This window comes from Barbus barbus, assembly GCF_936440315.1.
Source record: "Barbus barbus genome assembly, chromosome: 42".
In the NCBI taxonomy this organism is placed as follows: domain Eukaryota; kingdom Metazoa; phylum Chordata; class Actinopteri; order Cypriniformes; family Cyprinidae; genus Barbus; species Barbus barbus.
This window is the reverse complement of record NC_136720.1, coordinates 2,973,785-3,045,873: the sequence shown is the minus strand read 5'-3', so window position 1 is coordinate 3,045,873 and position 72,089 is coordinate 2,973,785. Positions and strand designations below refer to the sequence as shown.

The 72,089-nt window shown below is 39.8% G+C and overlaps 1 long non-coding RNA gene across 1 annotated transcript; it reads left to right on the top strand.

Moving 5' to 3' along the window:
- The first annotated feature begins 47,730 nt into the window (after window positions 1-47,730).
- LOC306861681 lies at window positions 47,731-50,772 on the top strand. The gene is made up of 3 exons (XR_013783498.1): window positions 47,731-47,796; window positions 47,878-48,021; window positions 49,999-50,772. It is a non-coding gene; the product is annotated as an uncharacterized lncRNA (long non-coding RNA).
- The last annotated feature ends 21,317 nt before the right edge of the window (window positions 50,773-72,089 follow it).

Here is a 72,089-nt window from a genome sequence, read left to right as displayed (position 1 = left end):
ATCCCCCAAACCAGTTGTTTATGAGACCATGCAAGTGCCTTGGTGGATGAGCGGGGTAAAATCTCCCAGCAAGACCTGACAAATCTGGTGCAGTCCAGGAAGATGAGATGCACTGTAGTTGAACTTAAAAACTGTAAAAGAGATCCAACTGGTTTTCCATCTTTGCGCATCGATAAGCTTGGAGTCGAGCATTGGTGGTTCAGTGGTAGAATTCTCGCCTCCCACGCGGGAGACCCGGGTCCGATTCCCGGCCAATGCAGCAGCTGCGTTCTTTTACGTCATGCGTCTGTTTCTTTAAAAACGGCATCTGTGTTTGCAACCATGCGCACCTCTGTACATTTGTGTAAGCATTGGTGGTTCAGTGGTAGAATTCTCGCCTGCCACGCGGGAGACCCGGGTCCGATTCCCGGCCAATGCAGCAGCTGAGTTCTTTTACGTCATGCGTCTGTTTCTTTAAAAACAGCATCTGTGTTTGCAACCATGCGCACCTCTGTACATTTGTGTAAGCATTGGTGGTTCAGTGGTAGAATTCTCGCCTGCCACGCGGGAGACCCGGGTCCGATTCCCGGCCAATGCAGCAGCTGAGTTCTTTTACGTCATGCGTCTGTTTCTTTAAAAACGGCATCTGTATTTGCCACCATGCGCACCTCTGTACATTTGTGTAAGCATTGGTGGTTCAGTGGTAGAATTCTCACCTGCCACGCGGGAGACCCGGGTCCGATTCCCGGCCAATGCAAGAACACCCTACTTTTAAGCAAGCTGCGTTCTTTTACGTCATGCGTCTGTTTCTTTAAAAACGGCATCTGTGTTTGCAACCATGCGCACCTCTGTACATTTGTGTAAGCATTGGTGGTTCAGTGGTAGAATTCTCGCCTGCCACGAGGGAGACCCGGGTCCGATTCCCGGCCAATGCAGCAGCTGAGTTCTTTTACGTCATCCGTCTGGTTCTTTAAAAACGGCATCCCGGTTTGCAACCATGCGCACCTCTGTACATGTGTATAAGCATTGGTGATTCAGTGGTAGAATTCTCGCCTGCCACGCGGGAGACCCGGGTCCGATTCCCGCCCAATGCAACAACTGCTGTCTTTTACGTCATGCGTCTGTTTCTCTAAAAACGGCATCTGTGTTTGCAACCATGCGTACCTCTGTACATCTGTGTAAGCATTGGTGGTTCAGTGGTAGAATTTTTGCCTCCCACGCGCCTCCTCATTTCCAACCTTGCACATCTTGTTGAGGCTTTTGAGCATATCCGATATATACCGTACATATCTAAACTTAGCCAATAAAGTGCGTTTTCCAGGATGCTGCATTTTACAGATAATTAAGCGAAGCACAATGCTTTTCTATGCTTGTTCAATAAACTACAAGCAATTACTGCTCATGCACTTCTGAAAAAATCCTGAAGGCAATAACCCTTTACAGGCGGCAGGCAAGAAAGGTCAGTATTAAAATAACTAATGACAGTGCTGACCTGTCTGTTGTCTCTGAAAAACACCAGAGGAAATATGTACAGGGTTACTGCTGACCTGCAAGAAAGTGGGATGAACTGCAATGCCAGTAATGTAAGATCCCCAAGACAGCGCGCCAGGGGCACAGATGGACCACTGATTGTCATGACTGTGTCAAACAGCATGTAACCCTATGCCCCCCATCCCCCAAACCAGTTGTTTATGAGACCATGCAAGTGCCTTGGTGGATGAGCGGGGTAAAATCTCCCAGCAAGACCTGACAAATCTGGTGCAGTCCAGGAAGATGAGATGCACTGTAGTTGAACTTAAAAACTGTAAAAGAGATCCAACTGGTTTTCCATCTTTGCGCATCGATAAGCTTGGAGTCGAGCATTGGTGGTTCAGTGGTAGAATTCTCGCCTCCCACGCGGGAGACCCGGGTCCGATTCCCGGCCAATGCAGCAGCTGCGTTCTTTTACGTCATGCGTCTGTTTCTTTAAAAACGGCATCTGTGTTTGCAACCATGCGCACCTCTGTACATTTGTGTAAGCATTGGTGGTTCAGTGGTAGAATTCTCGCCTGCCACGCGGGAGACCCGGGTCCGATTCCCGGCCAATGCAGCAGCTGCGTTCTTCTACGTCATGCGTCTGTTTCTTTAAAAACGGCATCTGTGTTTGCAACCATGCGCACCTCTGTACATTTGTGTAAGCATTGGTGGTTCAGTGGTAGAATTCTCGCCTGCCACGCGGGAGACCCGGGTCCGATTCCCGGCCAATGCAACAACTGCTGTCTTTTACGTCATGCGTCTGTTTCTCTAAAAACGGCATCTGTGTTTGCAACCATGCGCACCTCTGTACATCTGTGTAAGCATTGGTGGTTCAGTGGTAGAATTTTTGCCTGCCACGCGGGAGACCCGGGTCCGATTCCCGGCCAATGCAGCAGCTGCGTTCTTCTACGTCATGCGTCTGGTTCTTTAAAAACGGCATCCCGGTTTGCAACCATGCGCACCTCTATACATTTGTGTAAGCATTGGTGGTTCAGTGGTAGAATTCTCGCCTGCCACGAGGGAGACCCGGGTCCGATTCCCGGCCAATGCAACAACTGCTGTCTTTTACGTTATGCGTCTGTTTCTCTAAAAACGGCATCTGTGTTTGCAACCATGCGCACCTCTGTACATCTGTGTAAGCATTGGTGGTTCAGTGGTAGAATTTTTGCCTCCCACGCGCCTCCTCATTTCCAACCTTGCACATCTTGTTGAGGCTTTTGAGCATATCCGATATATACCGTACATATCTAAACTTAGCCAATAAAGTGCGTTTTCCAGGATGCTGCATTTTACAGATAATTAAGCGAAGCACAATGCTTTTCTATGCTTGTTCAATAAACTACAAGCAATTACTGCTCATGCACTTCTGAAAAAATCCTGAAGGCAATAACCCTTTACAGGCGGCAGGCAAGAAAGGTCAGTATTAAAATAACTAATGACAGTGCTGACCTGTCTGTTGTCTCTGAAAAACACCAGAGGAAATATGTACAGGGTTACTGCTGACCTGCAAGAAAGTGGGATGAACTGCAATGCCAGTAATGTAAGATCCCCAAGACAGCGCGCCAGGGGCACAGATGGACCACTGATTGTCATGGCTGTGTCAAACAGCATGTAACCCTATACCCCCCATCCCCCAAACCAGTTGTTTATGAGACCATGCAAGTGCCTTGGTGGATGAGCGGGGTAAAATCTCCCAGCAAGACCTGACAAATCTGGTGCAGTCCAGGAAGATGAGATGCACTGTAGTTGAACTTAAAAACTGTAAAAGAGATCCAACTGGATTTCCATCTTTGCGCATCGATAAGCTTGGAGTCGAGCATTGGTGGTTCAGTGGTAGAATTCTCGCCTGCCACGCGGGAGACCCGGGTCCGATTCCCGGCCAATGCAGCAGCTGAGTTCCTTTACGTCATGCGTCTGCTTCTTTAAAAACGGCATCTGTGTTTGCAACCATGCGCACCTCTGTACATTTGTGTAAGCATTAGTGGTTCAGTGGTAGAATTCTCGCCTGCCACGCGGGAGAACCGGGTCCGATTCCCGGCCAATGCAGCAGCTGATTTCTTTTACGTCATGCGTCTGGTTCTTTAAGAACGGCATCCCGGTTTGCAATCATGCGCACCTCTGTACATTTGTGTAAGCATTGGTGGTTCAGTGGTAGAATTCTCGCCTGCCACGCGGGAGACCCGGGTCCGATTCCCGGCCAATGCAACAACTGCTGTCTTTTACGTCATGCGTCTGTTTCTCTAAAAACGGCATCTGTGTTTGCAACCATGCGCACCTCTGTACATTTGAGTAAGCATTGGTGGTTCAGTGCTAGAATTCTCACCTGCCAAGCGGGGGACAAGGGTCCGATTCCCGGCCAATGCAGCAGCTGAGTTCTTTTACGTCATGCGTCTGGTTCTTTAAAAACGGCATCCCGGTTTGCAACCATGCGCACCTCTATACATTTGTGTAAGCATTGGTGGTTCAGTGGTAGAATTCTCGCCTGCCACGCGGGAGACCCGGGTCCGATTCCCGGCCAATGCAACAACTGCTGTCTTTTACGTCATGCGTCTGTTTCTCTAAAAACGGCATCTGTGTTTGCAACCATGCGCACCTCTGTACATCTGTGTAAGCATTGGTGGTTCAGTGGTAGAATTTTTGCCTCCCACGCGCCTCCTCATTTCCAACCTTGCACATCTTGTTGAGGCTTTTGAGCATATCCGATATATACCGTACATATCTAAACTTAGCCAATAAAGTGCGTTTTCCAGGATGCTGCATTTTACAGATAATTAAGCGAAGCACAATGCTTTTCTATGCTTGTTCAATAAACTACAAGCAATTACTGCTCATGCACTTCTGAAAAAATCCTGAAGGCAATAACCCTTTACAGGCGGCAGGCAAGAAAGGTCAGTATTAAAATAACTAATGACAGTGCTGACCTGTCTGTTGTCTCTGAAAAACACCAGAGGAAATATGTACAGGGTTACTGCTGACCTGCAAGAAAGTGGGATGAACTGCAATGCCAGTAATGTAAGATCCCCAAGACAGCGCGCCAGGGGCACAGATGGACCACTGATTGTCATGGCTGTGTCAAACAGCATGTAACCCTATACCCCCCATCCCCCAAACCAGTTGTTTATGAGACCATGCAAGTGCCTTGGTGGATGAGCGGGGTAAAATCTCCCAGCAAGACCTGACAAATCTGGTGCAGTCCAGGAAGATGAGATGCACTGTAGTTGAACTTAAAAACTGTAAAAGAGATCCAACTGGATTTCCATCTTTGCGCATCGATAAGCTTGGAGTCGAGCATTGGTGGTTCAGTGGTAGAATTCTCGCCTCCCACGCGGGAGACCCGGGTCCGATTCCCGGCCAATGCAGCAGCTGCGTTCTTTTACGTCATGCGTCTGTTTCTTTAAAAACGGCATCTGTGTTTGCAACCATGCGCACCTCTGTACATTTGTGTAAGCATTGGTGGTTCAGTGGTAGAATTCTCGCCTGCCACGCGGGAGACCCGGGTCCGATTCCCGGCCAATGCAGCAGCTGAGTTCTTTTACGTCATGCGTCTGTTTCTTTAAAAACGGCATCTGTGTTTGCAATCATGCGCAACTCTGTACATTTGTGTAAGCATTGGTGGTTCAGTGGTAGAATTCTCGCCTGCCACGCGGGAGACCCGGGTCCGATTCCCGGCCAATGCAGCAGCTGAGTTCTTTTAAGTCATGCGTCTGCTTCTTTAAAAACGGCATCTGTGTTTGCAACCATGCGCAACTCTGTACATTTGTGTAAGCATTAGTGGTTCAGTGGTAGAATTCTCGCCTGCCACGCGGGAGAACCGGGTCTGATTCCCGGCCAATGCAGCAGCTGATTTCTTTTACGTCATGCGTCTGGTTCTTTAAAAACGGCATCTGTGTTTGCAACCATGCGCACCTCTGTACATTTGTGTAAGCATTGGTGGTTCAGTGGTAGAATTCTCGCCTGCCACGCGGGAGACCCGGGTCCGATTCCCGGCCAATGCAAGAACACCCTACTTTTAAGCAAGCTGCGTTCTTTTACGTCATGCGTCTGTTTCTTTAAAAACGGCATCTGTGTTTGCAACCATGCGCACCTCTGTACATTTGTGTAAGCATTGGTGATTCAGTGGTAGAATTCTCGCCTGCCACGCGGGAGACCCGGGTCCGATTCCCGGCCAATGCAGCAGCTGAGTTGTTTTACGTCATGCGTCTGTTTCTTTAAAAACGGCATCTGTATTTGCCACCATGCGCACCTCTGTACATTTGTGTAAGCATTGGTGGTTCAGTGGTAGAATTCTCACCTGCCAAGCGGGGGACAAGGGTCCGATTCCCGGCCAATGCAACAGCTGAGTTCTTTTACGTCATGCGTCTGGTTCTTTAAAAACGGCATCCCGGTTTGCAACCATGCGCACCTCTGTGCATGTGTATAAGCATTGGTGGTTCAGTGGTAGAATTCTCGCCTGCCACGCGGGAGACCCGGGTCCGATTCCCGGCCAATGCAACAGCTGCTGTCTTTTACGTCATGCGTCTGTTTCTCTAAAAACGGCATCTGTGTTTGCAACCATGCGCACCTCTATACATTTGTGTAAGCATTGGTGGTTCAGTGGTAGAATTCTCGCCTGCCACGTGGGAGACCCGGGTCCGATTCCCGGCCAATGCAACAGCTGCTGTCTTTTACGTCATGCGTCTGTTTCTCTAAAAACGGCATCTGTGTTTGCAACCATGCGCACCTCTGTACATCTGTGTAAGCATTGGTGGTTCAGTGGTAGAATTTTTGCCTCCCACGCGCCTCCTCATTTCCAACCTTGCACATCTTGTTGAGGCTTTTGAGCATATCCGATATATACCGTACATATCTAAACTTAGCCAATAAAGTGCGTTTTCCAGGATGCTGCATTTTACAGATAATTAAGCGAAGCACAATGCTTTTCTATGCTTGTTCAATAAACTACAAGCAATTACTGCTCATGCACTTCTGAAAAAATCCTGAAGGCAATAACCCTTTACAGGCGGCAGGCAAGAAAGGTCAGTATTAAAATAACTAATGACAGTGCTGACCTGTCTGTTGTCTCTGAAAAACACCAGAGGAAATATGTACAGGGTTACTGCTGACCTGCAAGAAAGTGGGATGAACTGCAATGCCAGTAATGTAAGATCCCCAAGACAGCGCGCCAGGGGCACAGATGGACCACTGATTGTCATGGCTGTGTCAAACAGCATGTAACCCTATGCCCCCCATCCCCCAAACCAGTTGTTTATGAGACCATGCAAGTGCCTTGGTGGATGAGCGGGGTAAAATCTCCCAGCAAGACCTGACAAATCTGGTGCAGTCCAGGAAGATGAGATGCACTGTAGTTGAACTTAAAAACTGTAAAAGAGATCCAACTGGTTTTCCATCTTTGCGCATCGATAAGCTTGGAGTCGAGCATTGGTGGTTCAGTGGTAGAATTCTCGCCTCCCACGCGGGAGACCCGGGTCCGATTCCCGGCCAATGCAGCAGCTGATTTCTTTTACGTCATGCGTCTGGTTCTTTAAAAACGGCATCTGTGTTTGCAACCATGCGCACCTCTGTACATTTGTGTAAGCATTGGTGGTTCAGTGGTAGAATTCTCGCCTGCCACGCGGGAGACCCGGGTCCGATTCCCGGCCAATGCAAGAACACCCTACTTTTAAGCAAGCTGCGTTCTTTTACGTCATGCGTCTGTTTCTTTAAAAACGGCATCTGTGTTTGCAACCATGCGCACCTCTGTACATTTGTGTAAGCATTGGTGATTCAGTGGTAGAATTCTCGCCTGCCACGCGGGAGACCCGGGTCCGATTCCCGGCCAATGCAGCAGCTGAGTTGTTTTACGTCATGCGTCTGTTTCTTTAAAAACGGCATCTGTATTTGCCACCATGCGCACCTCTGTACATTTGTGTAAGCATTGGTGGTTCAGTGGTAGAATTCTCACCTGCCAAGCGGGGGACAAGGGTCCGATTCCCGGCCAATGCAACAGCTGAGTTCTTTTACGTCATGCGTCTGGTTCTTTAAAAACGGCATCCCGGTTTGCAACCATGCGCACCTCTGTACATGTGTATAAGCATTGGTGGTTCAGTGGTAGAATTCTCGCCTGCCACGCGGGAGACCCGGGTCCGATTCCCGGCCAATGCAACAGCTGCTGTCTTTTACGTCATGCGTCTGTTTCTCTAAAAACGGCATCTGTGTTTGCAACCATGCGCACCTCTATACATTTGTGTAAGCATTGGTGGTTCAGTGGTAGAATTCTCGCCTGCCACGTGGGAGACCCGGGTCCGATTCCCGGCCAATGCAACAACTGCTGTCTTTTACGTCATGCGTCTGTTTCTCTAAAAACGGCATCTGTGTTTGCAACCATGCGCACCTCTGTACATCTGTGTAAGCATTGGTGGTTCAGTGGTAGAATTTTTGCCTCCCACGCGCCTCCTCATTTCCAACCTTGCACATCTTGTTGAGGCTTTTGAGCATATCCGATATATACCGTACATATCTAAACTTAGCCAATAAAGTGCGTTTTCCAGGATGCTGCATTTTACAGATAATTAAGCGAAGCACAATGCTTTTCTATGCTTGTTCAATAAACTACAAGCAATTACTGCTCATGCACTTCTGAAAAAATCCTGAAGGCAATAACCCTTTACAGGCGGCAGGCAAGAAAGGTCAGTATTAAAATAACTAATGACAGTGCTGACCTGTCTGTTGTCTCTGAAAAACACCAGAGGAAATATGTACAGGGTTACTGCTGACCTGCAAGAAAGTGGGATGAACTGCAATGCCAGTAATGTAAGATCCCCAAGACAGCGCGCCAGGGGCACAGATGGACCACTGATTGTCATGGCTGTGTCAAACAGCATGTAACCCTATGCCCCCCATCCCCCAAACCAGTTGTTTATGAGACCATGCAAGTGCCTTGGTGGATGAGCGGGGTAAAATCTCCCAGCAAGACCTGACAAATCTGGTGCAGTCCAGGAAGATGAGATGCACTGTAGTTGAACTTAAAAACTGTAAAAGAGATCCAACTGGTTTTCCATCTTTGCGCATCGATAAGCTTGGAGTCGAGCATTGGTGGTTCAGTGGTAGAATTCTCGCCTCCCACGCGGGAGACCCGGGTCCGATTCCCGGCCAATGCAGCAGCTGCGTTCTTTTACGTCATGCGTCTGTTTCTTTAAAAACGGCATCTGTGTTTGCAACCATGCGCACCTCTGTACATTTGTGTAAGCATTGGTGGTTCAGTGGTAGAATTCTCGCCTGCCACGCGGGAGACCCGGGTCTGATTCCCGGCCAATGCAGCAGCTGAGTTCTTTTACGTCATGCGTCTGTTTCTTTAAAAACGGCATCTGTGTTTGCAACCATGCGCAACTCTGTAAATTTGTGTAAGCATTGGTGGTTCAGTGGTAGAATTCTCGCCTGCCACGCGGGAGACCCGGGTCCGATTCCCGGCCAATGCAGCAGCTGACTTCTTTTACGTCATGCGTCTGTTTCTTTAAAAACGGCATCTGTGTTTGCAACCATGCGCACCTCTGTAAGTTTGTGTAAGCATTGGTGGTTCAGTGGTAGAATTTTTGTTAAGTAGTTGAACTTAAAAACTGTAAAAGAGATCCAACTGGTTTTCCATCTTTGCGCATCGATAAGCTTGGAGTCGAGCATTGGTGGTTCAGTGGTAGAATTCTGGCCTCCCACGCGGGAGACCAGGGTCCGATTCCCGGCCAATGCAACTGCTGCTGTCATGCGTCTGTTTCTCTAAAAACGGCATCTGTGTTTGCAACCATGCGTACATCTGTGTAAGCATTGGTGGTTCAGTGGTAGAATTCTCGCCTGCCACGCGGGAGACCAGGGTCCGATTCCCGGCCAATGCAACAGCTGCTGTCATGCGTCTGTTTCTCTAAAAACGGCATCTGTGTTTGCAACCATGCGTACATCTGTGTAAGCATTGGTGGTTCAGTGGTAGAATTTTTGCCTCCCACGCGCCTCCTCATTTCCAACCTTGCACATCTTGTTGAGGCTTTTGAGCATATCCGATATATACCGTACATATCTAAACTTAGCCAATAAAGTGCGTTTTCCAGGATGCTGCATTTTACAGATAATTAAGCGAAGCACAATGCTTTTCTATGCTTGTTCAGTAAACTACAAGCAATACATAATTCTCCCTGTATTATATCGCTCTTCACTTCTCTCCAGTCCAGCGGGTGGCGCTAAAAAACATACGATTCTTTGACAAACACCATTAAACCTCAGAGGAAGAAGTTCAGTTTCACCATGCTCTTTGTTGTTTTGTTGTGATGCTGGTTTAATACAAACTGTTGTTGCTGTAAATAGACATACAGTTTTTGAATCAGGTCAGTAAGTACCTGTAATATTCTGATCCTCACAGTCGTGACTACGTGTTGAAGCAGGAATATCTGGAGGAGTATCATCTGAACTGAGATCTGCCGAGAATATGGTGTTTGTTAAAGAAGAGAGTGAGGAGAACATGATTAAACCAGAACCCAAACACGAGGAACCAGAAACCCGGAGAATAAAACACGAGGAACCAGAAACCTGGAGAATCAATCACGAGGAACCAGAAACCTGGAGAATAAAACACGAGGAACCAGAAACCTGTACAATAAAACACGAGGAACCAGAAACCTGTACATTAAAACACGAGGAACCAGAAACCTGGAGAATAAAACACGAGGAACCAGAAACCTGGAGAATAAAACAGGAGGAACCAGAAACCTGGAGAATAAAACAGGAGGAACCAGAAACCTGGAGAATAAAACACGAGGAACCAGAAACCTGGAGAATAAAACAGGAGGAACCAGAAACCTGGAGAATAAAACACGAGGAACCAGAAACCTGTACATTAAAACACGAGGAACCAGAAACCTGGAGAATAAAACACGAGGAACCAGAAACCTGGAGAATAAAACAGGAGGAACCAGAAACCTGGAGAATAAAACAGGAGGAACCAGAAACATGTACAATAAAACACGAGGAACCAGAAACATGTACAATAAAACACGAGGAACCAGAAACATGTACAATAAAACAGGAGGAACCAGAAACCTGGAGAATAAAACACGAGGAACCAGAAACCTGGAGAATAAAACAGGAGGAACCAGAAACCTGGAGAATAAAACACGAGGAACCAGAAACCTGGAGAATAAAACACGAGGAACCAGAAACCTGGAGAATAAAACACGAGGAACCAGAAACCTGGAGAATAAAACAGGAGGAACCACCTTTCAAAGGTCTTAAAAATGCGATGATTTATTTTATTTTCACTCGTTGTTTTTTTAGAATCGTAAAACTGTTGAACTCAGAGCCTGTGAGACACATCAGATTCACATTGTTTTTACATTAGTGTAATCTCAAACATTTTTTGTGGGCAAAGGTTTACCTGTTTTCATGCTGTTTTCAGCTTCAAAATAAATTATGTACATTTATGACACTACTTTGTGTTATATTACCATGGCACAAAAAAAGGTAATATGACGTTTTATCTCTCTTGTCTGCCTTTTTCTTTCACTGTTGGACCAAATGGTAATGGAAAAATTACATTTGCTAAGGTCTCTCATATACATCCATTTACCCTGCTATAGTTTACTTCATCTCAGAAATGTGAAAAGGTCCATTATCCATTTGTATATTTCATATATCAAGCAGTTTTTCCAGTTATTTTTTTAAATACATTTTTTGGGGTAAGGTTTTGAAAATGGTATTAAAAAGTATTAAATGTGATGTTTTGATACCTGCAGATACCTTGTAGACTTCATCAGATTCAGTGGCTGTAGTTATAAAACCTGTAAAATAATGTAAATTATGTGAATAAATAAATAAATGAGGAAAGTAAATCACTTCAAAATGCAGCTGAGGGTAAAAACGTCAATGTTTTTGTATTTTTTGAAAGTTAAACATACATTCCGTCTTTCGGATGAGACGTTAAACCGAGGTCCTGACTCTCTGTGGTCACTAAAAATCCCATGGCACTTCTCGTAAAGAGTAGGGGTGTAACCCCGGTGTCCTGGCCAAATTCCCTCCACTGGCCTTTATCAGTCATGGCCTCCTAGTAATCCCGATCCACTTGATTGGCTCTATCACACTCTCCTCTCCACCTGTAGCTGGTGTGTGGTGAGCGCACTGGCGCCGTTGTACTGTGGCTGCCGTCGCATCATCCAAGTGGATGCTGCACACTAGTGGTGGTTGAGGAGAGACCGCCTCACATGATTGTAAAGCGCTTTGGGTGTACGGCAATACACAATAAATGCGCTATATAAATGCATCATTCATTCATACGACAACATTGTCAAAACGATCCCGTTCACACAGATCCATGAATCACAATACTATAGACTGAACAAGTAATACAATATGCACGTGATGTATGTTTGCATGCAAGTGAATTGTAGTTTACAGTCTGTATGGTTTTCAATAATGCACTTTGAACCCTGATTTCAAAACTTTAAAGGGATACTTCACCCAAAAATAAAAATTCTGTCATCATTTATTCACCCTCGAGTTGTTCCAAACGTGAATACTTTTCTTTGTTCTGCTGAACTCTTAAGGAAGATATTTTAAAGAATGTTTGTAACCAAATAATGCTCGTGCACTATTGACATCCATAGTATGAAAAATATACCATGGAAGTGAATGGTGCCCGGAAACCACTTGGTTAAAAACATTCTTCAAAATATCTTCTTTTTTGTTCAGCAGAAGGGTGATTCTCTGAATTGGGTGCCTTTTGGGTCATACCTTTTTTTTTTTATATACCTTAAATAGTTATATTTCTGATAATTTCATGTGATAGTGGATTAGTCAAACCTTTAAGAAAATACATTTTCCCACCTCAGGCATGAAATTCTAATCGATATCGAGTGTTTTTTCTTACTGAAAGTTGTTTTGGAGTTCAACCCCGTCACAGACCACTTGGACCCTGTTTAAATATGATTTAAAAAGATTTTCAAGTAAATTTTTGTAGAAGCTTTTCAATGAGATGTCCCTTGTTTGATATCATTTATTGCATGTAGAATTTTATTTTTAAATACTCACCATTTGAATACCAAATCAGGTCATGAAAACTGCATCTAACATTGGTCTTCATATCTTATCACAAAATATGCATTAACATTAGGATTTAATTAGGTTTTCATATTTTTTCCGACTGTCCTGTAAATTCTGCACACAGCAAAACAAACATTGACCTAATTTGTCTTCTTATCACGAAAATATTAATAAAAACGGTCAAATAACAGGGTTGAACTCTGCATAACGGGGTTGAAAATGATAACAGGGTTGAAGTGATGATCATTATTTCAATATAGTATGGATTTCTTACCTGTAAAATTAATGATATCACATTCAATAACATTTTATTTTATAAAAGTTGGCAAAAACAAACAAACATTTTAGTAAGTATTTAACATTAAATCAAAAGCATTAAGAATTAATTAATCACTAACATCAATCGATCTTTCCATTTGGAAATATTGAACATAAAATACCATAATTGATTATTTCTGACAGTTCACATTACAATACAACAAGTCTACAATTGAGTAATCTACTAAGAAGTGTCAAACTTTCAACCCTGTCACAACGATTCAACCCTGTTATAATAAAAAATGTGACGGGGTTGAATGTGACGGGGTTGAAGTTTTTGGCTAACAGTAGCTAAAACAGTTAGCTTAGCTAAGACAGTAGCACCACATGGCATTTAGGACATCATAAAATTTTAATGTTTTGCAAAACTATTATTTAATTCTTCTTAAACCGTTGTTTACTATCATTTAGTCATATAACAGAGTTGAAATGTTGAGCCTGACAATCTTAATCTGACAGTGAAAAACATGAAATATAGGTAAGAAAAGATACTGGCAAGTGCCTTTCTTTGCAGCATGTTCTTCAAGAGACTTGTGTGATGTCACTGCCTGGATGTGATGCCACAGGGACTGATCCATTATTTTTATAGGGGGGTAAATAGTATGGCGTGACGGGGTTGAAAACAAACTGGAGGACGTGTATAAATATTGCAATTTCATATATAATTAATGCATTTTTATATATATATGTATATTTTAGTTTAAGTAGACCAACATATGATTATATTAGCAGCAACATTTTGGTATAAATTGCACTTTTTATTTGTTTGATATTCAATGAAAATGTAATGATGGTTAGTGAGGACATGCAAACATGCTTGTTGTCTACTACTTAGGCAACCCATTATATTTAAATTAAAATAAAATAAAAGCAATTGTGTTGCATTATAATGCAAAGGCACCTGGTTCTATTAATTGAGAGCGTTAAAATGCATTTTGTGATTTCCTTCAATTGAAAATCTTTGAGGTAAGTTTGGGGGACTTGAAGGGCACCCAATTCAGAGAATCACCCAGAAGCGAGAAATTCATACAGGATTAGAACAACTTGAGGGTAAGTTAATGAAGACAGAATTTTCATTTTTGGGTGAACTATCCCTTTAAGGCCTCTTTAAAATGCTGATATTGTGTAAATGCACGGCCAAAATGCATACGTTTTCAGTATTTTGTTGAAAAGGGTGTTGGTGTTTTTAAAGCATTAGCCCTCATTTTCAACTCTGAAAGTCCCTATATGAACACCCAGGTTCAGTCATGTGACAATGTGTGCATTTTTGTTGCCATGGAAACATTTCCAACATGGTGGCCTGTCTGGTTAGCACATGTTGCAGCAATTTTTAAAGGCTTCAACCCATGCAACAATTCTAATGGTTTAATACCAGTTAACCTGATTTTAATACATTTCTTGAACAAATAGATATAAAACAAGTTACGTAGATATTGTGGTGTCTCATATGTCACATCGGCTGTTAACCTTAAAACAGTAGGCTTGGTGGAATTTTGATGTGACGTATTTGTCACATTAAGAAAAATGGTAATGAGCTGCTCAACTAATTTAGCTAATTAATTATTTTAGTGTTGTATATTTTCTGCTGCTTATTTCAAAGCATATTTTAACAAATATAAACAAAAATAATGTGAAACTAATTACATTGTTAAAGTATTTTGAAACTATTTATCTCATATGTTGGTCCTATTTTAAGGTTATTTTATCTTTTTTGTAGTGAGAATAGCATGAATAGATTCATGAATAGGACACTCTTAGACTTTACTTTATTGTCATTGTAACAGAGTTCCAATGAAATTATCAGTGGCGCAATCCAGTCTGCAGCATATAATTAAAATCAATAATCAAATACAATAAAATAACAAATGTATTTATTTAAAAAAATAAAGAAATCCGAAAGTCTAATGACAGTATTCACGGACAGCATTAAGAGAAGCTACTGCTCTTGGATAGAAGCTATTTCTTTGTCTGTTAGCATGAGATTGTATTGTCCGATACCGTCTCCCAGAATGAAGAAGGTCAAACAGAGGATATCCAGGGTAAGTAACATCTCTGATAATATTCCTCGCTTTCCTCTGTAGCCTGATGGTGTAGACTTCATCCAGACTTCGAAATCAATCCAATCAAGGTGGTGTCATCCACGAATTGAATTATAGTATTTGAGGAATGGATAGGAAAACAGTCGCTTGTGAACAGGGAGTTGAGAGCTGTTATAAGTGGTCTATTTGGTCTTTTATATAAAGGAGAAATTGGTCTGGGTTCTTATGGATTAATGATCATAAGTTCTACAAGAGTTAGGTTTAAAGTGTTTACAAGACAAAATTTTCAAATAAAAACAAAAAAACTTTTGGATGTTGAACTTTTGGAAATTTTTAAGTTTACAAACTACAGAAATACAAAATAGTGGAAACCCTGACGTCACGCGCATGTATTAGGAGTTCAGTCTACAGGCGCATAGTGTTTTTTTGCCATTGCCATCTACTGGCCTACAGTACATCATACAGCGTTTTTAGTTTTCATGGATCCGTGTGAACAGGGATAGTTTTGACAATATTGTCATCTGTACGTGAAACTTAAAAAAAAAAATGCAAAGAAAAAGTGTTCCACTTGTTGTCGTGTTGAATACACCTTAATTTCCTATTGATTTCCAAATGTCCCGATTCATTTTCATCAATTTAATGCTTACATTTTAGGCCGGATGAACATGAAAGAGGAAAGACCAGACCTGAATGAAGTGGAGGAGAAGCATCAGCATCAGAAAGTTCATGATGCCACTGGAGAAAAATCAGTGAGTTGCTCCAAAACTGAAAACAGTTGCTCGCATTCAAAGAAAAGTCAAATGGCCTTTCAGCTGCTCTCAGTGTGGAAACACATTCACACGCAAAGAAACTCTTAAGATTCACATGTTAATTCATACTGGAACAAACTCTTTCAGCTGCTCTCAGTCAGTGTTAATTTCGTTGACGAAGACGGTGACAAAAAATATGCGTCAACAAACCTTTTTTCTGTGACTAAGACACGTTGAGGAGCTAAAACTAATATCTGATGATAAAAACTATGACGAAATTTATGCCACATCTTCGTTAACAAGACGAGACGGGACTAAAATGTTATTTGAGGACTACCGGACGTTCAAAATACATCCTATAGGCTAAGTTAACTGTCTTGTACTTTCAAAATGTGTGTCTCTGTCATTGGATAAGGTGCGTTTGCATGGCAGCCGCAGTGGACGGATAGGCTACCAAAACGCGAACTAGCGATCTGAAACAATGGCCTCAGCACCCGAAGGGTTAGGGAGTGGGTGACCAGACGTCCCGTTTTTCCCGGGAGTCAAAATTCATTGTCGATTAACTTAAAGTTAGTGAAGGTGCGATAGGCGGAAACGCGCTGATAGAAGTGCTCTCTCTCGCGCACGCTCCACTTCTTCAGTTCTCATACAGCACGCGATCAGTTCTCAGCGCTCAAATACACACACAGCAGTCCACATGTCTCTCATGTAGAGTATCTCACGGAAATACAGTCCGTTATGGTTTAAGTGAGCTTAAACAGGTGGGTGAAAACTGAATGTACAGTCAGGTCCATAAATATTGGGACATCGACACAATTCTAAACTTTTTGGCTCTATACACCACCACAATGGATTTCAAATGAAACGAACAAGATGTGCTTTAACTGCAGACTGTCAGCTTTAATTTGAGGGTATTTACATCCAAATCAGGTGAACGGTGTAGGAATTACAACAGTTTGCATATGTGCCTCCCACTTGTTAAGGGACCAAAAGTAATGGGACAATTGGCTTCTCGGCTGTTCCATGGCCAGGTGTGTGTTATTCCCTCATTATCCCAATTACAATGAGCAGATAAAAGGTCCAGAGTTCATTTCAAGTGTGCTATTTGCATTTGGAATCTGTTGCTGTCAACTGTCAAGATGAGATCCAAAGAGCTGTCACTATCAGTGAAGCAAGCCATCATTAGGCTGAAAAAACAAAACAAACCCATCAGAGAGATAGAAAAAACATTAGGCGTGGCCAAAACAACTGTTTGGAACATTCTTAAAAAGAAGGAACGCACCGGTGAGCTCAGCAACACCAAAAGACCCGGAAGACCACGGAAAACATCTGTGTGGATGACCGAAGAATTCTTTCCCTGGTGAAGAAAACACCCTTCACAACAGTTGGCCAGATCAACAACATCTCCAGGAGGTAGGTGTATGTGTGTCAAAGTCAACAATCAAGAGAAGACTTCACCAGAGTGAATACAGAGGGTTCACCACAAGATGTAAACCATTGGTGAGCCTCAAAAACAAGAAGGCCAGATTAGAGTTTGCCAAACAACATCTAAAAAAGCCTTCACAGTTCTGGAACAACATCCTATGGACAGATGAGACCAAGATCAACTTGTACCAGAGTGATGGGAAGAGAAGAGTATGGAGAAGGAAAGGAACTGCTCATGATCCTAAGCATACTACCTCATTAGTGAAGCATGGTGGTGGTGTCATGGCGTGGGCATGTATGGCTGCCAGTGGAACTGGTTCTCTTGTATTTATTGATGATGTGACTGCTGACAAAAGCAGCAGGATGAATTCTGAAGTGTTTCGGGCAATATTATCTGCTCATATTCAGCCAAATGCTTCAGAACTCACTGGACGGCGCTTCACAGTGCAGATGGACAATGACCCAAAGCATACTGCAAAAGCAACCAAAGAGTTTTTGAAGGGAAACAAGTGGACTGTTATGCAATGGCCAAGTCAATCACCTGACCTGAATCCGATTGAGCATGCATTTCACTTGCTGAAGACAAAACTGAAGGGAAAATGCCCCAAGAACATGCAGGAACTGAAGACGGTTGCAGTAGAGGCCTGGCAGAGCATCACCAGGGATGAAACCCAGCGTCTGGTGATGTCTATGCGTTCCAGACTTCAGGCTGTAATTGACTGCAAAGGATTTGCAACCAAGTATTAAAAAGTGAAAGTTTGATTTATGATTATTATTCTGTCCCATTACTTTTGGTCCCTTAACAAGTGGGAGGCACATATGCAAACTGTTGTAATTCCTACACCGTTCACCTGATTTGGATGTAAATACCCTCAAATTAAAGCTGACAGTCTGCAGTTAAAGCACATCTTTTTTGTTTGTTTCATTTCGTTTGTTTCATTTGAAATCCATTGTGGTGGTGTGTAGAGCCAAAAATGTTAGAATTGTGTCGACGTCCCAATATTTATGGACCTAACTGTATGTCAGTAGGCTATTACATACATACCTTCCGTCTTAAATGGACAGCATTCCTATATTAAATAAATGTATACTTGTTAAGTAAACCTACTGTATCTGAAAAATTTGTTTAATTTATATCTCTACAAAAAAAATAAAAATTTATTCCAGTTTTTCCAAATTCAATCCTTGATTCAAATTTCTCATAACTAAGCTTAATTGATTTGGTCTAAAGAGAGAAGTATTGATGACTATTTTTGTTAGAATACTACATATAAAATAGCTACCAAAATAAATGTTGGTAACTGCAGTTTGACTAAAAGTAATGACTAAAAGTTGACAAAAATGCAATGATTTTTCGTCGACTAAAACTAGACTAAAACTATGAAAGACTCAAATGACTAAAATGTGACTAAGACTATTAAGCATTTTCGTCTCAAGATAAAGACTAAGACTAAATCAAAAATGCCTGCCCAAATTAACACTGCTCTCAGTGTGGAAAGAGTTTCACGCAGAAAAAACAACTTAATGTGCATATGCTAATTCACACTTCAAAAACACAATTAACTTGTCCTCAGTGTGGAAAGCTGACCTGCAAGAAAGTGGGATGAACTGCAATGCCAGTAATGTAAGATCCCCAAGACAGCGCGCCAGGGGCACAGATGGACCACTGATTGTCATGGCTGTGTCAAACAGCATGTAACCCTATACCCCCCATCCCCCAAACCAGTTGTTTATGAGACCATGCAAGTGCCTTGGTGGATGAGCGGGGTAAAATCTCCCAGCAAGACCTGACAAATCTGGTGCAGTCCAGGAAGATGAGATGCACTGTAGTTGAACTTAAAAACTGTAAAAGAGATCCAACTGGATTTCCATCTTTGCGCATCGATAAGCTTGGAGTCGAGCATTGGTGGTTCAGTGGTAGAATTCTCGCCTCCCACGCGGGAGACCCGGGTCCGATTCCCGGCCAATGCAGCAGCTGCGTTCTTTTACGTCATGCGTCTGTTTCTTTAAAAACGGCATCTGTGTTTGCAACCATGCGCACCTCTGTACATTTGTGTAAGCATTGGTGGTTCAGTGGTAGAATTCTCGCCTGCCACGCGGGAGACCCGGGTCCGATTCCCGGCCAATGCAGCAGCTGAGTTCTTTTACGTCATGCGTCTGTTTCTTTAAAAACGGCATCTGTGTTTGCAATCATGCGCAACTCTGTACATTTGTGTAAGCATTGGTGGTTCAGTGGTAGAATTCTCGCCTGCCACGCGGGAGACCCGGGTCCGATTCCCGGCCAATGCAGCAGCTGAGTTCTTTTAAGTCATGCGTCTGCTTCTTTAAAAACGGCATCTGTGTTTGCAACCATGCGCAACTCTGTACATTTGTGTAAGCATTAGTGGTTCAGTGGTAGAATTCTCGCCTGCCACGCGGGAGAACCGGGTCTGATTCCCGGCCAATGCAGCAGCTGATTTCTTTTACGTCATGCGTCTGGTTCTTTAAAAACGGCATCTGTGTTTGCAACCATGCGCACCTCTGTACATTTGTGTAAGCATTGGTGGTTCAGTGGTAGAATTCTCGCCTGCCACGCGGGAGACCCGGGTCCGATTCCCGGCCAATGCAAGAACACCCTACTTTTAAGCAAGCTGCGTTCTTTTACGTCATGCGTCTGTTTCTTTAAAAACGGCATCTGTGTTTGCAACCATGCGCACCTCTGTACATTTGTGTAAGCATTGGTGATTCAGTGGTAGAATTCTCGCCTGCCACGCGGGAGACCCGGGTCCGATTCCCGGCCAATGCAGCAGCTGAGTTGTTTTACGTCATGCGTCTGTTTCTTTAAAAACGGCATCTGTATTTGCCACCATGCGCACCTCTGTACATTTGTGTAAGCATTGGTGGTTCAGTGGTAGAATTCTCACCTGCCAAGCGGGGGACAAGGGTCCGATTCCCGGCCAATGCAACAGCTGAGTTCTTTTACGTCATGCGTCTGGTTCTTTAAAAACGGCATCCCGGTTTGCAACCATGCGCACCTCTGTACATGTGTATAAGCATTGGTGGTTCAGTGGTAGAATTCTCGCCTGCCACGCGGGAGACCCGGGTCCGATTCCCGGCCAATGCAACAGCTGCTGTCTTTTACGTCATGCGTCTGTTTCTCTAAAAACGGCATCTGTGTTTGCAACCATGCGCACCTCTATACATTTGTGTAAGCATTGGTGGTTCAGTGGTAGAATTCTCGCCTGCCACGTGGGAGACCCGGGTCCGATTCCCGGCCAATGCAACAACTGCTGTCTTTTACGTCATGCGTCTGTTTCTCTAAAAACGGCATCTGTGTTTGCAACCATGCGCACCTCTGTACATCTGTGTAAGCATTGGTGGTTCAGTGGTAGAATTTTTGCCTCCCACGCGCCTCCTCATTTCCAACCTTGCACATCTTGTTGAGGCTTTTGAGCATATCCGATATATACCGTACATATCTAAACTTAGCCAATAAAGTGCGTTTTCCAGGATGCTGCATTTTACAGATAATTAAGCGAAGCACAATGCTTTTCTATGCTTGTTCAATAAACTACAAGCAATTACTGCTCATGCACTTCTGAAAAAATCCTGAAGGCAATAACCCTTTACAGGCGGCAGGCAAGAAAGGTCAGTATTAAAATAACTAATGACAGTGCTGACCTGTCTGTTGTCTCTGAAAAACACCAGAGGAAATATGTACAGGGTTACTGCTGACCTGCAAGAAAGTGGGATGAACTGCAATGCCAGTAATGTAAGATCCCCAAGACAGCGCGCCAGGGGCACAGATGGACCACTGATTGTCATGGCTGTGTCAAACAGCATGTAACCCTATGCCCCCCATCCCCCAAACCAGTTGTTTATGAGACCATGCAAGTGCCTTGGTGGATGAGCGGGGTAAAATCTCCCAGCAAGACCTGACAAATCTGGTGCAGTCCAGGAAGATGAGATGCACTGTAGTTGAACTTAAAAACTGTAAAAGAGATCCAACTGGTTTTCCATCTTTGCGCATCGATAAGCTTGGAGTCGAGCATTGGTGGTTCAGTGGTAGAATTCTCGCCTCCCACGCGGGAGACCCGGGTCCGATTCCCGGCCAATGCAGCAGCTGCGTTCTTTTACGTCATGCGTCTGTTTCTTTAAAAACGGCATCTGTGTTTGCAACCATGCGCACCTCTGTACATTTGTGTAAGCATTGGTGGTTCAGTGGTAGAATTCTCGCCTGCCACGCGGGAGACCCGGGTCTGATTCCCGGCCAATGCAGCAGCTGAGTTCTTTTACGTCATGCGTCTGTTTCTTTAAAAACGGCATCTGTGTTTGCAACCATGCGCAACTCTGTAAATTTGTGTAAGCATTGGTGGTTCAGTGGTAGAATTCTCGCCTGCCACGCGGGAGACCCGGGTCCGATTCCCGGCCAATGCAGCAGCTGAGTTCTTTTACGTCATGCGTCTGTTTCTTTAAAAACGGCATCTGTGTTTGCAACCATGCGCACCTCTGTAAGTTTGTGTAAGCATTGGTGGTTCAGTGGTAGAATTTTTGTTAAGTAGTTGAACTTAAAAACTGTAAAAGAGATCCAACTGGTTTTCCATCTTTGCGCATCGATAAGCTTGGAGTCGAGCATTGGTGGTTCAGTGGTAGAATTCTGGCCTCCCACGCGGGAGACCAGGGTCCGATTCCCGGCCAATGCAACTGCTGCTGTCATGCGTCTGTTTCTCTAAAAACGGCATCTGTGTTTGCAACCATGCGTACATCTGTGTAAGCATTGGTGGTTCAGTGGTAGAATTCTCGCCTGCCACGCGGGAGACCAGGGTCCGATTCCCGGCCAATGCAACAGCTGCTGTCATGCGTCTGTTTCTCTAAAAACGGCATCTGTGTTTGCAACCATGCGTACATCTGTGTAAGCATTGGTGGTTCAGTGGTAGAATTTTTGCCTCCCACGCGCCTCCTCATTTCCAACCTTGCACATCTTGTTGAGGCTTTTGAGCATATCCGATATATACCGTACATATCTAAACTTAGCCAATAAAGTGCGTTTTCCAGGATGCTGCATTTTACAGATAATTAAGCGAAGCACAATGCTTTTCTATGCTTGTTCAATAAACTACAAGCAATACATAATTCTCCCTGTATTATATCGCTCTTCACTTCTCTCCAGTCCAGCGGGTGGCGCTAAAAAACATACGATTCTTTGACAAACACCATTAAACCTCAGAGGAAGAAGTTCAGTTTCACCATGCTCTTTGTTGTTTTGTTGTGATGCTGGTTTAATACAAACTGTTGTTGCTGTAAATAGAGACATACAGTTTTTGAATCAGGTCAGTAAGTACCTGTAATATTCTGATCCTCACAGTCGTGACTACGTGTTGAAGCAGGAATATCTGGAGGAGTATCATCTGAACTGAGATCTGCCGAGAATATGGTGTTTGTTAAAGAAGAGAGTGAGGAGAACATGATTAAACCAGAACCCAAACACGAGGAACCAGAAACCCGGAGAATAAAACACGAGGAACCAGAAACCTGGAGAATCAATCACGAGGAACCAGAAACCTGGAGAATAAAACACGAGGAACCAGAAACCTGTACAATAAAACACGAGGAACCAGAAACATGTACAATAAAACAGGAGGAACCAGAAACCTGGAGAATAAAACACGAGGAACCAGAAACCTGGAGAATAAAACAGGAGGAACCAGAAACCTGGAGAATAAAACACGAGGAACCAGAAACCTGGAGAATAAAACACGAGGAACCAGAAACCTGGAGAATAAAACACGAGGAACCAGAAACCTGGAGAATAAAACAGGAGGAACCACCTTTCAAAGGTCTTAAAAATGCGATGATTTATTTTATTTTCACTCGTTGTTTTTTTAGAATCGTAAAACTGTTGAACTCAGAGCCTGTGAGACACATCAGATTCACATTGTTTTTACATTAGTGTAATCTCAAACATTTTTTGTGGGCAAAGGTTTACCTGTTTTCATGCTGTTTTCAGCTTCAAAATAAATTATGTACATTTATGACACTACTTTGTGTTATATTACCATGGCACAAAAAAAGGTAATATGACGTTTTATCTCTCTTGTCTGCCTTTTTCTTTCACTGTTGGACCAAATGGTAATGGAAAAATTACATTTGCTAAGGTCTCTCATATACATCCATTTACCCTGCTATAGTTTACTTCATCTCAGAAATGTGAAAAGGTCCATTATCCATTTGTATATTTCATATATCAAGCAGTTTTTCCAGTTATTTTTTTAAATACATTTTTTGGGGTAAGGTTTTGAAAATGGTATTAAAAAGTATTAAATGTGATGTTTTGATACCTGCAGATACCTTGTAGACTTCATCAGATTCAGTGGCTGTAGTTATAAAACCTGTAAAATAATGTAAATTATGTGAATAAATAAATAAATGAGGAAAGTAAATCACTTCAAAATGCAGCTGAGGGTAAAAACGTCAATGTTTTTGTATTTTTTGAAAGTTAAACATACATTCCGTCTTTCGGATGAGACGTTAAACCGAGGTCCTGACTCTCTGTGGTCACTAAAAATCCCATGGCACTTCTCGTAAAGAGTAGGGGTGTAACCCCGGTGTCCTGGCCAAATTCCCTCCACTGGCCTTTATCAGTCATGGCCTCCTAGTAATCCCGATCCACTTGATTGGCTCTATCACACTCTCCTCTCCACCTGTAGCTGGTGTGTGGTGAGCGCACTGGCGCCGTTGTACTGTGGCTGCCATCGCATCATCCAAGTGGATGCTGCACACTAGTGGTGGTTGAGGAGAGACCGCCTCACATGATTGTAAAGCGCTTTGGGTGTACGGCAATACACAATAAATGCGCTATATAAATGCATCATTCATTCATACGACAACATTGTCAAAACGATCCCGTTCACACAGATCCATGAATCACAATACTATAGACTGAACAAGTAATACAATATGCACGTGATGTATGTTTGCATGCAAGTGAATTGTAGTTTACAGTCTGTATGGTTTTCAATAATGCACTTTGAACCCTGATTTCAAAACTTTAAAGGGATACTTCACCCAAAAATAAAAATTCTGTCATCATTTATTCACCCTCGAGTTGTTCCAAACGTGAATACTTTTCTTTGTTCTGCTGAACTCTTAAGGAAGATATTTTAAAGAATGTTTGTAACCAAATAATGCTCGTGCACTATTGACATCCATAGTATGAAAAATATACCATGGAAGTGAATGGTGCCCGGAAACCACTTGGTTAAAAACATTCTTCAAAATATCTTCTTTTTTGTTCAGCAGAAGGGTGATTCTCTGAATTGGGTGCCTTTTGGGTCATACCTTTTTTTTTTTATATACCTTAAATAGTTATATTTCTGATAATTTCATGTGATAGTGGATTAGTCAAACCTTTAAGAAAATACATTTTCCCACCTCAGGCATGAAATTCTAATCGATATCGAGTGTTTTTTCTTACTGAAAGTTGTTTTGGAGTTCAACCCCGTCACAGACCACTTGGACCCTGTTTAAATATGATTTAAAAAGATTTTCAAGTAAATTTTTGTAGAAGCTTTTCAATGAGATGTCCCTTGTTTGATATCATTTATTGCATGTAGAATTTTATTTTTAAATACTCACCATTTGAATACCAAATCAGGTCATGAAAACTGCATCTAACATTGGTCTTCATATCTTATCACAAAATATGCATTAACATTAGGATTTAATTAGGTTTTCATATTTTTTCCGACTGTCCTGTAAATTCTGCACACAGCAAAACAAACATTGACCTAATTTGTCTTCTTATCACGAAAATATTAATAAAAACGGTCAAATAACAGGGTTGAACTCTGCATAACGGGGTTGAAAATGATAACAGGGTTGAAGTGATGATCATTATTTCAATATAGTATGGATTTCTTACCTGTAAAATTAATGATATCACATTCAATAACATTTTATTTTATAAAAGTTGGCAAAAACAAACAAACATTTTAGTAAGTATTTAACATTAAATCAAAAGCATTAAGAATTAATTAATCACTAACATCAATCGATCTTTCCATTTGGAAATATTGAACATAAAATACCATAATTGATTATTTCTGACAGTTCACATTACAATACAACAAGTCTACAATTGAGTAATCTACTAAGAAGTGTCAAACTTTCAACCCTGTCACAACGATTCAACCCTGTTATAATAAAAAATGTGACGGGGTTGAATGTGACGGGGTTGAAGTTTTTGGCTAACAGTAGCTAAAACAGTTAGCTTAGCTAAGACAGTAGCACCACATGGCATTTAGGACATCATAAAATTTTAATGTTTTGCAAAACTATTATTTAATTCTTCTTAAACCGTTGTTTACTATCATTTAGTCATATAACAGAGTTGAAATGTTGAGCCTGACAATCTTAATCTGACAGTGAAAAACATGAAATATAGGTAAGAAAAGATACTGGCAAGTGCCTTTCTTTGCAGCATGTTCTTCAAGAGACTTGTGTGATGTCACTGCCTGGATGTGATGCCACAGGGACTGATCCATTATTTTTATAGGGGGGTAAATAGTATGGCGTGACGGGGTTGAAAACAAACTGGAGGACGTGTATAAATATTGCAATTTCATATATAATTAATGCATTTTTATATATATATGTATATTTTAGTTTAAGTAGACCAACATATGATTATATTAGCAGCAACATTTTGGTATAAATTGCACTTTTTATTTGTTTGATATTCAATGAAAATGTAATGATGGTTAGTGAGGACATGCAAACATGCTTGTTGTCTACTACTTAGGCAACCCATTATATTTAAATTAAAATAAAAAAAAAGCAATTGTGTTGCATTATAATGCAAAGGCACCTGGTTCTATTAATTGAGAGCGTTAAAATGCATTTTGTGATTTCCTTCAATTGAAAATCTTTGAGGTAAGTTTGGGGGACTTGAAGGGCACCCAATTCAGAGAATCACCCAGAAGCGAGAAATTCATACAGGATTAGAACAACTTGAGGGTAAGTTAATGAAGACAGAATTTTCATTTTTGGGTGAACTATCCCTTTAAGGCCTCTTTAAAATGCTGATATTGTGTAAATGCACGGCCAAAATGCATACGTTTTCAGTATTTTGTTGAAAAGGGTGTTGGTGTTTTTAAAGCATTAGCCCTCATTTTCAACTCTGAAAGTCCCTATATGAACACCCAGGTTCAGTCATGTGACAATGTGTGCATTTTTGTTGCCATGGAAACATTTCCAACATGGTGGCCTGTCTGGTTAGCACATGTTGCAGCAATTTTTAAAGGCTTCAACCCATGCAACAATTCTAATGGTTTAATACCAGTTAACCTGATTTTAATACATTTCTTGAACAAATAGATATAAAACAAGTTACGTAGATATTGTGGTGTCTCATATGTCACATCGGCTGTTAACCTTAAAACAGTAGGCTTGGTGGAATTTTGATGTGACGTATTTGTCACATTAAGAAAAATGGTAATGAGCTGCTCAACTAATTTAGCTAATTAATTATTTTAGTGTTGTATATTTTCTGCTGCTTATTTCAAAGCATATTTTAACAAATATAAACAAAAATAATGTGAAACTAATTACATTGTTAAAGTATTTTGAAACTATTTATCTCATATGTTGGTCCTATTTTAAGGTTATTTTATCTTTTTTGTAGTGAGAATAGCATGAATAGATTCATGAATAGGACACTCTTAGACTTTACTTTATTGTCATTGTAACAGAGTTCCAATGAAATTATCAGTGGCGCAATCCAGTCTGCAGCATATAATTAAAATCAATAATCAAATACAATAAAATAACAAATGTATTTATTTAAAAAAATAAAGAAATCCGAAAGTCTAATGACAGTATTCACGGACAGCATTAAGAGAAGCTACTGCTCTTGGATAGAAGCTATTTCTTTGTCTGTTAGCATGAGATTGTATTGTCCGATACCGTCTCCCAGAATGAAGAAGGTCAAACAGAGGATATCCAGGGTAAGTAACATCTCTGATAATATTCCTCGCTTTCCTCTGTAGCCTGATGGTGTAGACTTCATCCAGACTTCGAAATCAATCCAATCAAGGTGGTGTCATCCACGAATTGAATTATAGTATTTGAGGAATGGATAGGAAAACAGTCGCTTGTGAACAGGGAGTTGAGAGCTGTTATAAGTGGTCTATTTGGTCTTTTATATAAAGGAGAAATTGGTCTGGGTTCTTATGGATTAATGATCATAAGTTCTACAAGAGTTAGGTTTAAAGTGTTTACAAGACAAAATTTTCAAATAAAAACAAAAAAACTTTTGGATGTTGAACTTTTGGAAATTTTTAAGTTTACAAACTACAGAAATACAAAATAGTGGAAACCCTGACGTCACGCGCATGTATTAGGAGTTCAGTCTACAGGCGCATAGTGTTTTTTTGCCATTGCCATCTACTGGCCTACAGTACATCATACAGCGTTTTTAGTTTTCATGGATCCGTGTGAACAGGGATAGTTTTGACAATATTGTCATCTGTACGTGAAACTTAAAAAAAAAAATGCAAAGAAAAAGTGTTCCACTTGTTGTCGTGTTGAATACACCTTAATTTCCTATTGATTTCCAAATGTCCCGATTCATTTTCATCAATTTAATGCTTACATTTTAGGCCGGATGAACATGAAAGAGGAAAGACCAGACCTGAATGAAGTGGAGGAGAAGCATCAGCATCAGAAAGTTCATGATGCCACTGGAGAAAAATCAGTGAGTTGCTCCAAAACTGAAAACAGTTGCTCGCATTCAAAGAAAAGTCAAATGGCCTTTCAGCTGCTCTCAGTGTGGAAACACATTCACACGCAAAGAAACTCTTAAGATTCACATGTTAATTCATACTGGAACAAACTCTTTCAGCTGCTCTCAGTCAGTGTTAATTTCGTTGACGAAGACGGTGACAAAAAATATGCGTCAACAAACCTTTTTTCTGTGACTAAGACACGTTGAGGAGCTAAAACTAATATCTGATGATAAAAACTATGACGAAATTTATGCCACATCTTCGTTAACAAGACGAGACGGGACTAAAATGTTATTTGAGGACTACCGGACGTTCAAAATACATCCTATAGGCTAAGTTAACTGTCTTGTACTTTCAAAATGTGTGTCTCTGTCATTGGATAAGGTGCGTTTGCATGGCAGCCGCAGTGGACGGATAGGCTACCAAAACGCGAACTAGCGATCTGAAACAATGGCCTCAGCACCCGAAGGGTTAGGGAGTGGGTGACCAGACGTCCCGTTTTTCCCGGGAGTCAAAATTCATTGTCGATTAACTTAAAGTTAGTGAAGGTGCGATAGGCGGAAACGCGCTGATAGAAGTGCTCTCTCTCGCGCACGCTCCACTTCTTCAGTTCTCATACAGCACGCGATCAGTTCTCAGCGCTCAAATACACACACAGCAGTCCACATGTCTCTCATGTAGAGTATCTCACGGAAATACAGTCCGTTATGGTTTAAGTGAGCTTAAACAGGTGGGTGAAAACTGAATGTACAGTCAGGTCCATAAATATTGGGACATCGACACAATTCTAAACTTTTTGGCTCTATACACCACCACAATGGATTTCAAATGAAACGAACAAGATGTGCTTTAACTGCAGACTGTCAGCTTTAATTTGAGGGTATTTACATCCAAATCAGGTGAACGGTGTAGGAATTACAACAGTTTGCATATGTGCCTCCCACTTGTTAAGGGACCAAAAGTAATGGGACAATTGGCTTCTCGGCTGTTCCATGGCCAGGTGTGTGTTATTCCCTCATTATCCCAATTACAATGAGCAGATAAAAGGTCCAGAGTTCATTTCAAGTGTGCTATTTGCATTTGGAATCTGTTGCTGTCAACTGTCAAGATGAGATCCAAAGAGCTGTCACTATCAGTGAAGCAAGCCATCATTAGGCTGAAAAAACAAAACAAACCCATCAGAGAGATAGAAAAAACATTAGGCGTGGCCAAAACAACTGTTTGGAACATTCTTAAAAAGAAGGAACGCACCGGTGAGCTCAGCAACACCAAAAGACCCGGAAGACCACGGAAAACATCTGTGTGGATGACCGAAGAATTCTTTCCCTGGTGAAGAAAACACCCTTCACAACAGTTGGCCAGATCAACAACATCTCCAGGAGGTAGGTGTATGTGTGTCAAAGTCAACAATCAAGAGAAGACTTCACCAGAGTGAATACAGAGGGTTCACCACAAGATGTAAACCATTGGTGAGCCTCAAAAACAAGAAGGCCAGATTAGAGTTTGCCAAACAACATCTAAAAAAGCCTTCACAGTTCTGGAACAACATCCTATGGACAGATGAGACCAAGATCAACTTGTACCAGAGTGATGGGAAGAGAAGAGTATGGAGAAGGAAAGGAACTGCTCATGATCCTAAGCATACTACCTCATTAGTGAAGCATGGTGGTGGTGTCATGGCGTGGGCATGTATGGCTGCCAGTGGAACTGGTTCTCTTGTATTTATTGATGATGTGACTGCTGACAAAAGCAGCAGGATGAATTCTGAAGTGTTTCGGGCAATATTATCTGCTCATATTCAGCCAAATGCTTCAGAACTCACTGGACGGCGCTTCACAGTGCAGATGGACAATGACCCAAAGCATACTGCAAAAGCAACCAAAGAGTTTTTGAAGGGAAACAAGTGGACTGTTATGCAATGGCCAAGTCAATCACCTGACCTGAATCCGATTGAGCATGCATTTCACTTGCTGAAGACAAAACTGAAGGGAAAATGCCCCAAGAACATGCAGGAACTGAAGACGGTTGCAGTAGAGGCCTGGCAGAGCATCACCAGGGATGAAACCCAGCGTCTGGTGATGTCTATGCGTTCCAGACTTCAGGCTGTAATTGACTGCAAAGGATTTGCAACCAAGTATTAAAAAGTGAAAGTTTGATTTATGATTATTATTCTGTCCCATTACTTTTGGTCCCTTAACAAGTGGGAGGCACATATGCAAACTGTTGTAATTCCTACACCGTTCACCTGATTTGGATGTAAATACCCTCAAATTAAAGCTGACAGTCTGCAGTTAAAGCACATCTTTTTTGTTTGTTTCATTTCGTTTGTTTCATTTGAAATCCATTGTGGTGGTGTGTAGAGCCAAAAATGTTAGAATTGTGTCGACGTCCCAATATTTATGGACCTAACTGTATGTCAGTAGGCTATTACATACATACCTTCCGTCTTAAATGGACAGCATTCCTATATTAAATAAATGTATACTTGTTAAGTAAACCTACTGTATCTGAAAAATTTGTTTAATTTATATCTCTACAAAAAAAATAAAAATTTATTCCAGTTTTTCCAAATTCAATCCTTGATTCAAATTTCTCATAACTAAGCTTAATTGATTTGGTCTAAAGAGAGAAGTATTGATGACTATTTTTGTTAGAATACTACATATAAAATAGCTACCAAAATAAATGTTGGTAACTGCAGTTTGACTAAAAGTAATGACTAAAAGTTGACAAAAATGCAATGATTTTTCGTCGACTAAAACTAGACTAAAACTATGAAAGACTCAAATGACTAAAATGTGACTAAGACTATTAAGCATTTTCGTCTCAAGATAAAGACTAAGACTAAATCAAAAATGCCTGCCAAAATTAACACTGCTCTCAGTGTGGAAAGAGTTTCACGCAGAAAAAACAACTTAATGTGCATATGCTAATTCACACTTCAAAAACACAATTAACTTGTCCTCAGTGTGGAAAGACTTTTACGTGTAAAGGAAGCCTGAAGAATCACATGTTAATTCATGCTGGAATAAAGCCTTTCGTCTGCCCCCAGTGCGGGAAGAGTTTTCCATATAAAGGATGTCTTAAGGATCATTTGCTAGGAAACCTTGAGAGTCACATGTTAATTCATGCTGTGGAAAAAGCTTTTTACTTGATCTCAGTGTGGAAAGTGTTTCACCTGTAAACGAGGATTTAAGGGTGTTTTCACATATAGTTTGTTTTAAAGGGAACCAGCCGAAAGTGACCTCAGTCCTTTTGGTGTTCACAATGTAGTGGACTCAAAAGAGAACTCAGTTCTTTTCTTGGACCTCTTCAGCACTTAAGTGATCTCAGACCCTTTCTTGTTCACCACAAATTCATAAGAACTCCGACCCCAGTTTTCTGTGCAGCAGTAAAATGCTGCAGTCTGACCTGGAAAATTTGGAAGATGAAGTGGATGGGGAAGGGGGGAGGAAGAGCTGGCAATCCCTGATCATGTCACCGGTCAAGACATTTGCAGAGCTTTAACAACGGATTTCAGTAAAATTTAAAATTAAAAGGGGACATTATGTATAAAGTTCATTCAACTTCCCTTTTTCCTCAGAATAGATAGTATTAAATTGTTCTTTGCTACTAACTTTATATTGCTACTATATTGTTTTGTTGCTTTCATTGACACACAAGATGCGCATATAGACTGTAAAAAAACATGGACGTAGTGTCCGTGACATAACTCGTAGGTTTCTGAAGAGCATTTTTGATACTCAAAGTGCGTGGAGCCGACCGTCGTTATCTTGGCAATTTGTCACTTCTGGATAATCGAAAATGGGCAAAAAGACGGGACGTGGGTGGATCTGGTTGCTGAAGCCACGCCTACCTAGCACAACAGTGGTGACAGCAGCGGCTATCCACCTGTCACTCAATTGGCCACGCCCTTAATTATGCAGAACTTTAAGGCTTAAAATAATTTAAACAGATAAGTTATAAAAAATTAACCCCCCTCACAGTTGTCATGAAGGGCAAAATTAGCTATATAGACCAAAACCACTTTTTGTACCAGGCTGTAAACATATTTTTTTTCTGTTGTAAAGTTGGGCATTTTAACATGGGGAGTCTAAGGCCTCGTTTACACTGCAGGTCTTGATGGTCAATTCTGATTTGTTGCCTATATCTGATTTTTTTGGCTGTCCGTTTTTTGTACACGTTCTTTATGACCCATATCCGATTCACGTGTTTACACTTGCTATACCATCCGAAACAAAGCTTCCTCCCGAGAATAATGTGACCTGTGCGGTGTTAATTTTGGCAGGCATTTTTGATTTAGTCTTAGTCTTTATCTTGAGACGAAAATGCTTAATAGTCTTAGTCACATTTTAGTCATTTGAGTCTTTCATAGTTTTAGTCTAGTTTTAGTCGACGAAAAATCATTGCATTTTTGTCAACTTTTAGTCATTACTTTTAGTCAAACTGCAGTTACCAACATTTATTTTGGTAGCTATTTTATATGTAGTATTCTAACAAAAATAGTCATCAATACTTCTCTCTTTAGACCAAACCAATTAAGCTTAGTTATGAGAAATTTGAATCAAGGATTGAATTTGGAAAAACTGGAATAAATTAAATTTTTTTGGTAGAGATATAAATTCAACTTATTTTTCAGATACAGTAGGTTTACTTAACAAGTATACATTTATTTAACATCTTTTGTTGGTTAACATTTATGACAGATAATTAGGAATGCTGTCCAATTAAGACGGAAGGTATGTATGTAATAGCCTACTGACATACATTCAGTTTTCACCCACCTGTTTAAGCTCACTTAAACCATAACGGACTGTATTTCCGTGAGATACTCTACATGAGAGACATGTGGACTGCTGTGTGTGTATTTGAGCGCTGAGAACTGATCGCGTGCTGTATGAGAACTGAAGAAGTGGAGCGTGCGCGAGAGAGAGCACTTCTATCAGCACGTTTCCGCCTATCGCACCTTCACTAACTTTAAGTTAATCGACAATGAATTGTGACTCCCGGGAAAAACGGGACGTCTAGTCACCCACTCCCTAACCCTTCGGGTGCTGAGGCCATTGTTTCAGATCGCTAGTTCGCGTTTTGGTAGCCTATCCGTCCACTGCGGCTGCCATGCAAACGCACCTTATCCAATGACAGAGACCCACATTTTGAAAGTACAAGACAGTTAACTTAGCCTATAGAATGTATTTTGAATGTCCGGTAGTCCTCACATAACATTTTAGTCCCGTCTCGTCTTGTTAACGAAGATGTGGCATAAATTTAGTCATAGTTTTTATCATCAGATATTAGTTTTAGCTCGTCAACGTCTCGTCTTAGGCTACGTCCACACGAAGACGGATTTCTCCCTATCCGATCTTTTTTTTTTGCCTCAAATTCCGTAAACACGGAGTCGTCTCAGGAAATATCTGCGTCCACACGGAATCACTGAAACCGACTGAAAACGATGTAGTACACATGCCAGACCAATATGTGGCGCTGTAATTCTGCCACAGAGATACACAAAGAAACAGAGAAGAAGACTTGGACCATGTGCGTAAACCTTGCGCGCTGAATATAAACTAACACACAAAGCAGAATATTTTGCTTTAATAAAACTAATGAGCTCAGTAGGTTCTGCTGCACGAACACAGGCACGTAGTCTGACATTGTTGTTGTTGTTGTCGCTGTTATGTGTCTGATTAGGGGCGAGACGTGGGCTGATGACGTCATCGTTTCAGAAAATATACGGATTCGCCGTCCACACGAAATCATGAAAACGGCGTTTTCAAATTGATCCACCCTGGGACCCGGTTTCAAAAATGATCGGTTTCACTCTTCGAAAACGCCGGTTTCGTGTGGACGAAACGCCTATACGGTGAAAAATGTATGCGTATACAGAGAAACCCGTCTTCGTGTGGACGGGGCCTAAGTCACAGAAAAAAGTTTGTTGACGCATATTTTTCGTCATCATCTTCGTCAACGAAATTAAAACTGGACCTGTGCTGCCAAATTTGAAAATGAGTTATTTTTATTTTCATATTCTCCATTAAAAGACCTTCAAAAAAAGGACTTTTTGAAATCGGACAAAAAATTATTGCTACACCCGTTTAAAGTCGATATAGAGTCAGCAAGGTTGATTATGAGAAAGATTAAAGTTATCCTCCAGTTCTTTTCTTATTTATTACGCTACTATATTAATACTCGCAATATAGCTGTTTTTTTATTTTATCTTTCCTATTATAAATAAGAACAGATGCAAAAAAAAAAAAAACATTGTTTCTTTCAAGGCAGTTTCCTATAATGTATTACCTTTATCATTTTACATCTAAACAAAAGCATTCATATAGCCTACGAAAAACAAATTATCAAATGTAAAAATCACTTCAGTGTAAATTATCAAATGTAAAAATCACTTCAGTGTGTTCATTACAAATAAAATTATGTTTAAAACTACGAAAGCAGTTAAATGAAGTGCTACGAGTGATTCCCTCTTTTCTTTTAGGCTATTGATAGATAACATTGAGACAGATGGCCTACTGTAATGCACGAATCATATAAAGTTACTCATCAGATGTTTTTCCCCATCAGTTCCCCAAGCGTTCACTTAAGTCACAACAGATAATGTTTACGGGAATACTGTAATTCTGTGTATTTATCGAGATTGCGCGCCATCAGAAGCACCGTTATGCGCGCTCTTCAGCTGACTGACTAGTCAGTGCGAGAAGCGAGCAGAGAAAAGGTAATCCTCTCAGAAAATATACAATTAAAGATACTTTTATAGGTTTCATTACTATTTGCAGCATTGGAATCGCTAAACGAGGGCTTAATGAACTAATTTTTGTGAAAACCTCAAATTCGACTAAAATCGACATTTTTCACTTTTTTATTAAATTTTTTGCCTGTAGCTCAAAATAGCCCGTCCGCATTTACACTCATTTTGCCAGCATGGGTCCCATGTAACGTCATTAAACAACGGAGAAGTACCAAATTGTCACAATTTTAATTATATTACAGAACGCGATGCCTCAGAAAATCCGATCTGCCTGTTTACATGACATTGGCACATATCTGATTTATTTCCACATGTGAACAGAACAGATCCGATCTGTGTCACATATGAGCAAAAAATTGAATCACATTTGAAAATTTGAATCACGGAATTGGGTCACATTTAACTGACAGTTTAAAGGGGTCCTATGGGACTGACTCCCTTTTGGAGCCAGTCTCTAGCGGCCAGTCGTTGAATTGCAGTTTAAGTCATTTCCGTGTTTGTTTCAAGACCGAGACCAGGAGGTTGCCGCTTGGCACGTACACACATAGACTAAACCCACATATACCTTATATGATATATTTTAACCCACAATATCTTAGTCTGAACCTAAAGCAATCTTGACAAACTATATATCGTTTGAAATCTTAAAGACTCTAGTTTTCATATTTGGTGACTGATTTTTTTAAATATTTTACAGAGCAACTGTAATTTATTAATTTGTAAGAAGAGTACTCATCAGAGTCAGAGAGCGAGTTCTGACCTTTACTTTGAAATAGTGATACATATATAAAATCATGAAAAATCTCCGTTCATGTCAAGTGTTCAAAAGATAACATTCATTGTATTTTTTGAGAAAAAATGTCAAAGTGTTTTGACTATAAAGAAAAAACAATAGGTTCTCAATTTTTGATGCAGCGTGAACTATATCGTACGTCCAGGGTTCTTGTTGCATGTCTTTCATGTGTTTTTAGCGGTTGAATTGAAATCAAATACTGCCATACTACCCTTAATACTTCTGAATGTGATGTCTGTGTCGTAAATATTGAGAAAAGTGTGGGAAAACATGTTTCAGATCACTCAAACCATATAAGGAAATGGAGCTGCCCTAATGTGGTTAAAAAATGGGGTTTGATGGTCATCTAGTGGAAAAGCTTGGTACTACGCCCCAAACAAAATTTCACTGAAAGCTCATTTTTTGAGATATCAACCTCAAATTTGGAACACAACGTCTTCAGATTTTTTGTTTTGATTTTCTAGCAGTTTTAGAGTGAAACGTTTTGTAAAATATATATTTTATATCAAATATATTTGAATTTTTTTTCTTTCTTTTTTTCTTAAACTTAAACTTCCATAATTTTTTTGTAATATAATTTTTATAACTTTTTTCACCTCTACAATAATGTGTCAAGAGACCAACCTTAAGTCTCTGTTCCAAAGCATTCAAAATTTATAACAATTTAAGTTGGAAATGTCATTTTAAGGCCTATACTCAAAAAGTGGAATTGACAGTTAACTGGTTAAGTTCTATTTTTCGTAAATGAAAAAGCCCTTTCACACCAAAAAGTGAAATGAATAAGCCTCAGGCTGAAGGAAAAGTAAATTCACATCTGTACAGCAGAATGCAGGAGAAGAGAGTTCAACAGTCAGTCTTCAGCAATAAAAAGGAAGCACAAATGTTATTTAGCTAAAGGAATTTTTGCTTATTAGTATGATTGAATTTGATAATTGAAGCTCAGAAGCAAAGACATTGGTTAATAAAATGGAATTAAATACAAAAAGGATATTTGTGTTATTTATCATTTAATTATTGCAGATTTGCATTATATTCTGAGTTTGCATTTCACTGTTCTTTATTCATTTGGAGGAATACTGAATCTGGTTTTGTGAAAGTGAGAAGCAGTCGAACACATAAGCCCTCTGCCCGGCTTCCAGATCCAGAATTACTTGCAGCCATCTCATCCAGTGCATTTAGCACCATCCCATATTGGCTGAGAACAGCACGGATAGCAGGTGAGCGTACAGTCCACCTAGTGGGACATAAAGGCCTGATGGACAGGGCAGGCCCTTCCCCTTCAGCTGCAACAATGGCTTTAAACTTGTCTTTCAGCTTACCAGACTGCCCAAAAAATGTGCCATGGTCATGTATCCAGTCAAGTGCATTTCGCACGACACTGGAGGCTTAGCAAGCCTGTTGTGTAATTAAATTAACACAGTGTGCTCCACAATGTATATATGGCGCTAGTGGCTGTGCACCTGAGTACTTTCCAGCCATATTTGAAGCCCCATCATATGCTTGACCTCTGAGGCCAGATATTGGCAAATTCAGTCTCAACAGAACGTCCAAAATGATTCTGGCAAGGTTTTCACCTGTTGTAGAAGTTGTTTCATACAACCCTATAAAGTCTTCGTGCACCAGCAAATCAGTGTCAACATAACGTAGGCACAGCGCCTCCTGCTCAACACCAGAGATATCCCTTGTCCCATCCATAATTATCGAATACTGCAACACTGGAAGGGACCGGATCTCATCTGCAATTGTCCTGATAATCGATGAACTTGTCAAATTTATACGCTCATTTTGACAATCCCAATCTTTGCAGATAACCACCTAGTGAATGATTGATCATCTTCAGCTTTGTATTTTAAAAGCTGGTCAAGGTTACCTTGATGATGTTCATGCCCCCTAAAGGCCAATCCCTGCCTCGCCAGAAACATCTCACCCCCTATTATTTTTAACAGGCTAGCTCTGTTTTCTGCCTGCTATGTACTGACTGCACTGCTCAACTATGTAGTAACTGGCCTGTTTTCATAGGCAGCAGTTGTAACAGCAACGTTGTGACCCTCTGATTTCTCATGCATGGAACATTTTTCAAGTGCTTTTTTCCAGTTTTTAAATCCAGTACTGACAACAGCTGGGTCTATACTCTTGGCTTGTGCTGGTTTCCCTGTCTTGAAGTACTTAGAGCAATGAAAATACAGAACACCATCTGTACCCATACTAACATGCAGCCAGGGATACTTCTCATACCATGATTTTTGGAATGTCAGTGTCCGGTCTTTCATCACTTGTTTTTGCTTTAGGGTCAGGTTGATTTGGCTTTGTATATGTCATTATCCTCTCCCTCTGTGTTGTTCTGTCCCTGCTTCTTCTGTCTCTCCTTCCTCATGCTGTCTTTTTCTCTCCTGAAGATCCTCACTTGCCTGACTGAAATTGCCTGCAGGCCAGGAGGACAACATTTTAAATCTTATAATTGTAGTTAACCCTCTATACCTCTATACAATTTCACAACAATGTGAAATACAACATATTCCTGAGAATTAACGGCTAAAACTACTATTTCAAATGTCTATGAATAACTCCAAATTTTAAATTTAAGTGTTAATTACAAGTTTGTTGCAATTTATAGATTAGAAATATCTTTCAAATGATGTATTACATATTAAGAAATGTTTTTCATAGCCCATAATTTAAGAGCATAAAAAGGCATAAATATGATTTTGTAAACACGATCTATATACTCCGTACAATAAAAAACATGATTTCCTGCTATAAGAGGATGTCAAATGTTTATGTAGGCTTTTATTTGTTGTTTGCATAAACCTTGCACCACACAAATTTACTTATTATAATTATTTTTATAGTGGCTTACACGACAGTGAACATACCTCAGTCAACTTATACAGTACAATGGGTTAAATGATAAGATAAAACTTTATTTCCTGACGACGATAAATTGATTGATTTATCCAACCATTCATTATTAGCCTCTGTCCACTCACCTAAATGCATAGTTATGGTCTCCACATTTTGCTGTGTTTGCTAATTGCAAAAGCCTTCTTGCCATTATTGTCAGACTAGCTATTCCCCTTAAAAAAACGAATCTGCCACATCTGGGAAAGTCAACAGGCATAGGATACTTACATTGTTTGGTTTTTGAAAAAACGAGGTGATTGTTTTTTGTCTATTCATTGCCTTTATGTGGCAGTTATACAGGCGATTTTTTTTTTTTTCAGTTCAGAAAATCACCAGCTCAGCTCAGTCATAGATGATGGTATATGATCACTGTGGTTACCGCTCCTACAGGCACGATTGAGGCAGCTACCAGCTCCTCATAGGACCCCGTCGTCAGATTTGTCACAGGGTATTTTCTACAGAACAGATTTAACACATTATATGTAAATGTTCGTATCGTTATTGGGCTCTGTTGTTTCCTCTGTCGCGGTTCCAAATGTATTACGTGCCGTTTAAGGGAAGTTAAAATGAGTTTTCATGTCGCTTCACATTATTTTGCTACATTCGTTTCAATGGAATTAGTTTCTGATGGCTAATGTAAGTCAATTTAATAAATGATTTTAATTTGTTTCTTTGCAACGTGTGTATGTGCAGTTTTCTTTCAAATAATGATTAATTTGAGCACCAATTCTGCTGTGGTTAAAGGGATTTCAAGCATTTTTTATTATTAATTTATTTGGTTAAAATGCATACTGAAAAACAGGATGTAGAATCCTGTTGGGTGGGATGAGTAACTGAGTGGCATCCCCACCTCGAAATGTTAAGCCCTCTCATCCTCATGAAAGATCTATTAAATAGAAAGTGTACTCATTAACAGGCAATAACACATTATACACAGATACTTTCCTCTCAGTTTTAAGAAAATGATCTACTTGCCTTGACACATCCTTGCATTTAGTTATTGCTGCTGGTTTAGCACCGAAAGGGTCTATATATATATAGACTTTGATAGTTTTGGGAACATTGCCTAAAACAAACACCAACTGTTTTTAGATAATTACTTCAACTTTTCATTATCATTTATGTGCGTGTCTACTTCTGTGTATATTAAGAGACTTGCAGACACTTACTATGAGTGTCCAATGGTTGTTGTCACATACAGCCCCAAAGAGCACATCATAACTGGATGGATCAAGCTAAAAAAGAAAGAAAACCACAAAACAGTACAACAGCAGTTTAAAATGTGTTCTGTCAATATGCAGAAATACGTTGGGGCTTATGTTTAAATGCAAAAACCTTTTTCCCTTCCTTTCCAGATTGCAGTCATCTGGTATGAATCTATTAAATAGGCTTCCCCCCCTAACATATTTAATCTGTTTTTAAGGTGCTGCAGATAAGCATTGACAACCTATTTACAAAGAGAATGAAAAGTAATGATTAGATTACTAGCACAAAGAACCATAACAGAGGTAACCATGCAAAAATTGACAATGCTACCTTAAATCCTACCTCACTTTCTAACTGTGCCAGATCCATCATGTTGTTTGTGAACAACTTGTAAGGGCCCATTTTGCTCCACAACACTTGCTGTTTTTTGCCCTCCCATATCTCATTTATCACTAAAAGAAATTATATCACAAAGTAAAATACTGAGCTGTGGCACTGTGGCATCAAACCACTTAATATTTACCATTTTCTTCTGAATTTGCATGGAAGGTGTCTGGGGAGCAAGAGTGGGTTGATGGGCCTGATGGGTTCACTTGAGTCTGTGCATTGGAGCTATCAACTGAGTGGGTAGCGGTATGCTGAGGTGAGGAAAGTACCTTTAAACATGGATTGGTGGAGGTGCTGTTTGGGGCTGACAGACCCTTAGTGGAACTAGGAAGAGAGGCAGGAGAAGGAAACCTGGGAAGAGGAGGACTGGCACAAGGAGGAGGAAGAGGAGCACTGGGAGAGTTTGATGGCATCCATTTCTTGGGAATATGGGGCTCTGGCTCAACATACTTTATCAAGTGATCTGTATTAAATGTCATTGTTTTTTCCCCCCAACCATTTTTGTCAGACTTCTGAACATGATGAGTTAAAAAGGAAATCGTGAAATGTTCAAAAACTACTCAACTTGTCTTTTCATATTTAAAACAGCTTTGAATTGTTCCATTCAGTCTCTCAACAAGGCCATTTGTCTGGGGATGGTAGGGTGAACAGAGACTCCTGGTAATGCCCAGTTTGTCACACAGGCTAAAATTGAGCTTTGAAAAAGAAATAATAATACATACATGCATGCATGCATATATAATGTATAAAGTTTATGGTCATATCAATACATTTTGAATTGATTTGTGTTAAACCAACCTTGTTTGCAAACTCTTTCCCCTGATCAGTTAAAATTCGTTTTGGTGCCCCGAATTTGTAAAAAAAAAAAAAAAAAAAATAGAATGCACTGTGTGACCTTCTCTGCATTTTTTGTCTTGAGAGGATAGGCTTTCGGACCACTTGGTAAAATAGTCCACCATAACACATATGTACCGGTGGCCATTTTCAGTGGGAGTCAACTTGCCAATAAGGTCCATCCCAACTAATTCCAGAGGTTCTGTGACCTGAAATGGAAATCAGTTTTATAAACACTCCGAATAAAAGCTACTTTCTTGAATGTATCATACTTGCAGCTATAGGATTGTATGCCACCTTCTCCTTTATTGACTTTCTCCTGGTCTGACACTGAGGACATTGAGCTATCTGAAACAGAGGTGGGTCATAACCATTTTAATGTAATATTGCTTTAATGTAATCAACAACATGTAATGTGTCATTTCTAACAATTTACTTACTCACTTGCGGATGTCCTGCTCCGTGCCAGGCCACACTGTAAAAAACCCCCTGTTGTTTTTACAGGAAAACGCTGGCAGCTGTGGTTACCAGAGAATTCCTGTAAAAAATACAGCAGCACAGTAGATAACTTTACTGACACAATATGTAAATTGATTTACAGTGAATGAAATCACAGCTGAATCACATTACAAACTTAAGTCTACCAAAAAAACTTGTTTATTTAAATACAACACAGTTATGCAAAATTGACTATTTCCTGTATTTTTTTTACATGTAATAATTGCTTATTGTGCATCAATAAATGATACAATTAACAGGAAAATATCAAAATTTTAACCGGTAAAACAATAGAAAAACTGCATTTTAATTTGAGATATTCTGTATATTATACATAAAATCTATTCATAATATGCTGTATTTTTATGTTTTAATAATGAAGTTATTGTGGTAAATCTCAAAAACACATCTTGAGAAAAGACAAGAGAGCAAAATATAACTTTTAATAAAATTAATAATAAAATTATTAAAATTTTAAATAATAAAAATAATAAAATTTATTTAACAGCCATCGTCAATAGTTGTAAACAACTGGATGAATTTTTATTCAAACAAAGTTTTCAAAGTTTGAAACCAAGTTTATGTGCCAGGCACAGAACAACAACCCACACTCAACCCACACTCTCCCTGTCTGGAATGTTCCACAGTATGGCATACAACTTATCTATCTCCATGGAGACAATCAGGTGATGCCAAATGGCCAAGTTACAGGTCAGGGCCCGGTTGCATGAAAACCCTTAAGTAAGGGTATCCCTGAAGGGGAAAAGATCCCTGAGGCAAGGGATTTCCTTAAGAGAGTTGCAACAAACGTCTTAACCGTCACCCTTACCTAAGTGTTTATATTAAGCGTTTCACTGTAGTTTCTGGCAGCGCACGGCAACGCGAGCTGCGGTTGCCATAGTTACTCTTCCATATCGTACTATAAACATAACGGACCGCAAAAATAACCTTACAACTACAGCTATAAAATATTTTTTATTTTTTTAGAAAATATTATTTTTTTGACATATAGTTGTGGGGCTTGAATTCGCACATCTATCACTCCGCAAACGCGTGGGAAACCAGCAACTGCAAAAAAACGCTCCGCTAATACGTCCTGCTCATCTCTGGAAGGAAATTTGACATATGTGTCAATTCGGCGACACAGGGTTAAGGCCACTCGATGGACAGCTCTGCAGACAGAGGATTTGTGTACTCTGAAAACGTCGCCAATGACAGACTGAAAAGTACCGCAAGCGAAAAACCTTAAAGCAATCAAAACTTGAAGCAGTGCTGGGAGTGCACGACTTCGTCGGGTTTGGTGTTGGTGGCTCAAGCGTTGCGGTGAGATGAAGGATTGACTGACGATCAAACCTATATTCTCTCAATAACTGCGCATCATTCATAGTCTCCAATGGATTATTTCGATCATTAAAAATGCGCCTAGGTACTTGCTCCTCTTCTATGAACATGAATCAGCCATCGTGCTAGAGTAAAAGATGACTTAAGGGAGCTATTTTGGTCCCTTAATTTTTTAAGGTGAAACGGTTACTAAGGACTTTGTTGCAACGCATAACAGAACTTATGGGAACACTTAAGCAATTAAGGGAAATACTTAAGTGACAGCCTTAACGTCCCTTAAGTAAGCCCTTAGGTTTTTTTCTTGCAACCCACGTTTCACTAAGGGTACCCTTAACCTTATAATTAAGGGTTTTCATGCAACCGGGCCCTGATCTACAGGCGAGCCCCCTCACGTTTGTTAAGGTATTTTTTGCAATAAAAACAGTTCTAATTGAATAAATGCAAGATAGATAAGTTTTATACCATATTGTGAAACATTCCCGCAAAGAAAGAACATCTTCATGAAACAAGCAGGTGGCGGACTCGCTACCAGAAAAAATGCACCTTTAAGACTTTAAAAAAAAAAAAATTATATAGTGCCTTAATAATCATAATGCACATTGTGGATTTAACAAAGCGAAAATTAACAGTACCTCTTCTCAAACAAACAGAGAAAAAGTTCTTCTCAAACAAAGAGTCAGAGTCCACAGAAAGAGTCCATATTTAGGCTTAACGCCACTCGTGATCGGAGAGTTCCTGTATCAGGCTGAGGACTCGAGTTCACTTTGAGTTTTTATTCTCTACTTTGGTTCCTTTTTCTGGGTTTATCGAGAAAAAACACCTGTAGAACAAAAGCATATTAAGCATTTTAACTGATCAGTTATAAAAAAAGACTACAAGAAACAATATACACAGTACCGGTCCAAAGTGGAAAGTGTACTATTTTGATTGTTTTTGAAAGTCTCCTCTGCTCAACAAGGCTGCATTTATTTGATCCAAAATACAGCAAAAACAGTATTATTGTGAAATATTTGTACAATTTAAAATAACTTTCTATTTCAATATATTTTAAAATGCAATTTGTTTCTGTGATTTAAAGCTGAATTTTCAGCATCATTACTCCAGTCTTTAGAGTCACATGATCCTTCAGAAATAATTATAATATGCTGATTTGCTACTCAAGAAACACTTATTATCAATGTTAAAAACAATTTTTCAGGATTATGTAATGAATAAAGTTCAAAACAACAGCATTTATTTGAAATATAAAGCTTTTGCAACACTATAAATGTCTATACTGTCACTTGATCAAATTAATGCATCCTTGCTGAATAAATGTATTAATTTAAGTTCTTTCCTAAAAAAATAATCTTACCGACCCAAAACTTTTGAACGGTATTACAAAAGCTTTCTATTTCAGATAAATACTGTTCTTTTGAACTTTATATTCAAAGAATCTCATCAAAGTAGCTGAGCAGAAGCAGGATCATCTCCATCACATCATCTGAACAGCCGCTCCGCAGTCCCCGCATCCTCTGAAGCCTTGCATAATTCTGAGGGAATTTCTTGCTCTTGTTGACACAAACTGTGGTCATGTAGTCGAGAAGCCTTTTTCCTTTCAAATCCAAATTTCGTGTGAATGTCTCTTTGAGGTCAATCCCAGTGGGTTCCATAAAGTGGACTGACATGCCAAGTTCATCAAACCAAAACGGCCACTCCTCTCTAAGGCATTTGATACTTTTTCCCTGGTTGACATGTTGACTTCATTAAACATTTTACCTCCTCTGGATTGGCATCAGAGTGTTGGAACATCCTGCATTGCTGCTATCTCTTCTAATGGGATCTCGTCTGTTTGGTCCGAGTCATCGGTCTGATGTTTTCTTTTTCTTATTTTGGGTGTTGAAGTGCGCCTCACATGTTCAATTCTGTTTTGCAACTGTTTGACAAGGGTAGCTTGTTCCAACAATATCACCCTCTATTACATCCAATTTTGTTGCAACGTCAGTTGAATGCTTTTTACCTACATGAGGGCATTTTTGCATCATCTCAGTCACAACAATCCGGACCATTTGCCTCCTTAGTTTTGGGCCAGGCCTTTTTCGCCTCTCTAAAGCCTGCATCACTTCCTCAGGAAATTTACTCCATGGAATTTCAAAGTTGACGTCCCACTGTGTGTCAAGTCCTGGGCTGCTGGAGAAGCTTGACGATGAACTTTGGGGTGAAACAGAGAGCGATGGCAGCGATTGGGTAGGTGAGGCTTCCACAGATGATAGTGAACTCTTCTCGGGAGTGTGGTCTTTAAATGGCAAAAAAAATAAGATTGATTCACACGGTAAAATATTTCACAATGTCCATGTCTGCTGTTGATTTTGAATAGTTGTGTGGTGGTGTATAGTGTTTTTACTTACATTTCTGTTTCCAAGCAGAAAGAAGCTTTCTGGCTTCTACAGGTCTTAATGCTGTCATCAAATCAGCCTCCGTTACGAAGCGTAGCTCATCATACGTCTCGACTCCAATGGACTGCAAGTGCTCTTCCAGGATGTTTTTGTTTACTGCTTGAAGTTGTGGTAGGACTTCCATGATGGCGACATCTAGGAAGGTTCGCTCTGAGTCAGTCATATTTGCACTGAAGACAAAATGGCACCTTCAAACAAAACAGAAAATATATACAGTACATACACTTAACAGAGCAGGGACATGCATCAGGTAACACATGTTAATGTCAAATTATTTACAGTAAGAAGTGAGCTTTAATTGCACTTTATTTTTCCACAATACTGTGTTTTAGTGGAATGACTTGGTATCCATCAAGAATATATGATACCAAAGGATAGAAATCGGGCAGGTCGTTAATGTTGATACACTGTAACCCAAGACTGTCCTTTGTCACAGAATACAGATAGTATTCTGAGAGGAAGGTGCCTTTGTGGATATCCATCAAAACACAGAAGTGTCATTATGAATCAAGATGAGTAGAAGTTCACCAAACTCCATATACTCATCATTTCTGTACACAAGAAACTGTCCTTTTTTATATGCAGTACCCTTGTAGTGAATGTCTGTGGTAACTGTGGTATTGCTTTCTGAAAAGGCTAACTCCCTGACTGCATGTTTAATAGTGTTACTGTAGAGGTTGGGATAAAACGCACAGCTGTCCTTCACTTGCAGTAGTTTACTGCATTCTTGCCCAGCTAAAAGATATGCCTGATACATCTGATGACGCTCTGACACAATGTTTTTGAAGTTTTTCAAGTGTCTGGCACATCTTTTAAAATAACTGTGCTTACTTTCAAACCTAAGCGTCCATAACCTAATCAATGGACCAAATTTCAAGATCAGTGCTGAATAATGGCGCAAATAGTGGTGCTTGGGTTTTAGTTGCACTTCAGGAAACAACATATTTCTCAACTCCAAATATTCTTGGATCAAAATGTCAAGATATGCTGTCTGGGACAAGGAAATGTTCTGAGCACAAATAAGATCCACAATGTCTTTTAGCTGGAGAGCTAACTGCCATACTTCATCCTCATGATTTTGCACTTTGTCACCAATCAAAACTGGTAGCAATCTCAAAAGGTTCCAGTTTTGAATGGCTTGCCCTGATAACTTGGCACTGTCCGGGTTGACAGCACATGGCTTTGTGAGTGCTTCAGATCCTTTGTACTTTAACTGTTTGATGCGCCTGTTTAAGAGTGAGTACGTGAACCATTTTTTCTTTTTTATAATGTTCTTCAGGTACAGTGTTAGATCATATAACAAGACTCCTTCAAAGAGGTCATGACCTAAACATATACTTTGGATAAAAGCGTCTGCTAAATGCATAAATGTAAAATAGCTAAACTTAAGTAAACTTCATTTAAACGTATTTGCATAAATACCATAAACTTCGTTTATAGGTGATAAGTCGATATGCATTTAAACTGAATTTGGTTATTGTTCCAAATGTGTTGTGGAAACGTTTAATGGGTTTGAAACCAAAGATAGAATTAAGTACGATATAGGACAGTTAACTTGTTTTGTCTTAATTTTAATTTATGATACTGTATTTTACAAATAGAGAAACCCCTTTTTATTCTTTGACCAACAGTGTGTGGACACTTACTGTACCTGTGATGATCATAAATTACTTAAATTTAATAGGGGATTTTTTACAAAGCACACTAGAGTTGCAGGTGGGTGTTGAATATACTAAAAGCTTAGATGTCTGATACATAAAGTCTAAAAGTGTGTTTTGTCTTTCACATAGCAAATTTATGGTATTCATTTTTCTTTGTACATTTATGAAATGCACGGAGATGTCTCCCTTTTTGTCTCGGAAATGAATTTTATAAGTCAAAATATAATTGTTTTTAATCAAGCGAATAAACATTTGTTCCTTTTGTAAAATTACATTTTGTTACAAACGTACCGCGTAGCAATACAATCTTTAAAAGAATTGCAGTTTGTTTTAAATTATGGCGTATGTAGACTAAAAACGCACAGACATGTACTCGTAATGAAATTACGGGCCAGTGACGTAATTTCTTATCTTGTTACGTTAGGAGGACGTACTGACGACGTTGTGAGATGGTAATGAAATTACATACGTACAACGTCGTGGTTACATTGCCTATTGGTAAATCATGAAATTACCAATATATTACGTAACTGTTACGTCGTGTGTTAGCAGGGTAATCGTTTTATAACCATTTCTGAGTCAAATTATTTTCAAACCAATCCCGGTCTTTAATGCCTGAGGTGGGAAAATATGATTTTTTTGGAGGTTTGATATGTGATGATGTGGGATATTTAGAAGCTGAATCACATGTAGTTGAAATGTTACTGAATACCAGGAATGACCCAGCTATAATGTGTATGTGTGTTAATAGATTCAGTCTTAAAAAAAAAATTTTTTCGGAAGAGTTTTGAAAGCAAATAGTGATTTTCAGTGATTTTCACTGAAATATTTTACTTCTCTCATTTTTCTCTTCTCGTCACTCTCGAAGACTGTTGGTGATGATCGAATACCATTTGAGTCTATTTATTTATATTGATTTGGTCTATTTTAATTTATTTGTGCAGATCGTTTTTTTAAAGGAAAACAAATCAGTGCACCTTATAGACGTATTATTTCCCTCTTCTTCACTTCTCTCCAGTCCAGCGGGTGGCGCTAAAAACACAGACGATTGTTTGCCAAACACCATTAAACCTCAGAGGAAGAAGTTCAGTTTCACCGCGCTGTCTGTTGTTTTGTTCTGGTGCTGTTTTAATACAAACGGTTAGAAAGGTAGTTTCTGTTAATAGAGAAATACAGTTTTTGAATCAGGTCAGTAAATCTCTGTAATATTCTCATCCTCAGGAATATCTGGAGGAGTATCATCTGAACTGAGATCTGCGGAGAAGATGATGTTTGTTAAAGAAGAGAGAGAGGAGAACAAGATTGAACCAGAACCCAAACACGAGGAACCAGAAACATGGAGAATAAAACACGAGGAACAAGGAGGTTGGTGTTTATTCTTCATTCATATTTAGTGGCTGTTTGTGGTATTGTTACATCTCAACAATGTTGTTTGCACCACGCTCTTCCGTTACTTGATCTTTTTATTTTGGTGCATCAATCTGTTAAGTTACTTAGTATAGGAAATTATGATCCGCACTCACGAGAACAGTCTTATTTTTCTTTTATATTCATCACTGATGGGGAAAAGACTCAAAGGTTTCAGCTCAAAGACTTCCTCAGTGGCTTTTTCCACTTTTTTTTCAAACATTGCCTGTTTGAGTTACATCCATAGATTTTTTTATGTAAAAATAAGACGTTAACTGTCATTAAAATGTCTTAAATCCATGTTTCAAAGTTCTTATGGAAATGTGACTGAACTAAAACAGAGGAGATTTAAACATTAGACTTTATTTTTGCTTTTTGGAATCAAAACTGTTGAATTCAGAGCGTATGAGAATGATTTTGTTTTATGCTAGTAGAAGCCACATTTTAAGAGAAGTCGCTGTAGGCCTGTGGTTATATTTGAATCATGTGAACGTGTCAGTGGAGCATTATTTGCTTGTTCGGTGCATTTCACTGTAAATCAGTAACAGTTTCGCAAACAGACTTCTACTGTAAGATATAATCCTGACAGCATGGTCACAACATGGAAGTAAACTTGTTTATTCTAATATCTGATCTGAGATCAGTGATTTCAATTATTCAAGTTCAGTCAGATTTGATTTGTGTCAGTAAATCAAGCCAGGGAGCAAACTGAACATTGTTTCTCCTAATAGCATGAATATAATCTGTTATTTAAATTGTTAAATTACAGAAAGCAATCAAAGAACGATCACTGTTTGCTGGAGCTGTCAATCACGCAGTACCCACTTAAAACTCTCGTTATAATTAATGGTTCTCTTAAGCCTGTGTTACTTTCCGCGTGCACAATCTGGACATGGACCGCACACATGTAGACTACTTGTATTTATACTACCGACGTATGCTGGTGGTCCAGTGTTTCCCACACATAGACTTAGTATACTTGGTGACACATTTGTTTTTAGTACTATTATTATCTCTTACACTTGTTTTTTATTTATTTTTTTTATTCACCAGAGATAATGAAACCATCCGTGATCGATTAAGTAGTGGAAAACTCTCCTCGCCCTACGCGTTTCGTACTGCTTGTTCTGTGTGCTCAAGAACTGTCGACACTCCCATAGACAATCTCCAGTGTTTCCCATACGTTGATTTATTTGTGGCGGGCCGCAACAATATCCACCGCCCGCTGCCATCAGCTCCCGCCTCTCACACGCACAAACGCCACTTTAGCACAACATTTAGCAACATTCAGACCCTTTGGCGGCTTTTTTTCCCCCATAACAGGAACATACTGACAAACCTAGTGACTTTTTTGAAAAAAAAACATAGCTTTTCAGTATGTAGCATTTCATAGAGTAGAACAGATCTGAAGTGCCAAAACTCGTCTGAACGCAAACTTCATGCAAATTAATATGTGACGTCACTTGCCGCCATAAGTCTCACAAAATCCTGCGGGAAACACTGTGGTCTGCTCCGTGGACGTGTTCCATACATGTGCATTAGATTGGCTTGAACAGTAAACAAACAATTGCCCAGAGTTATTGCACATCTAGCTGTCTCTATATTGTTTTATCAACGGATTGTAGAAGTGCGGTTAGCAACGGACTTGCTTTTGTAGCCTACTGACAGACAAGTACGTGCGGTCACAAAAGCCATACCGTAGCGGACTCGCGCACGCGGAAAGTACAACACAGGCTTTACACAACACAATGAACCATTTACAGTATTTACATCATGTATTACGTGTTCAGTCGATACATGTGTAGTGTTTCTTTACAAAATAACATCGCCATCTACTGGCCTGTCGGCATAATGCAGTGTTGTTTGACAAATGTTTTATCCTTTTTATATTTCAAATGTTCCAAGTGATTTATCATTATAATGATTTCTTTTTAGGCTTCATGAAAATGAAAGAAGAAAGACCAGATCTGAATGAGGTGGAGGAGAAATATCTGTGTCAGAAAGATCGTGATGTGACTGGAGAAAAATCAGTGATCTACAACATTCAAGTAACGGACATCAAAAGGCCTTTCAGCTGTTTTCAGTGCGGAAACACTTACAAACATAAAGGAAGCCTTACGAAACACATGAGAATTCATAGAGAGGAAAAGCCTTTCAGCTGTTTTCGGTGTGGAAACATTTTCACATCTAACAAAAGCCTTATGGATCACATGTTAATTCATGCTGGAGTAAAGCCTTTTACCTGCACTCAGTGTGGAAAGAAGTTTACACAGAAAGGACAACTTAGGAATCATTTGGTAACTCACACTTCAGAAAAGCCTTTCAGCTGCTCTCAGTGTGGAAACACCTTCAAACGTAAAGCAAACCTTAAGAAGCACATGTTAATTCATGCTGGGATAAAGCCTTTCAGCTGCTCTCAGTGTGGAAAGAGGTTTACACAGAAAGGACAACTTAGGAATCATTTGGTAACTCACTCTTCAGAAAAGCCTTTCAGCTGCTCTCAGTGTGGAAACACTTTCACACGTAAAGGATACCTGAAGAATCACATGTTAATTCATGATGGGATAAAGCCTTTCAGCTGCTCTCAGTGTGGAAAGACTTTTACACACAAATCAAACCTTAACAAGCACATGTTAATTCATATTGTAAAAAAGCCTTTCACCTGCTGACATCACTGAATTCAATAAACTGGCTTTTGAAAAAACTGTTCACTATTGTCCTTTTACATTGACACACTATTTTCCTATTTGATAGTGTAAAGCTGCTTTGACAATCTATTGTTAAAAGTGCTACATACAGTGGGGCAAATATGTATTTGATACACTACCGATTTTTCAAGTTTTCCCACTTTTACAAAGAATGGAGAGATCTGTAATTTTCATCGTAGGTACACCTCAACTGTGAGAGACAGAATATTTTTTTTAAAAGTCAGCAAATCACATTGTATGATTTTTGAATAATTAATTTCCATTTTATTGCATGAAATAAGTATTTGATACAATAGAAAAATAGAACGTAATATTTGGTACAGAAACCTTTGTTTACAATTACAGAGGTCAGACATTTCCTGTAGTTCTTGAGCAGGTTTGCACACACTGCAGCAGGAATTTTGGCTCACTCCTCCATACAGGTCTTCTCCAGATCTTTCAGGTTTTGGGGCTGTCGCTGGGCAACACGGAGTTTCTGCTCCCTCCATAGATTTTCTATTGGGTTCAGGTCTGGAGACTGGCTAGGCCACTCCAGGACCTTTAAATGTTTCTTACGGAGCCACACCTTAGTTGCCCTTGCTGTGTGTTTGGGGGTCATTGTCATGCTGGAAGACCCAGCCACGACCCATCTTCAATGCTCTTACTGAGGGAAGGAGGTTGTTGCCCAAAATCTCGCGATACATGGCCCCATCCATCCTCCCCTCAATACGGTGCAATCGTCCTGTCCACTGCAGAAAAGCACCCCAAAGAATGATGTTTCCACCCCCATGCTTCACGGTTGGGATGGTGTTCTTGGGACTGTACTCCTCCTTCTTCCTCCAAACACGGCGAGTGGAGTTTATACCAAAAAGTTATATTTTGGTCTCATCTGACCACATGACCTTCTCCCATGCCTCCTCTGGATCATCCAGATGGTCTTTGGCAAACTTCAGACAGGCCTGGACATTGGCTTGAGCAGGGGGATCTTGCGCGCGCTGCAGGATTTTTAATCCATGACGGTGTAGTGTGTTACTAATGGTAACCGTTGAGACTGTGGTCCCTGCTCTCTTCAGGTCATTGACCAGGTCCTCCCGTGTAGTTCTAGGCTGATCCCTCACCTTTCTCAGGATCATTGATACTCCACGAGGCGAGATCTTGCATGGAGCCCCAGTCCGAGGGAGATTGACAGTCATCTTGAATTTCTTCCATTTTCTAATAATTGCGCCAATAGTTGTTGGCTTCTCACCAAGCTGTTTGCCTATTGTCCTGTAGCCCATCCCAGCCTTGTGCAGGTCTACAATTTTGTCCCTAGCTTAGACAGCTCTTTTGGTGCCCATAGGCTGTGTCCAAATTCAGGGTCTGCATCCTCCTTAGGATCCGTCCTACCCAGTTGAAGGAGGAGGGATCCTCCGACGTCCGCAAAACCCGGAAGTCGGTGTTTGTGAATTTGGACAGCCTACCCTTCTTTCAGTTCCCTCCCTTACCTGTTGCTCCTATCCTGTCGCCTAGCAACCGTGACAGCGCCAAGCAAGAAGCGGGAAAATGGACAAACAAAGAGTTATTCTCCTCATTTTAATTATTTTGGAAGAAATAAAGCAATTAAATAAATTAAATACTTTCTTTGCTCGTTGTCGGAGAGTTTTTTATATCAGACTACAAGACAGTCACATCCAGGTAAGCCATTATAGCCTATTTTTATTTGTTTTTAAGTATTCTACTAATTTCTCCTACAAATTCATTGAGCCGAAGCATAAACTTTAGCTTGTTTTGTCAGAGAAACTCCTCTCCCACTCCGCTACCGCTCGCTTCGTCCGCCATTACGCTCTGCCGAAAAGAATTATGGGATAGGTAGGACGGGAAAGGATCCACCACACCCATCCTTCCAATTCGGGGAAAAGGAGGATGTATTTGTGGGCCGCATTTGAAGGATCCTACGAATTTGGACAGCCTTTGTCGTGGCGCTGTGACGTAACATCCTTCAAATGAGTACTCCGAAGGATGCAGACCCTGAATTTGGACACAGCCATAGTGGAGAGGCTGGAGTCTGATTGATTATGTGAACAGGTGTCTTTTATACAGGTAACGAGTTCAAACAGGTGCAGTTAATACAGGTAATGAGTGGAGGATAGGAGGGCTTCTTAAAGACAAACTAACAGGTCTGTGAGAGCCAGAATTGTTGCTGGTTGGTAGGTGATCAAATACTTATTTCATGCAATAAAATGGAAGTTAATTATTTAAAAATCATACAATGTGATTTTCAGGATTTTTTTTAGATTCTGTCTCTCACAGTTGAGGTGTACCTACGATGAAAATTACAGATCTCTCCATTCTTTGTAAGTGGGAAAACTTGAAAAATCGGCAGTGTATCAAATACTTGCCCCACTGTACAGCGACTGAAATAAATCAAATAAATTATCCAGGGAATAAACCGAAATAAGTGAAAAGATTTGAAGTAGGCTATATATTTTGTGTGGAGACGTAAAAGTTATACAAATCTGAAAGCAAATCTATAACATTGCTGCAGGGTAGCCTCCCAACCATCTAATGCAAAGATGTAAAATAACATTCGCAAAAGAACCTGACTGTCTACATTAACATTATTAGTCTTAACTCTTATCGTACGTCTTTAGATTTCAAGTTGTTCCTGCATTTTCCCGAGAAGTCTCTGGTGTAAAGGTATAACGGAAGTACGGATCCACTGCTTCGTGGAAAAGCAGAAGTTAGCTGACGTCATTGTGAAAAGGGCCTATTACGACTTCGGAAGATCAATATTAGCGTATATTCTCAGTATACTCACTTATTTTGCTGCTTAAGACGTCCCTAATCTACTCCTGTGTTAGCGTCCCCTTAAACTGTATCCCATGTGTTTTTTATTTATTTGCTAACCTTTGTTGTAATTGGTGCATTTTTGTTTGAATTACGCCATTCCCCGCCCCCAACGACCGTTATCGAGCGTCCGCAGCGATTATGTGTTCATCGATTGACGACTGAAGATGGTGTCTCACTGAAGCAGTCAGGAAAGATTAATACAAGTATTTGAAATTAGTTTTAAGTGTGCCCAACGCTATCGGGAATTACACTCTCTTCTGCCATAATTATTTAAATTTATGTGAATTATGATGCCTTTTCCTCATCATGGTTTCGTATATCGCAAAATATACCCAAGCAGCACAGGACTGCTTAAAGTTATTAATGTTTTAGCTTGATAAAGAAGCATGCATGAATCAGAAAATCAAAGACGGTGCCTGCTTGATGTTTAAAGGAGTTAAAGTTAGCCTGTTAAACAAGCCACAGACAAAAAACTCAATGCTGTACGCAATTTACACATGCACAGAATACTGCCTGTCATGTCAGGGTGCCCTATTATTGCGTTTTCTTTCGAAGTTACACCACTTAAATGGTCAAATTCACAAAAAGATATATTAAAATGGTAATCATGGTATTTGCAACATGGTCTTATGTGTTAAATAAAGGCAACATTTGCGATAAAATCAGATGGCTGACAGTAGGAATTGTGCATCTCCTAACGTTAGTGGCTGTGCTATGTTAATCCAACAACAAAATAAAATAAATTACTCTAAAATTACTTAGATTTTTAGGAATTATGTAAACATTATGAGGTTATTCAAGCATGCACACAAACGGCTGTCATTTAGCAGAGGCTTTTATCCAAAGCAATTTTCAAATGAGGAATATATGATTATATCGTTTTTTGTTTTTTTGTTTTTTGGCTGATTTATGATGAATAATTTAATTGTATGGTGGTGAGGGTGTAAACCATTGTGGTGCAAAACATTAAATAAAAAACATCCCAACACTAGGAGCTCTGCAAATGCTTATTAAAAAGCTAGGCTAATTTGTGATGTTTTCTTATGTCTTATGATACCAAGTAAGAAAACTTAGTTAGCTAGCTAGATTATGTGGACCATGTTAGTTTAACGATGCATAAAACATGTATATCTCTGCCCTCTTTCTCATATAGAAAATGGTGGGAAGAGGAAAGTCAGTGTAACTGACTATTTTGGAAGGTAACTAAAGGAAATTTTATAGTATCCCATCTGTAAGGGTAAATGTTGGCTGTTGACCTGTCAGCCATCAGCAAACTGTTTATTTTCATAATCTGTGTTTCCAATTATGGTGTTAAATACAGTGGCATGCAAAAGTTTGGGAACCCCTTGCAGAATCTGTGAAAATGTGAATAATTTTAACAAAATAAGTGAGAAAATGCACGTTATTTTTTATTTAGTACTGTCCTGAGTAAGATATTTTACATATAGTCCACAAGATAAACAAACAGCTGAAATTATTAAAATAACCACATTCAAAAGTTTGGGAACCCTTGGTTCTTAATACTGTGTGGTTACCTGGATGATCTACGACTGTTTTTGTTTTGTGATGGTTGTTCATGAGTCCCTTGTTTGTTCTGAACAGTTAAACTGAGCACTGTTCTTCAGAAAAATCCTCCAGGTCCTGCAGATTCCTCAGTTTTCCAGCATCTTTTGCATATTTGAACCCTTTACAGCAGTGACTGTATGATTTTGAGATCCATCTTTTCACGCTGAGGATGATTGAGGGACTCAAACACAACAATTAAAAAAGGTTCAAACCTTCACTGATGCTCCAGAAGGAAACACGATGCATTAAGAGCCGGGGGTGAAAACTTTTGAATTTGTAGATCAAGGTAAATTGTACTTAATTTGTCTTCCAGGAAACATGCAAGTAGCTTCCGTTGCTTCCGAAGGGCAGAACTATATGGAAAAAAAAAATCATATTTCTACCAAATAAGAAAAATTTGGACATCTTCATTCTGTTCAAACGTTTTCATCCCCGGCTCTTAATGGCTCTCAGGTTCTCAAAATTGTCAGAGTCTTAGATGTTAGATGGGTTGCCAGCAGTTTTCGGACTGTTCGGGCTGTCTGGACCTCTTTTACTGCCCTTGTCAGAAAGGCCTCCAATGATGACCAGAGGAACTACACCGAGAGACAGACATACAGAGGCTTATGTGACAGGCTGAAGATCACAGAGAAATTCGGTTTGATGTATGATACCTTACATGAACTGACTATGACTCTACTCAGAGCAGATCTTCTTGTGAAAAGAGCAATCATAGTTTTAGCATCATTTAAAACTCAGGCAGGGGAGAAACTTTCAGCTGCCCTGGAGGCAAAACATCATGACACATTCAAAGATGTGCACTTGAAGTCAAACCATAAGATTAAGTCCATAAACACCAAAGAATTATTGCAAAGCGTAATTGACAGTCTACAAAAACGTCTTCCTTTTGAAGAAGACATTCTCAAAGATTTAAGCATTCGGGACACAAGCAGGTGGTCATCAGAGCCTGGCATTCGTTATGGCGTAGGCTTTGTGCACGTTTTAATTTGTGTCCTGACCAGGCCATTAGGCGACTGCGAGACTGAATTGAATCTCCCCAAACTGAAAGTTAGAATTTGAAAACCCTTAAGAACTGCATGCAGATCTTTCCTGTCAGTACTGCAGAATGCGAAAGAGGTTTCAGTCTAATGAATACCATCTTGACCAACAAGAGGTCTGTGCTTCTTGTTTCAAATGTTTCAAATTTGATGATGATCAACCTCAATGGCCCACCAATTTCACTGTTCAACCCAGAGAGATATGTACAGTCCTGGGCAAGACATCATCGCACTGCAAATGACCCACAGTCACGGCAATGTAAATCTGTAAATATAACGATAGATGGAAAATCTGTTTGGAACACACTGTAACTGAAAAAAAATGCTTAATTGAAAAATGTAATGTATTTTTTTTTTTATAGAGTATACAATGAGTTTAGAGATATATGCATAAATGACAGATTGTAAATGTAATTCACATGAAATATAAATTAATACATTACTAACAAACCTTCACTTCTGACATTTTTGGCCACTTTTATTTAAAATTTGGGTTGGGGTGGGTAATAGTAAACCACTTTTTTTTTGTAGGACTACACCACTGGATAAGATGGAGTGCAGTGTGTAGGAGATAGCATCATCTGTAGAGCGGTTGGGGCGGTAGGTAGAGAGTCTAGTCAAGAGGGCTAAGTGGAGTGAATGTGTCTTTTGACCAGACGTTCAAAGCACTTCGCTGTGATGGGAGTCAGTGCTACAGGGCGAACATGTTACCGTTGACTTTTTAGGCACCGGGATGATGGTGGTCTTTTTGTAGCACGCAGGAACCAGTGATCAGTGACTTCAGCGGATCAACAGGACTGAGTGGAAAGAGACCTTCAAACTCATGGAGTCTCATATCTGATCAGCTCTCTTGGTCTGTTACACCTCAGAAACAATCAAAACAGCACTGCAACAGCTGCTCTTCATCAGAGTGATCAGGAAAAACAGCCTGGAGTGTGAGCTTCTGGTGTGCTTTTACCGCTCCACCATTGAAAGTGTGTTGTGTACTGCATGTCTAGTGTACTGCATCTCTAGTGTACTGCACCTCTAGTGTACTGCATCTCTAGTGTACTGCATCTCTAGTGTACTGCACCTCTAGTTTACTGTATATCTAGTGTACTGCACCTCTAGTTTACTGTATATCTAGAGTACTGCATCTCTAGTTTACTGTATATCTAGAGTACTGCATCTCTAGTTTACTGTATATCTAGAGTACTGCATCTCTAGTGCACTGTATATCTAGAGTACTGCATCTCTAGTTTACTGTATATCTAGTGTACTGCACCTCTAGTGTACTGCATCTCTAGTGTACTGCACCTCTAGTTTACTGTATATCTAGAGTACTGCACCTCTAGTTTACTGTATATCTAGAGTACTGCATCTCTAGTTTACTGTATATCTAGAGTACTGCATCTCTAGTGCACTGTATATCTAGAGTACTGCATCTCTAGTTTACTGTATATCTAGTGTACTGCATCTCTAGTGTACTGCACCTCTAGTTTACTGTATATCTAGAGTACTGCATCTCTAGTGCACTGTATATCTAGAGTACTGCACGTCTAGTGTACTGCATCTCTAGTGTACTGCACCTCTAGTTTACTGTATATCTAGTGTACTGCATCTTTAGTGTACTGCATCTCTAGTGTACTGCATCTCTAGTGGACTGCACGTCTAGTGTACTGTATATCTAGAGTACTACATCTCTAGTGTACTGCATCTCACAGGTCTTTAAGAACAAGAGCACTCGCTTACATGACAGTTTAATTCCAGTTGCTGTCAGGACATTACCTCAAAAAAGGCAAAGGTCAATGTTAAAATAATATTTCCGGTCATATTATCAAACTACAGTCTCTTCATTCATTCCAGTCTCTTTTTCTGGCTATACTGCTGTTTTTATACAATATGCAGAATGTCAATGTGCATTATGACCACATGGTCACTTTATTAATCAGAACTTTAACAAATGCAATAAACGTGGCATGTCAGTGTGCAAGACGATATCTGGTCACTAATCACTACTGCCACTTATTCCATTTTAATTTGCACTTTTTGCATGTACTTACTGTTTAATATCAGTGTAGAGGTCAATGTGCAGTACTGTCAATGCTCACTTTACTCTGATTAATCAATGTGCAATATTATGACTTGTATATACTTCTATATTTTTTTGTACATTTACAGTACAGTGTACAACAGTGCTCTTAATTTAATTGTGTGCAGAAAAATACAATGACAGTAAAGGCTTTCAATTCAATTCAAATCAGAAGCTTTATTGAGAAATTTAAAACGGAAAGCCCAAAAAGCAAACACTTTCTTAATGCAAATACAATTAGCAGACTATAAAAGTTGTTGATAAAATATGTGACGATCTAGGAAAACCCACCACATTGTGAAATTTTACTTTTTTAGGTTTTGATACCATATGAACATAAAAGTTATGGCTATCTGAAGTTGGCTGATAGCTATGGTTTTTAGGAATGGAATTTATAATGGAAAAAACAGGTTTAAAGCGAGGCAATGAAAATAGAAAGACAACAGTCATGTATCACAAGTAAAAGTCACTTTACTATGGTAAAAGACTTATTTTAGTCTCTGTACATGCTATAAAAGATACAAAATGACCCCGAGGAACACAGAACACTTGCAAACATCTGAACATTAAGTTTATATCCGTTCATAAATCATCACAGATTACAGCGTGCAGGCTCTTCAATTCTTCTCTTGTTCTACTCTGGACTTACTTCTGGACTTAATACATAACCAGTTCAGGGGTTATAACTTGTAGTTTTATTTCATGCTGTCACCAATTGAATTAAATGTGACCCTGGACCACAAAACCAGTCTTAAGTGTAAATTTTTCAAAATTGAGATTTATACATAATCTGAAAGCTGAATAATTAAGCTTTCCATTGATTGTTAGGATCGAACAATATTTGGCCGAGATACAACTATTTGAAAATCTGGAATCTGAGGGTGCAAAAAAAATCAAAATATAGAGAAAATCGCCTTTAAAGTTGTCCAAATGAAGTTCTTAGCAATGCATATTACTTATCAAAATGATGTTTTGATATATTTACGGTAAGACATTTACAAAATACCTTCATGGAACATGATCTTTACTTAATATCCTAATGATTTTTCGCATAAAAGAAAAATAAATAATTTTGACCCATACAATGTATTTTTGGCTATTGCTACAAATATACCCCAGCGACTTCAGACTGGTTTTGTGCTCCAGGGTTACAAATGACAGTAATGCATAGCGATATGAAAATGGTGCTGGGGGCCCTTTAAGAACAAGAGCTGTCTGTCAGGAGCGCTATGCACTGCATCATTACACAAACAGAGGACAGTTTCCCTTGTTTATCATGATGGCTATATTCTCTGAACTTTTGATCTCCCCTTGTATGTTTAGACCGTATGAATAGTGTTCCTTTTAGTTTACATTTAGAAAAGTGATCACAGCGCAACTGTGCATATAGACATCGGACTCCTCTAGTATCATCATCTGATCCTTCATCTCTGGATGTGTGATATAGTCCATTATAACATCGTTTAGGGCCCTGACATCACCAAGATTGAGCCGAGCAAGATCGTTTACGTGAGCAGCTACTACAACGTTGTTCTCTTCCACTCCGCCATCTCATGATATTAAAAAAATAAAATAAACTTTGCGTGCTGTAGTTTACAGGACTGGCAGTAAATGTACATTGATAAACCTTTATTATATATGTTACGTGGTTTATTTTTAGCATAAGAGAAAGACAGGCTTTTCTGCACCAAACAAGTGAACATTTGAACATTAGATGATATTTTATTGCTTGATGCATTATTTGGCGGGGCCACTCATCGGACCTGAAAGAGCTGGATCTGAAGATGATTTACCTACTGTGATAGTTTTTTGTATGTCTGTGTAGAGAAGATGAATGACTGAAACGCTTCCCACATGCAGTGCAGTGATACAGTTTCTCTCCAGTGTGAATCCTCTCGTGTGTTTTCAGATTTGATGACACACTGAATCTCTTGTTGCAGTGTGAACACTTGTAAGGTTTTTCTCCGGTGTGGATCCTCTGGTGCTGTTTCAAACAGTACGCTGAAGTAAAAGTCTTTTCACACTCACAGCACATGTACTCTCTCACACCAGCATGTATTTTCTGATGTACTTTCAAATTCTGTAGACATGAAAAACTCTTTCCACACAAATGACATGAATGTGGCTTCTCTGTTGTATGCATTTTCCGGTGTGTTCTCAGGTATGAAGTCCTTGAAAATGTTTTGCCGCATTGATCACATGTGTACGGTTTCTCTGCAGTGTGGATCGTCTCGTGTATTTTCAGGTCTCCTGACCGACTGAATCTCTTGTCACATTGTGAACACTTGTACAGTTTCTCTCCAGTGTGGATGCTCATGTGATGCTTAAGACTTGGTTTGCGTGTGAAACTCTTCCCACACTGAGTGCAGGTGAAAGCTTTCTTGGTTGTTCTTTTCATTAAATCTTTCTGTTTTGTTTGAGACCAACTCGAAGGTTTTTTTCTAGTTTTCACATGATTTTTCTCCTCATCTTCACTCAATTCTTCATTCTTCAGCTCTACAATAAAAGTAAAAAAAATTTAATTTCTAGTAACTCGTAGAAAGCAGATGGACATAAAATGATCACTGATATAACAGTTTAAAGAATTTTTATAAATTATACGCCCCTGGAATTTCTCCATGAATGAGATACAATGAATGTACAATTTTTAATACATTATAGGCAAGAATCCATGTTTCTATAGGAAGAATTATTAAATATGTTTGATCCACTACAAAATGATCAGACATAATGTTACTGAAAAAAGTGCCCAGTTGATAGAAAGTGTCCCTTACAGGGCTCCAGACTAACATTTGTTAGCAGTGGCACCAGACCCAGTAAGTTCAACAGATGGTGGCGCCAGAAGAAGGTTTGTTTTGCATTAAAAAGTGTAGTTACTAATATTATTATACATTTATTTCTTGGTAATGCACATTTGGCAGTAAAGCACTGAAATTTGAGTTGGGAATCATACACAATGTACTTTTATGAACAACATTAACGTGCACATTCTCTTTTTTACATAGAAAATGAATATATTCTACTCTTATTAAATGTACAATCAGCGGAGGCACCTGCACCTGAACGAATCAATCAATGAACAAAGTGAAGGCGTAATTGGGTTTTAACCGCTCATTTGTGCTCAACACTGTGTAGGTCAGTTAACCTGGGGTGCGTCAATTATTACATCCGAGATCAAATGACACATCCAAGATGATATCATCCCACTAATCTGGATCTGGCTAATTCAGATCTTTGAACGCACCTGTTGTGGATGATTAGTAAGGTTTCTGGTTCCTCGTGTTTTATTCTCCAGGTTTCTGGTTCCTCGTGTTTTATTCTCCAGGTTTCTGGTTCCTCGTGTTTTATTCTCCAGGTTTCTGGTTATTTTATTCTCCAGGTTTCTGGTTCCTCCTGTTTTATTCTCCAGGGTTCTGGTTCCTCATGTTTTATTCTCCAGGTTTCTGGTTATTTTATTCTCCAGGTTTCTGGTTCCTCGTGTTTTATTCTCCAGGTTTCTGGTTCCTTGTGTCCTCCTCACTCTCCTCTTTAACAAACATCTTCACAGCAGTAGATCTCAGTTCAGATAATACTCCTCCAGATATTCCTGCTTGCTTCAACACTACTGTGAAGATGAGAATATTACAGGTATTTACTGACTCGATTCAAAAACATTTACAGGTGCATTTCTAGCAGTTTGTATTAAACCAGCATCACAACAAAACAACAGAGAGCATGGTGAAACTGAACTTCTTCCTCTGAGGTTTAATGGTGTTTGTCAAACAATCGTCTGAGTTTTTAGCACCACCCGCTGGACTGGAGAGAAGTGGAGAGGAGGGAAATTAATACAGGGAAAATTACATAGTGCTTCTATAAGGTGCACAGTTTTTTTCCCCCCCTGCACAAATAAATGAAAATGACTTAAAATTACAGTCTCGCATGGTATATGATCAGCATCAACAGTCTTTGTGAGTGAGGACTAGATGAGAAAAAAATTATTAGTCAAATGTTTCATTGAAAATCACAATGTTGCAGCATGTTATGGAAATTAAGAAAACATGTGACAATGATGAGATGTAGCCTAATTAAAAATCATAATAATAAAAAACAAAAAAAGCAATCCAAAATATTGAACAGGTTTAGCATGGAAAACATCCTTCCCACATGCAGTGCAGCCATGTGTCTGTCTAAATATCTGGGGTGTATACCAGAAAGCACGGCTAGCTTACCATCAGCTAAACCCTGAACTTTTGGTTGATTAACCCCAAACCTTGCTTACAGGGGCAAGCTGGCATTTAACCCACCACTTTTCAAACTACAGGGGCACTGCCCCAGCACCTCAGGCAGTTCACTTGAAGCAACACTACACAAACCAAACAGTATATGACATGGAAGTACTGCGAGAACAATTAGAGAGCAGATGGCACTGTACACTTTCGAATCGCTCTCGCGATACTTTAAACTCATGCACTGATTGGTCCATGCCAGTGCTGCTTCAAGTCGTCTTACTTGGTTGAATTGAACCAATCAAAACTCCCCTATCAGCTGGTGGGTTAAGCGCGCTTTGACGTTCAGTAATCGTCCGAGTACGATCAGTAGGCCTATCATTAAGTTTTGAATGTTTTAAATTATGTATGCACACAATGAATAAATTGCGTTAACATTAGCCAAATTGAATCCTTCAAAAAACTAGGTAAGCCGTGCTGGAAAAATGCTATATAGCAATACAGCGATTTTTGGTGGCCAAAATGATTAGAACACTACCCAGTCAACACGTGAGATCATGCAATGATCAGTGACATCTCACCATTCTCAGACTTTGGTACTCGCAGTGTGAGCTCATTGTGAATTCAAAATGTTGAGCAGGTTGACAGGAGGCAGTTCAGAAGAAGAACTGTGGCAATGTCTCCAAGATGCTTCAAGAAAGCTACCTGCAAAGCTACAGTGCTGTTAAAAGTTTAAGGCACCTGTGTAAAAATGCTGTAAAATGAGGATGCTGTCAAAAATAGATTTTCTTTATCAATTAACTTCTATTAACTAAATTAAATCAACATTTGGTGTGATCATCCTTTAAATTTAAAGCAGCTTTTGTCCTTGGTGCACTTGAGCAGTTTCTCATGAGCTTTGCAGGTAGGTTTCTTGAAGCAGCTTGGAGACTTGTTGCCACTTTTTATCTGGATTTAGTTTGTTCTGTTTCTTCATGTCATTCTACACCGACTGGATGATGATCAGATCTAATCTCTGTGTGGAGCACTGGCTGTTGTCAGACAAAAATCACACTGGATTATTACAATTAATGGCAAAATGAATGTTTCCTACTGACACACTACAGCAAAAGATAGAAATAACTGACTTAAAACCATTTTTTAGCTGGTGAAAATACTAGTGTTCTAATCATTTTGGCCACAACTGTATATAAATAATACTATCGTTGTCGCTGGCTAGACTAATTTAATCTTTAGTTAGTTCACAGTGTCTAATGGCCATCTTATTTGTTTTTAGGGAGAGACAGACAGCTGACAATAGGGGCATATTCATCACTGATAATGACAGCAGGGACAGAACAGAACAGGAAAGAGAAGAGAAGATCAGTTAGAGTCAGTGCATCTTCAGCCAAACCAACCATCAGACCTGCCAGGACCGAAAGTGAAGGGAGAAAGGGTGTTCAAAACTTTGTGGTTTAAAATTTGGAACTGGTTAGAGTGGAATGAAGGAAAAGCATTTTGTCATACATGTAGAGTGTAGATACATGTAGGCCACTCTAAAATGGCTTCACTACTCTAGAAGTACATCTGTTAGCACGCAGATTCTGTTGGCAAAGCGAAAAGAGCAAGCACAAGCAAAAGAAGCATTCATAAAAATCCTTGAAACCATTCAGTTTATTGGTGAGCAGGGTCTTCCATTCAGGCACAGTAGAGATGCAGACAGCCTTTTTGTCAAATTACTGAACCTACGAGCAAGGGACAGTACAACATTACAATCCTGGTTGCAAAGGCGAGAAAAATACTGCTCCCATGAGATTCAGAATGAGCTTCTGAATATAATGGCCTCAGAGGTTACAAGAGTGCTTTCTGCACGCATTAGGAATAACAGATTTTTTAGTTTAATACTTGATAGTACAACTGATGTTTCCACGAAGGAGCAAAATTCATTTGTTATTCGGCATGTTTCAGATGACTTTGTTGTTTATGAGGATTTCATTGGTTTCGATGAAAACCCAGCTAAAGATGCAGCTTCTATTGTGTCAATCATAAAGGATGCTTTCATTAGATTTAATTTAGAACTCTCTGATCTTCGCGGTCAGTGTTATGATGGAGCTTCTAACATGGTTGGCTGTGTCAGTGGTGTCCAAGCACGCTTGCAAGCTGGACAGCCAAAAGCCTGTTTGTTCACTGCACAGCCCACTCTCTGAATTTGTCAATACAAGATTCAGTGCGGGCCATTTCACTTACAAGAGATGCCATTGATTATACTAAAGAAATCAATGGATTCATGACATCTAGTGCAAAAAGAGAGGATGTTTTTAGTCAAGCACAGCTGGAGCTGGCAGCAAGCGACAAAGCAGATCATTACTGTGACACTACAAAACAGTGAAATATGCCTAGAGTATTTGCTCGTCAGAGAGCACAGATGCAGGACACAAGGCAAGTGGACTGTATGAAGTACTTTCAACCTTTACGTTTTTCTTTGGCCTGATGTTGATTGAGGTCTTGGTGCCTGTTGAGACCCTTAGCTCCATTTTGCAAAGTCCCCACTTGTCTCTCAATGAAGCAAAATCAGCAGTGGCTAATGTCACAAAAAATTTCCCTGCTTTTCGTACAGGAAGAAGTTTTGCAGCTCTTTGGCAGGACTGTTTGGGGAGATTAGCAGATCTTGATGTCAAAGAGCCTCAGACACCTAGGGTTATTCGACCACCAAAGAGAACTGATGCAGCATCTGATACAGTTCACAGTTTCAGTTCAGCTGAGGAGTTTTACAGACAGGGCTACTATGAAATCATTGATGCTCTGATCACTCAAATTGAGGTGAGGTTTGATCAGTATGGCGGGACGGAAGGTCCAAAATTGGGCTAATGACTTGTCGCAGTAACTGACTGGGTAGGTCAGTGGTGCATCTGTAGGCACACTCTCCTCACGCGGCTGACGACCGACTTTCCTCAGCTGGTGACTGACTCTCCTCACGCGGCGGACCATCGACTCTCCTCAGCTGGCGACTGACTCTCCTCACGCGGCGGACCACCGACTCTCCTCAGGCAGCGGACCACCGACTCTCCTCAGCTGGCGACTGACTCTCCTCACGCGGCGGACCATCGACTCTCCTCAGCTGGCGACTGACTCTCCTCACGCGGCGGACCATCGACTCTCCTCAGCTGGCGACTGACTCTCCTCACGCGGCGGACCACCGACTCTCCTCAGCTGGCGACTGACTCTCCTCACGCGGCGGACCACCGACTCTCCTCAGCTGGCGACTGACTCTCCTCACGCGGCGGACCACCGACTCTCCTCAGCTGGCGACTGACTCTCCTCAGGCGGCGGACCACCGACTCTCCTCAGCTGGCGACTGACTCTCCTCACGCGGCTGACGACCGACTTTCCTCAGCTGGTGACTGACTCTCCTCACGCGGCGGACCATCGACTCTCCTCAGCTGGCGACTGACTCTCCTCACGCGGCGGACCACCGACTCTCCTCAGGCAGCGGACCACCGACTCTCCTCAGCTGGCGACTGACTCTCCTCACGCGGCGGACCACCGACTCTCCTCAGCTGGCGACTGACTCTCCTCACGCGGCGGACCACCGACTCTCCTCAGCTGGCGACTGACTCTCCTCACGCGGCGGACCACCGACTCTCCTCAGCTGGCGACTGACGCAAAGCCCGCGAAAGCACCTGGCAGTGGGCATATAAGCTGAGGTCAGTGCCCATCACGCGCATAACGGACGTCTCCTCGCCACAGACTGTGAAGTAAAGTTGTCCTGAGGAGGTTTTTTTTTATTATTAATAAATGTATTTATTTATATTACCTTTTATATAAAACTTTCTAAAATATCAATGGCATTTAAAAATATGACATAAGTAAATAAAAAATTGTAAAAAATAATAACTGTGTTACAAGGAGACAGTGTGAGTGAACATTTAGTTTTTCTCAGGCTAATTTTAACCACTAAAAAATAGCAGCAAACACATCAAACTGCCCAAAAAAATTTAACGACTGCCTTTTGTAGTTGATTTTACCACATCTACTGTCCATACAAACAACGGATTTCCACCTTTAATATAATACACGCAGTACGAGAAAATACAGTTAAATACCATTACATAAATGTGACGTCATTTATGCTAATACAGCAAATACTTGGGGACAGAGCGACACGCGTCATAATCTAAAACCACGCCCACCGAGAATCCAACCCTCTCCATTGACTTTGTTTTGCGGGAAGCTGTGTCCTTATAACAAAATACAGAACAATGTCTAAAAGCTGGTGTGTGATGAGGTGTACAGCCAACAAGCTACCCCCCCCCCAAAAAAAACAGTAAGGAGTAGAGCGCAAGGTGTCATATTACTCTGAGAACTTCGCACACTGGAGGGAAACTGAGCTAGACAATGACATCTCTGAATTCAATTATGAAATGCTTTTAACTGAAAATTGAGTGTTTAATCTTATTTTTATACATTATCTGAAATCTGATACTGTTAAGTGCTTTGACACAATCTGCATTGAAAAGAGTTATATAAATAAAGGTGACTTCACTTGAGGGAAACGTAATTGGCAAGAGGAAACATTAAAGTTAGTTAAATTATTCATCTTCACTTTAATTTATTTCATGTTTATATTAATATTAGTATATATATTAATATATATTTACATATACAGTTTATATATTGTATTCAATTTAATTTGATTAAACCTCATGCGTCCCTCGGGAAAGTGTTTTTTAAAGAATTTCGTGTGTAAAGAAAATGATGTATTGATCTTTATGGTAGCCTACAAGAATTTGCTACTGTTTTCACATTTGAACCGGGAATACACACACACACACACATGTATGTTTTTTTTTTAAAAAGAGGGGACATCCCATGGGCATAATGGTTGTTATACTGTACAATCTGTATGTGCTATTACCCTACACCTAAACTTACCCCTCACAAACCTCACTCTGTATGATTTATAAGCGTTTTGAAAAGTGGGATCATGGGGCAATGTCCTGAAAAGTCACATTCACCTTGTAATACCGGTGTCATTATACAACTTTATGTCATAATTGGTCACAAAAATGCACACACTCACACACACACAAATAGGGCTGGGCGGTATGACCAAAATTTTATTTCACGGTATGAGAAATTTTATTTCACGGTAACAATATCTTTCACGATATAGTTTTTTATATAGGTAGTTATTCCAGAAAATGTACAAAAGGGCTTTATATAATAAATTAGCTTGAATATTTAAGAAAAGGACTTGATCTTATTTGATTATTTTGTATTTTATTTTTAACCTTATAAATATGGTAAACAAAATATGACTTTATATGAACAACAATGACACAGACTTGATGCTTCTCTCACAATCCCCATGACTGAAGCGCTTCCTTTAGACTTTGCGCTATCATCTCTCCAGTGTGATCTTCTGGAAAGTAGGATGTCTGTAGACACCTACTGTACAGTGACCAGTCTTTGATGAAGTGGACTGTCAGGCTCATATACGGCTGCGTAGTGCGGCTCGTCCACAAATCTGTTGTCGTTGCAAAGTATTCAACATTACTGAGCGCCTGTTCAATTCTCAGTCGGCATTCTCTGTATGTTGTTGGCAACGCAACTTTGCTAAAGTGTTTGCGGCTCGGCATTACATAGCGCGGATCAAGGGTTTTGATTAGGTCTCGAAAACCCTTCTTTTCCAGTGTAAACTGGTGCCATGTCTTTGCAAATATGCATCGTAATTACATGGGTTATTTCCTTACATCGTTTTGAGCTTTTTTCATACGGCAAGTCTTTGGTAAAAGACTCAGCCAAAGTGGTTTGAACCTGCGGTGATTTTTTCTTTTTGGCTGACGGCCCGCTTGCTTGCATCTTTTGGCTTTCACCATATTCTTGTGGGTCTTTTATTTTCAGGTGGTGAAACAGATTGCTTGTGCTACCGCTGCTAGTGAGTAGCTACATTAGCATGACACAGTTTGCAAATCACCTTTTTCTGCTCGTTGTCAGATTTTGCAAAACCGAACCAAGTCCACACAACAGATGTTGCACCTCTTTTAATGACGAGTTCCTCCTCCTGCTCAGGATTTTCTTTTGAGCCATCCTCGTCTGTTCGTTTCTCCTTTTCCATGTTTTTACAACCTCCCAGCGTATCCTTCAGTCTTGTATTCAACGGCTTGACCAGTCTCAGCCTCACGCGTGCTGCACGTGAGTTGGCCACGCCCACTTATTTACATTTCGCGGTATACATGGAATAAAAAATTATTTTACGGTACACTTTTCATTCCGCGGTAACGATATATACCTTCATACCGCCCAGCCCTACACACAAATTGAGTGTATATCATATTTTTTATGTTCAGTACAAGATGGTATGTCTGAAACAATATTTGGGTGTGTAAATGACAATTTTGAGTGAACTATCCCTTTAATGTATTATTATTATTGAAATGGCTCATTGAAACATTGGTTCTACTGTTGTTTTAAAGGTGAATTGGTGAAAACAGACAATAACGTATCTAAAATATAACGCAATATTAACTATTTACTGAACTGTTTGTATAGAATAAATATCACATTTACACTCTATTCGGGACGAAAACAGCACTCGTGTGATATTACACTCGTTTCTCATGTGATATTGCTCATATATTATATAAATATATCACAATTTTTGAATCATCATATTATGTGTCATTATTATTAGATTCTTTCAAAATCTTTATAACTTATTCAGAGTAGTGTTTGTCTAATATATAAATGAAATGTCACGTTTTATCCTCTAGTACAGGGGTTTTCAACCTTTTAGGACATGCGCCCCCCCAAGTTTGTCTAATTTCACTCGCGCCCCACAGGTTGAAAACCCCTGCTCTAGTACATGTGACACAAATTTGAAAGCCGCCAGCTGTTCAGCTTTTACTAAATAACCAAACACCAGCAACAGCTGAGCATCGTGCAACTGAACGACCTCTTCTAACGCTGAGAAGGAGTGAATCTCATCAGTTACCCAATTCCACTAATTTCCCGCATCAACCTCCAGATCTGATTTTGTGCAGGCTAATCTCTCAAGACTCTCTCTTTGAAATGCCCGTCGCACGATAATAGCTCCCTCATCTACCACCTCGTCAATGAAAGGACACGCCATGGTTAAGTTTGGAAACGAGTTCAGCTCCCTATTTATACACTTTTAATTAATTCATTACCAAACTCATCAACCAAACACATAACTTCTTTACATTTCTTAGTGTTTTTGTACCTTATCATTTCTTACATTTATTAGTAAAGTACATTTCCTTATTTATTTTATTAATAGTGGTTTAGTGAAATAAAATGGCATGAAATTACCAGCAGGTGAGTATTAAAGGTATTCTGGTTGAGCATGAACTAAGACTTAGCCTGCCCCGGACCAGGTTAATTTCCCAGCATAAGTTGCCAGAGTAACTGAGTTTGAATTGTTTTAAGTTTGATTTGTGAAACCGAATCCACCAACAATAAGCCTGACTAACCAAAATAAGCCTGGCTTGTACTCTAATCTTGTTTTATGGAACAGGCCCCTGGTGCATTTAATACAACTTTTAGCCTCATTGAGAAACTCAAAGCGAGGGTTAAATAAGTGATTGATGGTTGTTCAGGTCTATGCAATAGCACATATTGCTGTAAACTTGGGATTTCACATTTCCATTCTTAAACTCTTTCTGCAACTTGTGTGAATGCTTGTGTTCATGTGTTAGATTAGTTTATGTCTTAGATTTATTCAATAGTCTGATTTATATTGAAAAGAGAAGTATCTTGTGTTTTGTGCTTACAAGTTAATGTCTTAATCTGCCGATCTTGTTACTGTGCTATTTAATAGTGTTTTCACTATATTTTGGATTTTAATATCGAGAGCAGAGTTGATGTTATACGAGTTCAGTGAATCTCTTCAGCCGTAAAACAGTGAGTCTGTTCAAATTCCCTATAAAATCATAAATGATTCGCTTTGAGCTAAATTGACCTGTTTCCATTACAACAATAACGTACAATCACTAGACTAGTGCTCATCAAATCCTTTTAACAAAACTTTTGCTCTCTAGAAACCATGTCAGTTTCACTTGAAAATATTTTAAGTTCAAGTGTTAGTGTTATAAACACTAAATTAATACCAACATATGAAATTAAATTAATGACAGAATTTGGAATGTTGGACAATAAATATATAACAGCTTGACAGTAAATTGTTTTTGCAGTATTGTCTTATACGAATGTCCGTTAAAGCAAGACTGTAAACAAAAAAAACCACGTACAGCCACTTTCTCCAAAATTGTTTAATTATGACAGACACAGCAATGCATCATGTTCTAGAGATCATCATGTTTGTAGTGTGTTCCAGGGGATTAAAACGTACAATATGTATCTCAGATCAAGTGGAGTAATAGTAAATGTGTGAAGTTGCATATGCTCATTATAACTATAGTGTCATATCCATATCAATAATTATTACGGTTTCTATGGCTAGGACCTACAGTTCCTAAAAGGAATTAACTGTTTTTAGTTTAGTAGAAAACTTAAAGTTAGCAGGTCCATAAGATAGCACTGCGTCCTACTTCAAAACACACAATATTTTTATTGAAAGGCCAGATTTTTACTGTCACACTGATAGATTTTGCAGTGGACTTTTTTCCCACTTTGACTTCTTTTCATTGTTATTCTGTGTATCTGTGCTGTTATCCAGTTGGAATTTTCACTCCAATATGGTGGCCATGCTACCGAAGCACCCCCTAGTGGCCGTTACCCAAAAAGCATCAGTTTCGCCTCTTGGTCTTCTCGGGTGTTTTCACACTTGAGTCCTCTTTAAAAGAACCGAACCCAGACCCCTTAAAGTAGACCAAGAGAAAAAGGACCCAGTTTTCTTTGTGTTCACACTATCGCAGTTCCTGAAAGAGGACTCTGATCCTTTTTTGGTCCACTTAAGCAGTAATGGTGTCTCAGACCTCTTTGTGTTCAAACTGTTGCTTTTTGGATCTAGTGCAGTTCAGGGTTTGATGGCTGACATTATGGCCTCTAAAGCAAAAATATATTCCGTACAAATTTGTAATATTTATTTTTAATTCTTTTCCTTGTTTATGTAATCGTGTTTATTTTATAGCACACAGGGTTTCTGCAGTATTTTTAAGCTCAAATTTAAAACTTTTTTAAAATTTAACACTGCTTTAAGACTTTTTAAAATAATAATTTACAGTTCAGATACAGGTTTTCACAATATATATATATATATAATAAAATGAAATTTCAAATTTCAGCCTTTCAAACCATTTTTAAGAAAAGATTCAAAAATCAAATGTATCAACTATTATATTAATGTTTAATGGCTGGTTTAATATCAATTATTATTTTAAACCAGCAGCAGGGCTGTCAAAAACGCAAATTCATTCTCTGCCAGCAGGTGGAGCTTTCAGAACTGCATAAAAGATAGACTTAGAAACGTGCAGACCTCATATTTATCCAATGAAATCATAGCCTTTTTCATTTTAATCATTACATTAAGCTGGCAATTGTCTTTCCGTCCCCATTGTACTTTTTATTGCCTTAAATTTGACAATTAAATTTAAGACTTTTAAGGACCAGCGGAAAAAGCATGCTGACATTGAGATAGAAAAAGAAATTAATTGGACAAATGAAATAAAAG